This window comes from Diadema antillarum, unplaced genomic scaffold (genome assembly GCF_040938485.1).
Source record: "Diadema antillarum isolate AM-2024a unplaced genomic scaffold, OU_Dant_1.0 scf00000014, whole genome shotgun sequence".
NCBI lineage: Eukaryota > Metazoa > Echinodermata > Echinoidea > Diadematoida > Diadematidae > Diadema > Diadema antillarum.
In genome coordinates, this window is record NW_027270903.1 from 7,763,655 (window position 1) to 7,835,743 (window position 72,089).

The 72,089-nt window shown below is 38.8% G+C and overlaps 2 protein-coding genes across 2 annotated transcripts; one reads left to right on the plus strand and one right to left on the minus strand.

Moving 5' to 3' along the window:
* The first annotated feature begins 6,831 nt into the window (after nucleotides 1-6,831).
* LOC139722511 (uncharacterized) lies at nucleotides 6,832-8,169 on the plus strand. Its single transcript, XM_071633802.1, has one exon. It carries the CDS (start codon nucleotides 6,832-6,834, stop codon nucleotides 8,167-8,169), a length of 1,338 nt encoding a protein of 445 aa, XP_071489903.1.
* Nucleotides 8,170-21,529: 13,360 nt separating this feature from the next.
* On the minus strand, nucleotides 21,530-59,290 carry LOC139722522 (D-aminoacyl-tRNA deacylase 2-like). Its single transcript, XM_071633812.1, has 3 exons — nucleotides 59,177-59,290; nucleotides 24,806-24,875; nucleotides 21,530-21,864 (listed from the first exon to the last, which is right to left on the minus strand). Exons 1-3 carry the CDS (start codon nucleotides 59,288-59,290, stop codon nucleotides 21,530-21,532), a joined length of 519 nt encoding a protein of 172 aa, XP_071489913.1.
* Nucleotides 59,291-72,089: the final 12,799 nt, after the last annotated feature.

A 72,089-nucleotide genomic window follows, 5' to 3' on the forward strand; every position in this document is an offset into this window, starting at 1 on the left:
CAATGGCAAAAAAATACCTTAAGTGTGTTGCGTCAAAGTTAAATCTCAACTTATAACTTATAATTTGATATAAATTTTTAATCTTCTTATCTTTCTGTCTATTACATGTTTCTATACATCCGAACGATATTGTACTAGTGTAAACCATATTAAGGGTCTTTTTTTGGGGGGGGGGGTGGAGCTCATTCCAGTGTTTGGGTAAGGCCCAATCTTTGAAAAAAAAAAGAAATGCTTCTGTATCAAAGATACTATATGCTTTTTTACTTGTATGTTACTCTGCTGTTGTAGAAACGTGAATGATGATAGTATATGTGTAATAATGTCTGATCCGTAGATGTCCTTGAAAGCCCTTCTGATCCGAACCCCCCACCCCCCCCCCCCCCCAAACAAAACAAAAAAAATCCGACATGGCGGCAATTTCTCTACTTTGCTCTTAAATGTGTTGTGCGAAATTACTTTTCAGTATATTGTTCGAATACAATTTTCCAAATTGATTACTCGTGCTGTATATTCACATTTACAAATAAGCATGCTGAAACTGTATTTACTGTTATCAGATTTTTCTTACATTGTTTTTGGGCTGACTTCATGTGGGTTATAGTGTCACAATTGATCTGAACTTATGCCATTGGTAGATGCTTTCCCCATATTAGATATCAGGATCACTCGAGAGTGAAAATATTCATTTTCATTCATTTTAGAGTGACCTCGGGGATCACTCGAAGAGTGACGAGTGATCCCTATTCAAAGGCAGGGCTCGACACTAACGTTGGTCCGGTAGCCCGGGGCCACCAAAAACGCATGTTGGGCCACCAAAATGTCAGAAATGAAGAATTTGGTGGCCTGATCGGGCCACCAAAAAAGGTCAGATATTTGCCTTTGGGCCACCAAAAATAAAAGTTAGTGTGGAGCCCTGCCTAAGGTCACTCTAAAATGAGTGAAAATGAACATTTTCACTCAAAAGTCACTCCAATTTCACTCAAAATTCACCGTTTTCTGTTATTCACTCCTCACATCAAAAGTAAAAACTTCCACTCGATTTGTTTTTTCTTTTTCAGAGAGTAGAATATCACTGCTTTTAAAAATGTGTCCATAAAAACCTAAGACGGTTTAAGATATCACAACAGACAAAATTGTATCAAAATCGAAATAATACATTTACTTTGGCGCAATACACTAGATCTATGTCAACTTTGATGGCTGTCATTTTGATTTTTTTTTTTTGAGCGGTTGATCTAAATTGTGTCTTAAACTATCTATAACAAGATTGGTGCCCAGTTTCAAGCTATTACCTCTATTTGAAATTTTGTTTGCTTCATCTCATCTGCTTCAGAATAATCTACTTTGAAATAATAGCGATCAGTATCACCTGAGCTACCACTTGATATGAAAAGTTAGTTTGCAGGCACAAACCCTTGTTTGTCAAAGAAAAAGTCTGCATTTGCCAAGACTACTACACGCACTACTGGCGCTGCTACCAGCGCCAGTGCCAGTGGTGCGTGTAGTAGTCTTGGCGCGCGCAGACTTTTTTATGACCAACAAGGTCTTGGTCACAACTAAAATGGCCATTCTTACGTAGTGAGTTTTTAAGTTTGAGACATTATAACTCCTGAACCAAAAATGGTACTGACCCCTAATCTTCTCCAAATATTAATTATATGTCAAACAAAATTCTTGAGATGTTTCAAGATAATCCTTCAGTCTTTCTCTGATTTATGCTGAATCAAGCATTTTCATGATTTTCCTTTTTTCAGAAAAATATCAAAAAATGAGTGTTTTTTCCTTAAAATCTCAATCCAGTTATCACAATAACCCACAAAAATGGTATCAACTTGTAGAAAATTTTATTCTCTTTCATATGACATCACATTTGTTGAAATTTGATGTTTCTATCAAATTCTATCTTTCAAATAACAAATTCAGTGAATATGGCGGCCATCTTGGACGCCATCTTGGATTTGGAGGCTTTCGCAACAAATTTTTTGAGGTAGACCAGTGGAATGCTGTTTGTTACAATAAAAACTTGAAAATAAGCATGGTCTACTTAGTTTGTAGAGAGAGTGCAACTCGACCTCTGTTTTCAGCTTTTGGCCCCCCGGTTATTCCATTTGCTAAAGTATTATAATTTTGTAACAAAAGTAAAAAATGGTAAAAGGAAGCAAGTGACAATCATATCATAATGGTGTTACTTGCTCCCTTTTGCCAAAGTATTGTAGATTGTATGTGAATATAAATGATTTGGCAAAGGGAAGCAAGTGACAATCATATCATGAGAATGTTATACTTGCTTCCTTTTGCTAAAGTATTATTAATTTGCAACAAACATAAAAAATGGTAAAAGGAAGCACGTGACAATCATATCATAAGGATGTTACTTGCTCCCTTTTGCCAAAGTATTTTAGATTGTGTGTGAATATAAATGATTTGGCAAAGGGAAGCAAGTGACAATCAGAATTATTATGAGGTTGTACCTTGCTTCCTTTTTTTCATGCAATTTTGTGCACTTGCTTTCTTTTGCCACCCGAATATCTCAGAAAAGGGCCAACGTTGTAACTTTTGGATTTTTCAGTGATATAGAGCGTGCCTCAAAAATGCCAAATCAACAAAAAAAGTCAGTTTCAATGAAAACATCACTTGCTTTCTTTTGCAAAAGTAGGGTAGATATCTTCCTGATAACATTTTTTTTTGTTCCGAGCACACACGATCCTTCAATTCAACCGTTGTTCATCAAAGGAGCTCTTCCAAACCATTATTATAATCGAAATGACTAGAAATAAACGAATGAACCATTTTTTCTGTAGTTGCTTTATCGAGAACGTGTCTCAATTGTCCAATCCTGTGTAGACCTATGGCTGCATATTTGCATAATTATGTTATTGACATAAGTTTTCATACCTTTAAGATCATCTAGGATAATGACACTAATGTCACGTGTCCTAGAAATCTGCACACAGGAATATCGCAAACATTGACGGACAAAGTTGTTGAGGACTTGTTACGATATCTTACATGCACAACTTCAGTTTTCGCAAGATTCAATTTCAAACCATTTTGCAGAGACCAATCTTGAATTTTACCCAAGCATGATTCAGTCCGAGCAACTGCTACATCAGAATTAGCACTTTTTGGCAAAGAAAGATAAATCTGAGTATCATCAGCACATGTAATTTTACTTATGCCACATTTGTCAATTACATCCTCTAAAGAAGCTTTGTACATTATGAAACACAGTGGTCCTAACACAGAACCCTGAGGATCCCCTTGTCTGAGAACATAAGGGGCAGATGCAGTACCATTGATTGACGCACTCTGCGTTCGGTTGGTAAAATAAGACCGAAACCAGTCAAATGCAGTACCAACAATTCCATAAGTCGATTACAGACGATGGAGCATAATGTTATGAACATTGGTGTCAAATGCAAACGAGTAATCTAGCATCACCAACAGTGCCTCCGGGCCCCTGTCTGCTGCAAGAAGTAGGTCATTGGAAACATGTATCATAGCTGTCTCGACACTGCGATTTCTCCTGTATGCTGATTGTGTTCTTCCATACATTTCATTTGATTCCAGATATGCGTGAATCCGATTGGCAAGTTCTCGCTCTACCAACTTTGCAACAAATTTAAGATTTGCTATTGGTCTGTAATTTCCCAATAATTCTGAATCTAAAACTGGCTTCTTAATAAGAGGATCAACTTGTGCATGTTTGAGGGAATCTGAAAAACAGCCGCTCATCAGAGAAAGGCCGTCAACAGAGTCTGGCGTGCGATTGTAGGATATTAACTCTTTATGTGCCATGGTGAAAACCCCCTGTGTGCCACGTTATTCTGAGACACACAGGTAGTCATGCTTTGACAAGGAATTCTGTTTTTCCAATTTGTATAACTTCCACAAATTTCTGTTAAGCTGGACGTAATAGTGAGCAAATTTAAAGAGGAATGTCAAACTTTGCTTCTGTATACAATGTATAACAATTCTATTTTCAATTTTTCTGTCGAATAACCAATTGCTACATTACTGTTAAGGCATGACTTTTGACATAAAATGACATAAAATAGTGACAGAAACTTAGAATGTACACGCAAATCTAGTTGGGAACATCACCTGATGGTCAATCACCACATAGAATGCAAGCCGTATGTGAGAGGAAGAAAACCGCGAGAAACGCTTTGATTGTACCGCGAGCTTAGCGATTTATCGATCGGTTTTGGCGGCTTTGTTTGTTGAGCAGAATATGCGAAGTTGGCACGCCGTCGACTGAGCCGGACGTGCGAACGTGGCACATAAAGAGTTAAATATATATATATATATATATATATATATATATATATATATATATATATATATAATGTGAGAAATAGTTCCCTGGGTCCCGAACGTACGCGGTGCCGCATTGTTGGATGCATATAGTTGAAAGAAATTGGACTGAGGCGGGACGTTGCTCTCGATCTTAGTCTCCCTTTTATTTGTCAAGCTTTCGGCCCGTCATTGGGCCTTCGTCAGGACCTACCAACAGAACGATTATTATATGAATAACCTGATGTGTCATAAAATATATAATGCAATTTCACATATTACCAATCTTTTAAATCATTTCCTTTATATACACAAATCAATCATTCAATTCAATACAAATATCCAATCTTACCTCAAATCATTATCAGAATAACATCATATGTCCAAAAATATATATAAATAAATTCTTATACCATAATACTGCCATATAATAATCATATTGTCTTATAATTCTTAGCATGATGATCACAAACAGAATCATTATACATATATATCATATTCATATGTCTATTTGCATTGCGTATATGTATACATCCGCATACGCACACATAAATAAATTCTTATATCATAATGCTGCCATATAATAATCATATTGTCTTATAATTCTTAGCATGATGATCACAAACAGAATCATTATACATATATATCATATTCATATGTCTATTTGCATTGCGTATATGTATACATCCGCATACGCACACACACACACCCACATACATACGCACATATATACATATTCACATACACACACACAAGCAAACACACACACACTCACATACGCACACACACACAACTCCGGTTGATATAATACTATCTAAATCAACATATCCTATTTTATTTCGTATATTACCGAAATATAATAGCGTCAACCCTGCCAAAAATATATCAACTCTTAGATCAAATGTGTAAACAACAACAATTTCTGTAAATTACCTGCGTGGGACTCGTGTGGTTATCGGGCATCCCAGCACCGTGTGCTCATATTCTGTTCAAAAATATAATAATTACCATTCAATCATTCATAATGCCTCTTATTTTGCAGATATAATCAAACATAATCATATTAAAACATCACAAGATCATATTCACAAATCCATCATACACTATTTTCCATATCATTCTTATCCATGCAGTCAGATCAACTCGTGACGCTCAACAGTAATCATGAATCGTGTGATCATACAATAAATATCAACAGAATTTCACAATGATAGTATTCAATCATAATATCTGTTATGTTACATATGAAAATACAGTCAAAACCTACCAACGGAACAATGACCACACCACAACTATCTACGACCACGATCCCCCCACACACCACCTCAGAATCGCTCATGCGTGAAATACGGAAGACATCGATGCGGAAACAAAAATTTCAACTACACCTGAACTTCCTATGCCAGTACAAGGAAAGAGACATCATCCCAAAAGGCCTACACCTCCAAAAGCCATGCTGCCTCGCCCTAGAAAATGAGGAATGGGAATTAATCCTTTGGGACGCTTCTTGCTCTCTACGCGACAAAACAATCGACTTGGTAGAATTGAAACTTGACTCGATTGACGCCTCACTGAAAGAAAAGAAACGAGAGCCCTGGAACGGAACCACGCCCGAAACATATCACAAATCTTTGAATTCAATAGAGAAATCTATTAGTAGGGAGATTACACAAATAAGAGCCAGCAAAGAATCAAAACTCCGTCGCAACATCGAACTTTGTAAAAATAGAATTCACAACTCTGAAAGTTGCCCGGTAAGACAAAAAACGAGCCAAACGCACAAAAACCGCCATTTCAGGAAACGAAACTATACAAAATGGCGGAAAATCCACCACCAAACTCAGGGGAAAGAAATCACAAAACAACGAAATCCCCCAAACTCCAATAACGCAGTAGTGAATTTATCTAACTACCGACTTTCTGAGGCAGAACACAGCCTCCTATCGAAAGGACTAAAATTCTGCCCCACCCACCCCATATGGACGAACTACAACTAAAAGCAGACATAGATGCATTTAAACGCAGAGTGACGCTAAAAACACACTTCGCTCTGAAGCAGAAAAAAGAATCTGACCTTAACAATAATCGGCCGGCTAAAGAAAATGATCAGACTCAGCTGCCAGAACAGCTAAGAACAAAAAGCGCGTGGACTCCTTTCGTCAAGGAGCCCAGCTTGCACAAGTACTTAGAGCAAGTAGAAACCGCGACATTCAACATGGTCAGTACTCACGAACGTAAAAGAAACAAAAGATGTGACAATCTAACCAAATCAGAGAGAAAGGCCCTCTACAGTCTCAAACGCAACAAAGAGATAATCATAAAACCAGCTGACAAGGGATCGTGTACGGTTGTCATGTCAACCGACACATACATCAACGAAGGTCTACGACAACTAACAGATACAAAGACATACAAGGCCCTAGATCATGACCCCACCCCTCAACACCTACAAAGGTAAAAACAGCTGTGGGAAGCCTTGGCGTGAACTCAGACTTAAAGAAAAAACTAATTCCAAAGGATCCACTTCGCCCAAACATGTACTTCCTCCCCAAAATCAGCAAGCCCAACAACCCGGGACGCCCTATTGTTTCAGGATGTGCGTGCCCCACTGTGCAAATTTCAAGATTCCTTGACTTCCACCTCCGTCCCCTGGTTGAAAAATTACCCTCTCACCTAAAGGACACTACCGATTTTCTCAACCACATAAATGACCTGAATCTGACCCAGAACCCCCTCCCCCCAGAAAGCATAATAGTGACAGCCGATGTAACTTCGTTGTACACGAACATCCCCCACAATGAGGGCATCAAAGCATGTCGAAACGCCCTCAACGCCCGAATGAACCCCTCCCCTCCAACCGACCAGCTCATTCGTCTACTTGAACTGGTACTGACATTAAACAATTTCCAGTTCAACGGCAAGAACTATTTGCAAATAGAGGGTACCGCTATGGGCACCCCTGTTGCCCCATCGTATGCCAACATTTTCACGGGGGAGATAGAGGCAGAGCTATTAGAACTCACAAACGCAATCTTCCCGAAATCGTGGAAACGATACATTGATGACATCATATTCATCTGGACACAATGCCCCCAATCACTAGCACAATTCCAAAACACAGTGAATGCCATCCATCCCCAAATCAAATTCACGTTTGAGTCATCCCCCTACTGTGTCAACTTTCTTGACCTAAAGGTCCTCTCAGACGACGGAACTCTCCAGACAGAGTTATACTCCAAGCCTACAGACTCTCACACATTCCTCCCTCCCTCCTCATGCCACCCCCGACATGTGTTCAAAAGCATACCATACAGCCAGGCCCTTAGAATCAAACGTAACTGCTCTCAGCCAGAAAGCACAGACAAACACCTCGAAAATCTCCAACACTATCTCGACAAGTGTGATTACCCTCCCCAACAAACTAAACTACAAATCAACAGAGCTCGCTCCATCCCCCGCGCGGAATTATTTGACAAAAAAGAACGGCCCCCCTTAGAAAGAACCCCTTTCGTCTTAACATACAGTCCCGCCACCGCCAAACTACACAAAATTCTCAAAAAGGAACAAAAAACCCTAGATGAATCAGCTTCACTCTCAGAGATACTTTCGGATCCCCCGTTGGTTGCATACCGACGCCCCCGCACCCTCCGCGACCTACTAACATACTCTGGCGACCCCAAAAATGACCAGCTGAATGAGAACAACACAAACGGCTTTGCCAAATGCGAAGCCAAACGGTGCATGCTTCACAACTTTGTTAAAGAGGGCAACAAGTTCAAAAGTAATGTCACGGGGGAAGAATTCCCAATCACATCCAAAATACAATGCAAGTCAGACTGGCTCATTTTATTTGATATCGTGCACGAAATGTAACAAACAATACGTGGGAAAGACAGAAACATCCTTGTACACCAGATTCAGCAACACTAAATCGGAAATACTGAACTACAATACACCCAACAAGCGAAAAACCCTCCCCTACACAACACACTTTAACCAGCCCGACCACTCAATTGACAATGTAAAGATCACAGGCATCGAAACAATTCGAACAAAATCCCGCCAAGTAATCCTTCATAGAGAATCCTTCTGGATAAAGAAATTGAAAACACTGACCCCCGATGGCATTAACGTTGACCAATGAACCCTACATAGCTCTTATCCCGAACCCCCTCACTCTAACTTCAGACTCACAGTAAAACACCCGTAGCAGAAAACTTGGCCATGACCAGACAGGACAAAATACACCCAGCATACAAATAAAGCACCCTAATAAATTTCAGGTTAGATATATTGTGATTATTGAGATTTCATTTGTATATGTACTGATATATTGTATGATCACAAGATGTATGAATAAAGGTGAGTGTAATAAGCTCATGTGATTTGATATGAATGAAATGTATAATGGTGTACAATGATGAATTTGGGAAAATGTATGAATCTGTGATTTCTGATATGATTATTTTTGATTGTATTATCATATGTAACATAACAGATATTATGATTAAATACTATCATTGTGAAATTCTGTTGATATTTATTGTATGATCACACGATTCATGATTACTGTTGAGCGTCACGAGTTGATCTGACTGCATGGATAAGAATGATATGGAAAATAGTGTATGATGGATTTGTGAATATGATCTTGTGATGTTTTAATATGATTATGTTTGATTATATCTGCAAAATAAGAGGCATTATGAATGATTGAATGGTAATTATTGTATTTTTGAACAGAATATGAGCACACGGTGCTGGGATGCACGATAACCACCCGAGTCCCACGCAGGTAATTTACAGAAATTGTTGTTGTTTACACATTTGATCTAAGAGTTGATATATTTTTGGCAGGGTTGACGCTATTATATTTCGGTAATATACGAAATAAAATAGGATATGTTGATTTAGATAGTATTATATCAACCGGAGTTGTGTGTGTGTGTGCGTATGTGAGTGTGTGTGCGTTTGCTTGTGTGTGTGTATGTGAATATGTATATATGTGCGTATGTATGTGGGTGTGTGTGTGTGCGTATGCGGATGTATACATATACGCAATGCAAATAGACATATGAATATGATATATATGTATAATGATTCTGTTTGTGATCATCATGCTAAGAATTATAAGACAATATGATTATTATATGGCAGCATTATGATATAAGAATTTATTTATATATATTTTTGGACATATCATGATGTTATTCTGATGATGATTTGAGGTTAGATTGGATATTTGTATTGAATTGAATGATTGATTTGTGTATATAAAGGAAATGATTTAAAAGATTGGTAATATGTGAAATTGCATTATATATTTTATGACACATCAGGTTATTCATATAATAATCGTTCAGTTGGTAGGTCCTGACGAAGGCCCAATGACGGGCCGAAAGCTTGACAAACAAAAGGGATACTAAGATCGAGAGCAACGTCCCGCCTCAGTCCAATTTCTTTCAACTATATATATATATATATATATATATATATATAGGCCTATGTATATATATAAATATATATATATATATATATATATATATATTAAATATATATATATATTAAATATATATATATATATATATATATATATCGCCGCCATCCTCAACTTCTCAAAAATTGTTACTAGAAATACCAGCACTATCACCACATTCTCTTCATTTCCAAACAACTAACCATTATTGCCTTACATTACCGGTATAGATCATCATCATTTTCACCACATCAACGACAAGCAATAACCAACGTGGAAAGTCCTCTGTTTATCTTGATTCTGATTCGATTACGCATTGTGTCCTACTTGTTGTCTGTTTATAAATGACAATGTAATTCACAAAGAAGGAGACTTGTACAAAAGAATGACTAAATAAAAGAAGGATTATTATGCTGGCTTTTATTTACTATGGTTGCTCACGTAAACATTGGATACTTCTTTCCATTTTTCCGACTCCATTTGAACAATACAATATGAAGATGAAATATGAAACATTCAGATGTTCTTCAGAAACATTGTATGTGAAGTTCACATACGGGTAATATCCAAATGAAGAGGAACGTAAGGTCAGAAAAACAAGAAGATGATGAGATGAAAATGATGTTTGTCTAGAATGTTTAAACTACTTGGCGGTGTGGGAAGAGTTGAAAGCCGACAGGAGTAGCATGGATTGTGATCGTCAGTATTGTCTTTAAGTGCATTATCATAATTACGGCATTTCGACCTAGTGGATTGATACAGAACGTTGGAGTACTGTGCCCTGAGTTCTGGTCGACATTTATTTTTTTTTTTCTAATGCTAGATTTCTTGAAGCTAATACCGAGTAGTTTTATGCAGACTTTCTTCGGATTAGATTTTTTGTGAAGGGTATAAACGCCACTTCAGTGTGAAACTGTTCACATGTTGCTTTTATTTTTAATGAAATTCAGAAGCAAAAAGGAAAAAGTAGAATGAATATTCTAATATAAGAGTAAAAACCATGAAACCATTACAAACTTTTAATCTTTTTTTATAAGGAAGAGAGTAACATAAATGAAGTAATTGATATAATGTGTGAGCGCTGAGTCAGTCAGGGGAAATCATTGTGCTTCCGTCGTGAAGAAGCTCTTGGTCATACTGTCGACACCGGATGACAAGTTTCCTGAATAAAATTACAATTTTAGTAGTTGTTTGAGTATTTACTGCGTAATCCATTTGAAAATCCATTGTTATTAGTCCTGAGGTGTAACTGTATCCTGTACCGCTTATCTAAGTTCTGTGTTTGCATGATACTATACATTCGGGAATTCCAAAATGGCGACTGGCGAATTGACCCAAAGTCTGATGGAGATGTTCGCGCGCTTTAAGGCAGAGAACAAAGGTTTGCTCTGTTCTATTCATGTAACCATAAAGGATGCAGTCCGAAAGGAATTCTCCAGATTGCACGATCGCCTGGATGACTAACAATGCTAGCTAGCACGAGATAACGAGTCAGAGGAGTATTTTTGAGAGGCACCAAAGCGAGCTCGGCAATCTTCGTCACTCATCGGATGAGCTCGAGCAATACTCGAGTAAAAACTGTCTTCAGCTCTTTGGGATCGCCGAAAGTACAAATAAGGAATCCACAGATGGCATTGTTTGTTGACACTGTCAACAAGCGACTAGGGATTACCATGACAACAAGTGACATAGACAGTTCGCATCGAATTGGGAACCCGAACAAAGCGCCCGCGTCCATCAATAGACCGCACGGAATGAAACGGCCATGTCCAATTGTCGTCAAGTTTGTTTCATACGGACCAGGTAATTTATCATCTCAAATTCCCGTCGTTTGAAAGGTTCTGGTGTCATCGTACAAGAACATTTGACGAAAGTGAACCGCGAACTACGCAGCAATGTACAAAAGCACCCGAAAGTAGGAACTGCTTGGAAAAGCGATTGGTTGAGTGATTTCGAAAGTCAAAGTGACAAACATTAGAACTATTATAAACAGAGTGATTCGCAATGCATCTGACCTTTCTTCCCTCTAAAGCGTTCATGATTTGTATCCATGTGCAGATTTCATGTCTGATTTTCGCTTCCAAAGTCTGATACCCTCTTTAATTATTATATATTCCACATTCTTCTGTAATATTCTTTTGTGTTTTTTCACATTTGAATAGTTATTTTGTAATTATCATATTTTTTTTTATTAACTCAGGGCATGCCCGCAATATTTCCACGCGTTTTGTAGAAAATCGGTGAAAAAAAAAAATCCAAAACGCCATGAGATGTGTCACTATGATACCGTGGATCATTTATTTGTTATTGTATATGCTATTTGTCATTATATGCAAAGATGTGGGGTAAGTGGGTTTGATAAAAAGATCAGAGTTTATTCTATCAGCATTTGCTCTCCTTCTGTTTGAAAAGAAAAATTGTATTGCACATTATCATTTTCCTTTTTTCCTGATTTAATTTCGCTTGTTCTGCTGTAAACTCGTACGAACATGTACAAAGCGATCAAGGCTAAGATCAGTTACATTTCTGTGTTCACTGACCCAAGTCACCCCATCCAGGTGCCTGGTTTTGTGTAGAACAAAAGATTCTGTGAGGTCACCAGCGCACGCTCTATTCATACCTCGCATCCGATAGATATTTCCATTGTTCATTGGCACATGTAGTTGACCGTGGAAAGGGGGATACAATGTACCGCTCGACTTCCTTCACACAGATGAACCAACTTATCTGCCTCTCTGTCGACGGGCAAAAAAAAAAAAAAAAAATCTCGTTTGGGGGCATTAAAGGCACTCAGAGAATTGCGGAAGGAACGGGTAAATTGTTCTCTTTTTATATTTTGCAGAGCATAATATTCTTTTTTTAATATCTCCACACTTTAATTATGAGATTTTGGCGTGGGGAAATGCAATTAATTCATTATTAGATTAACTTCTTCGTATTCAAAAGCGTGCTATAAGAATCATAAACCCTCCGTATATTTTGCTCATACCAACTGTTATTTTCTTTTCATCAAAACAGAATTCTCAAAAATGTCAAGCCTATTTTATTATAATCTCGGAATTTTCATGTATAAACAAACAACTAATGAATTACCATCTGTTTTTATCCACATGTTCAAAAGAAATCGCTCTGTCCACTGTTACCCCACTCGTCAGAGCGACGCCTAACACCTTCCCCGCACTCGCACTATTTTTGCAAAGAAAACAGTTATGTTTACTGGGCAAAAAAAGGAATCCACAGTTGACATTGTCCGAGACTTTGTCAACAAACGACAGGGGGCTACCATGACAACAAGTGACATAGACCGTTCGCATCGAATTGGGAACCCGAACAAAGCGCCCGCGTCCATCAATGGACCGCACGGAATAAAACGGCCATGTCCAATTGTCGTCAAATTGATTTCATACGGACCAGACAATTAATCATCTAAAATTCCCGTCGTTTAAAAGGCTCTGGTGTCGTCATACAAGAACATCTGACGAAAGTGAACCGCGAACTCCGCAGCAATGTACAAAAACACCCGAAAGTAGGAACTGCTTGGATAAGCGATGGTCGAGTGATTGCGAAGGTCAAAGTGACAAACAATAGAACTATAAACAGAAATAAAACAGAATGATTCGCAACGCATTCTTCCCTCTAAAGCGTTCATGATTTCTATCCATGTGCTGATTTCATGTCTGATTTTCGCTTCCAATTAAGTCTGACAGACTTTTTATACATTTCAAATCCTTATGTTGTTGTTTTTTCACATTTCAATGGTTATTTTTGTAAGTATTATATTTTTTTTTGTATTCATACAAGGCATGTCCGTAAAATTTCCACGTGTAGTTTGTAGAAAATCGGAAAAAAAATCAAAAACGCTTTGAGATGTGTGCACTGTGATAACTGGGACCATTTATATGTTATTGTATATGCTATTTGTTATTGCATTATGCAAAGATATATTACCACGGTGCTTCCAAATCCTCTCAGAAATGTGTTATCAATGTGTATGCAATCCCGGTGTTTCTGACTCATCTATGTAATTTGTCACCTACCCTTAGCAAATTGTTATCATTGTGTATACACAAACGTGTTCTTACGGTGTTTTCGATAATCCACAATAATCTATTGTCTGTTTGTCCTGGCACTTACCTCTTTGAACTGTTCAGTATAATTTTGCCCCCATATAGACTACCAACAACCTCATTCCCTGCGCACTATGCTCACGCAGTTACCGTTTAATTTTCGACATGCCTTGTTTTGCGTATGGACACTGGACATTCCTTCATGTCCTTAATCGTTTATCATCAGGGTGAATGCTCTTTCACTTCTCTTCCTTTAAAACCAAACAGCAGATGTGTTCATAAACAGCTATTTTCCATTAACAGCCCATCTTTATATTCACCTGTTTCACAATGATGAATCCCAATACCACTGTAAACTCGAACGCTGCTGCTGTTGGCATCCCTTACCCTCAATCATTTGCTGATATAGCACCAGGAATTCCAGTAGACAGCGAGGAGGGTGAATATTCTGACATCGTTACCTTTTTAGATATATGCAAACTCCCGAATTAAGACTAGATTTTGACTGTAACGATGCCGCAGTCCAAAATGTATTCACTCACTAATCACACAGAGGATGAGCTTTTTTCACTCATTCATACCGGCGTAAATCAACTCTTTATTTCACATTTTAATATCAGAAGCTTAAATAAAAAACTTTATCTTTTTTTTTTGTGACCACATTAAAATCCAAATACAATATCATTGGGCTTAGTGACACTTGGTTATTAAGGAGACATCGCCCTCTTCGCTGCTTATAATAGACGGCTTTAGACTCATAACAAATAATAGAACATGGAAGAAAGATGGAGGAGTCGGATTTTATGTGTAACAGAATATAAACTGTGTCTTCTTGGAAAAATACAGCGTGATGTCAGAACCTTTTGAGAGTGTATTTATTGAGGTCAAAACTTCAAATAAAGGTAATATGTGACCCTGCACCACAAAACATACAAGTCGCCAGACATGAATTTTTAATTACGACCATATTCTTAAAGAGCAGAATTTAAGCGTTAAAATGATTTATAACTCAAATCAAGCGGAATCTCCTAACCTATCTAAATATTGGAAAGAAAGCACAAACTCAGGAAAAGTGTGAATTGAGAAAAGAGGCTCTGAGGTAGTGTCTATTCAAGTGCTTAATCTTTACCAAACCTGTTGGCTGTGCCATGAATGGGACAAAAAAACAGGAAATAAACCACCCGAGAAACAACAATGAAGGGATTATTGGATTAAAATGAAATTATACATGTCTCATTAACATATTCCGTCCATAATTCATACCAACTTTCAACGCAATAGCACTATTTTTTCAAAAGTTATTGGAGTTGAAATTAAAGAGAGTGAACAAGTTTTTTTTTTCGGAAATGAAAAAGGGACTCTAAAAACATACCTAATCACACTTTTCTACAAAAATGTTCGAGATAAACTGCTAAAAAAAACCCCACACTTTACCGCCCGTTTTATGATCCCAGTTTTTAGCATAATGTAAAAGAAGACTTGCTCTTTCAGCAAATATGAAAAAGTCAAGATTGGCTAGGTCGACCCATCTCACTTATTTTTAGTCCACACGCAAAATCAATGTGTGCGAATTTTTGTTCGTTCTGTAACGCACGGTCACATATCATTATACTTGGAGAGATTTATCGACCACCAAGCTCAAACCCTGCTGAATTTTTAGAGTTATTCTGCGGTCTTATCTCGAGCAGTTATTTTGATGGTAGGGCATGTTTTGTCTTGGGTGAATTTAACCTAAATCTTCTTAATTACAGTGATAATCCCTTATGCGCAGATTTTCTTAACCTTATGTTGTCGAAATCATTTATTCCCCTTTCAAGAAAACAGACTCGAATAACTGATGATGTATCTACTCTTACTGATAACATTTTTGTAAATAACTCATTTTCTGACATGACATCTGGCATTATAGTGTCTGACGTCACTGATCATTTTCCAATCTATGTCCTTGTGTCCAATGTTATGACTGCTAATGTTTTTCACACTCATAATCCTGGTATTCGTGTAATATCTGAATCCAACCTTAATAAACTTAGGGAGAAATTAAGTTCAGAAGATTGGTCCACCGTATACAGACAAAGCGATTGATTTAGCCTTTGAAAATTTTATGAATATTTTAATCACTCATTTTGATTCTAGTATTAATCTCCAAAGGGCTCACCATTCTCATTATAAAAAAGTACCACGCAACCATGGGTTACAAAATCTCTTCTCAGGTCCATTAATTCTTTCTGTGCCACGTTCGCACGTCCCACTCAGTCGACGCGACGGCGTGCCAACTTCGCATATTCTGCTCAAACGCACAAAACTGCTTAAACCGATCGATAAATCGCCTAATCCCGCGATACAGTGAAAGCTTTTCTCGCGCTTTTGTTCCTTTTACATACAGCTTGCATTCTGTGTGGGGATTGACTATCAAGCGATGTTCCCAACTAGATTTGCATGTAAATTCTAAGTTTCTGTCAGGGTTTCATGTGCTAAAGCCATGCCTTAACAGTAATGTAGCAACTGGTCATTCAAACGAAAAATATAAATAGATTTGTCATAAAATTTATATCAAAGCAAAGCTTGACATTCCTCTTTAACTTTGCTCACTATTATGTCCAGCTTAAAATAAATTTGTAGAAATTATATAGATTGGAAAAACAGAATCCTTTCTGAAAGCATGCCTGCCTTCGTGTCTCAGAATATCATGGCACACAGGGGTTTCCGCCATGGCAAATAAAGAGTTAACCGCAAGAATAATCTTTTTCACAAATATCGCAAAGATCCATGCCCTTTAAAACAAATTAAGATATACTCGTTATCGAAATATATTGACATCCTTAAAGGACAAGTCCACCTTCATATACAAAGGATTGAGAGGATGCAACAATATTAGTAGAACACATTAGTGAAAGTTTAAGGAAAATTAGACAACCCGTTCAAAAGTTACGAATATTTTAAGTATCTGCGCAGTCACTGCTGGAAGAGAAGACTACTATAGTGTATGATGTCACATGCGTACAACTATATAAGGAAAATAAAAAGAGAATTTCACAAAACTTTACTTTTTGAATAAAGTGAACAGTTCTTCGACTTGCTACTGACGTATCAAAGGGTAATATTATTCCCCCTGCCTTCTGAAAGAGAGAAGTCGAGTGTTCTTTTGTTATGCGAGAAAAATGGAAATGTGTTGAATTTTCTTTATTCTTTCTTTATATCGTCGTACTCATGTGACATCACAAGCTATAGTAGTCTTTTCATCCAGCCGTGACTGAGCAGAAACTTAAAAAATTCATAAATTTTTAACGGATTGTCCGACTTTGCTCAAACTCTCACTGATGTGTTCTACTAATATTGCTGCATTCACTCAACCCACGTGTCTATGAAGGTAAATTTGTCCTTTAATACGTGTAGCCAAACAAAATTATTTTTCGTGGCAGTTTGTTAAATACAAATCTGATGTAAAGAGTACGGGTGTCGTGTTAGGTGATTAGCAAGACGCTGAAACACAGAAATAATACCGATCCTAATAAATATATTTCAGCGGACGGCCGCCAGATTAACGACCCGGTCATTATGGCGAAATCTCTTAATGATTATTTTGCAAGTCTTGGTCCACATCTTGCCAGTAAAATCCCGAAATTACCAACTAAATATTATAGATATTTAAATATTAGGAATCCTCAATCAATATTTCTTTTGGAACATATTGTTGAAGAAGAAATTGTAGATATCGTCAAGAATTTGAAAGATAAAAAAGTTCGGGATATGATAGAATTACAAATTTTCTTTTAAAAATGTTTTATATGAAATCATTTCTCCTCCTACATACATTCTTAATCAATCTTTATCTAATGGTAAAGTCCCCAATAAGATTAATGTCGCAAAAGTTGTCCCTATCTTTAAGAAGGGACAGAAAGATTTGGTGAATAATAACCGACCAATTATCTTTATTGACTTCAATTTTGTAAAATCCTTCAAAAGTTAGTTTACACGCGATTATTGAAATTCCTCACAAATGATAGCATTGTATTAGATTCTCAGTTTGGTTTCAAAAAACATTATAACACAACCAATGCTTTACTTACTTTTATACACAGGGTGGCTCATGCTGTATATAATTTTGAGCATACCATTAGGGTTTTTCTTGATTTTTCTAAAGCTTTCAATACGATAGATAATGGAATTTTATTTTGTAAATTGTGTCATTATGAAATCCGCGGGACGCCTTTAAAATGGTTTAAAAGTTGTATAACATATAGGAAACAATTTGTTAACATTAATGCCTATGATTTGCAGATAAAACAAACCTACTTCATGTGGAGCCCCAAAGGGCTCCTTCTTGGGCCCACTTTTATTTATCTTATACATTAAAGGGATCGTATAGTTTTGGTTGAGACTTAACTTCAGGTTATTATCATTTTTGGTGAGTTAGTGAGAAACCTCTTATGAATTATTAAAGAGCATGTAATTCCATGAGGATTTCAACGTTTATTTGACGAAAATTGATTTGAAATGGCTGATATATCCAAAACAGAGCGACCCTATAGTGTGGGACCCACATTTTATTACGATCTTTTTGTTTTACTTTGTTTTTAGATGTTTCAGCTATTCCAAACACAATTCAATTCAATTCAATTCAATAATGGTTTTATTTCGATCGCATTGCAGCCAGAGACTGAATTGCACGATGTTACCAAAGTATAACACATACACAATACAGATAAAATAATGATAAAATTACAAAGAGCATTTCCATTATGAACACATCATATTATATTCAGTCGGATATGGACTCGAGAGGAAGTGAGGAAGGGAAGAAAGACAGACAAACGTTCTGATAGGGATTATGGAGGCAGAAATGAGGGTGGATGAAAAAGAGAAAGCGGGAGTCCGCGTAAGAAAAAAAACATAAACATCATCAGTTAAGATACATAAGTTCAATTATTTGTATGCAACTGTTCATTACTTTAAAATGCTGAAGCATTAAAAATAAATTAACAATTCCATAAAATAATTCATATCATAGTAAAGATATAAACAGTCCGCGGAAGAAAAAGAATGGAATTGATGAAATTATCAAGTGTACAAAGACTAGAACAATTAACGGAATTACAAATATACATATTTTCATAAAATAAATCAAATTCCTCTATAAAATTTACACTCTTTCATATCAAACAAAATATTTCGCATTATCTCGAAATCATCGTAAAAAAACAAAAACAAAAAACATTGAAACCCATAAGCCCAATCGAAACAGTAACCGTACCATCCTCTTGGAAACAAAAGATACCACCGTAATTGTATTCAGAAAGAAGAGAGAGAGAGAGAGCGCGCGCGCAAAAGAACGGAGGGATAACTATGCAAGGGAGAAAGAAGGTGAGAAGAAGAGGAGTGTTCAGTCTAGTGAAGAGTAAGAGGAATCAATGTAACCAAAAACTATAGCGGATGCGATGGAAGATATGTGAGACTTAGAAAAAAAAATACACCGAAAACAGAAACATAGCAGTCTGCCTTGTAAACATTCACATAATACTAACATGAGTTTCAAACATCGGTATTGACATAGGGGAAAAAAAACAACAACAACAAGAACAACGGACCGTGCATATCTGGAATAAAAAAAAAGATACCACGTATACACACATATGCATTACATATGTGACAGTGCACCTCAAAACGAACATAGAGTCGCACACACTGATTTTGCGTGAGGACTGAAAATAAGTGAAATGGGTAAACCTAGCCGAACTTGACTTTTTCATATTTTCTGAAATAGCGGGTCTTCTTTTACATTATGCTAAAATTTGGTATCATAAAACGGGCAGGAAAGTGTGTTTTTTTAGCAGTTTATCGCGAACATTTTGGGAAGAATAGTGTGTTTAGCTGTGTCTTTAGAATCCCCTTTTCATTTCTGAAAAACCTTGTCCACACTCTTCACTTTCAACTCTAATAACTTTTGAAAAGATAGTGCTACTGCTTTGAAAGTTGGCATTAATTACGGACAGAATGTGTTAATGAGGCATGCTTAATTTCATTTTAATCTGATAATCTCTTCATTGTTGTTACTCTCGTGGTTTACTTCCTGTTTTTTGTCCCATTCATCGCACAGCCAGCACGGTTTGGTAAAGATTAAGCGCTCGAATAGACACTGTACTTCAGAGCCTCTTTTCTCAGTTCACACTTTTCCTGAGTTTGTACTTTCTTTCCAATATTTAGATAGGTTAGGAGAGTCCATTTGATTTGAGTTATACATCATTTTAAAGCTTAAAGTATGTTCTTTCAGAATATGGTCTTAACTAAAAATTCATGTCTGGCGACTTTCTGTTTGTTTTGAGGTGCAAGGTCACATATATTCTTCTTTAACATCTTCACACTTTAATTATGGGATTTTCGCGTGGGGAAATACAATTAATTCATGATTAGATCCCCTTCTTCGTATTTAAAAGCGTGCAATAAGAATCATAAACCACGCCGGATATTTTGCTCATACCAACTCTTTTCTTCATCAAAACAGAATTCTGAAAATTGCAGGCCTATTCTATTATAATCTCGGAATTTTCATGTAAACAAATAACTAATGAATTACCATCAGATGATAATTCATTAGTTGTTTTTTTATACACAAACAGTAAACAGTATACAGTAAACTTAACAAAATGTCATTTGATGTATATCTATCAGCATTTCATACCATTTCTAATAGCATTTAATATCATTCTGAGTTCTGAGTTGAGATCTGAAACTTTTTGAGGGACGCAGGTGGGCACTGTTTTTGTCAAGGCACACTTTATTCCCTCCATTACAATAATTCATTCCATAAATATCAACCTTATGTAAATCAACTTATAATTAAGGCGGCAATAAACCAGCTCTGAATATGTTAGTTCTTACATTAAGAAAATAAAGTAAGAAAACATATAATCTTAATTTGAAATTATTTCACAAATTAGTTCTGAGTTGAGATCTGAAACTTTTTGAGGGGTCGCAGGTCTAATTAAATACGATATGTGGGCACAGTTTACCAGTGTCAAGATACTCTTTATTCCTTCCATTACAATGATTCATCACATGACTCATGTCAATACACATGATATGCATACATAAACAATATTCATACATTTTTCTGTATTGAAATTAATGTACAACTTTTTTTTTGTTTTTGTTTTGCTTTGTTTAAGCATTAACAATACAATTTAAAAACTGCAAAAGTGAACATAAACATCTGTACCCTATCTAACCTTTGCAGTACTGTATTTGGTACCTACCCTGTACAATATAATATGTATGAAATGATATGTAATGAAGTATAAACCATGTGTTTTTCAAAGCTCAGCTTCAGATGACAGTCTTCTGCTTTTTGTTTGTGTTGTTTCGACTGAATAATCAATGATTTTCCAATCGTATTTGTATATGGTTATAACTCTACTATACAATATGTCGTTATCAGTCCATTGTATGCGATTATATCTATATCCATGTTTTTTGTAATATGATGTGATTAGTATTTGAAAATTGTTTGCTACGTTTTATATACCTAGTGAAGATTGCAGAAATAAATCAAATGAACACTAAATCAAATCAAAGCATTGTACTATTAGCTGAAAACTCGGAGATAAACTCCTTCCTGATATATGAGATGAAAAGAACGCAAACGAACAAAAAAAAAAAGTGACACCCTAGACCTACGCCATACAATTCAACATCAAAAATCAATGATGTGAGTAAGTGGTCCATACACATATGTATTCATTGAAAGCACCTCATGACGACTTCCGTAATTCCCACTGAGAACTTTGCAACCCGCCTCCAAAGTTCTGTCATTGCTCGCAAGACCACATGCACACAGCTCCACAAACATCCGGAAGAGTTCTGCTCCAGACTCTTTGTCAATGTTGGAGTGGTACTGCACCATCTTTCCATTGGCTTTACCCCCAAGGGTGGACTGGGGAACAACAAGGACATCTCCTGGAAGGTTTAGGACTGACACACGCTTGGAGGATGCTAACTTGCTCAGTCTGATATTCAAAGCAGATTTCACTGTCAAAACCAAATCATTAAATATGGACACATCAATTAGTTTTTTTTTCTTTCGCCAGACTATCTATTTCAGCTCAAATGATTTTATTTTCATAATGAGATAACGTAATAGAAAGTTATCTATGAAACGTTAATATAAGTAAAAACTGCGCAAGGAATGTGCAAGGAATGGGTAAAATATGGGTTATAAAACTCCATAGCAACCATAATGAAGGAAGTCTTTGATAAACTCAGACGAAATGTTGAACTCTTTACTTGCGAATTACACTCATCACTGAAGCTGCTGTCGCTCTACGATAAAGTACCGCCTTCATTTTTGGCTTACCGATAACTTCGGAAGTTTGGGTATGATAACAACAATAATATAGGTTTTCTCGGCCGATTTCGCACTTTTTTTTCAGTCGAATTCCTAATTGCTGCTTTCAATTTAGCAGAATTTAGCCTAGATGGCATGTTCGGTATTTCAATTTTATAATCTTTTCATTCAAATTCATTTTGGAGCACTCAAATTACCTTTAACATCGTTCGAATCAGCACTTTTTCAGTTCAAATTTGTAAGACAAGCACCATTTTGCAAATCGTTTATTCAATTTAGCAGGATATATAGCCACGTGATCGCGTATACGCTGTGCTCGTTCATTCGAATTCATTCTTGGGCATCAAATTTCGCATTTACTGCAGTCAATTTAGCAGACACGTTTATGCTTTTATTCCTTTTTTCCGTTTTCATTCATCATAGGTATCGTTTGCAAGCATCATAACGTTTCATATTTTCGTATTTATTCTTTATTCTGATATCACCCTCGCAACAGTACTTTCAAAATAGGTGTATGTGTTTATAATGTGCGATAGAATTATTTCATTCACAGATACATTAATCTTAAGTTTGTTTTGACATTAGTTGGGAGAAGGAGGTTTCAATTTACATCGTGATTATTTCTATCATCTGCATGTTTCATTATTTTCATTTGGTGGGTGTTATATTGCGTTAATCATCATTAGGAATAAAGTTCTTGGATCAGCTCTAGCCATCACTTTGTCAATGGTATTACCCTCAAATGCTTCAATGAGTCTTTCCCTGTCTTCTTGAGAGATACCCCTGTATCTAACTCGTGCTGCCATGACTGGATATAAGAAAGTGAAGTGAATGTATGGTACTGGTGCATGTATAGTTCTGATGAAGAGGGGTGTTACAGAACAACAAACTTGAGTTATTTAGGGTCAAAGATACCTGTACTATATACTTAACAGTGTGTGGATGAAAAAAAAAAATCACATAAAAAAATAGTAATAGCATTACGCCAATTTGAATGAACATGTTTGTAATTTGAAAGCCCATACGGCAAGAAATTGAATGACTGAAATACCATTTTCCGCCAGTGCTGGCGAATTTGAATGGTTGAAGAGCACGTGCCAATCTGAATGCCCGTTTTCCGAATTTGAAAGGGACATTTGCGAATTTCATTGATCGAAATGATAAATTGAACGAACAAGTTGCAATTTTGAATGACAGAATGAGCAGTGACGAGGATTTTCGCTAAATTGAATGAACCTTTTATCAAATGGACTGACAAAAGTGTGAAATTGCCCGGGAAAACCTATAGTAATAATAATGATGATAATGGTAATAATAGTGACAATCATAATCACAATCATATACAATCATAATCATAATCATAATCATAATCATAATAAAGCCTTGTTTGCCAAGAGTAGCCTCGGCCGTGCTACAACTGTTCTACCAGAGGGCCCTACTATTATTATTAAGCTAACGTTGCCAGGTTCCAAATCTTTACACCTAGGTCTAGAGGGGCACAATAAGTGAAAACATCTAGTTCAAGGACGTAAGCACTGAACAGGACTCGAACTTGGGTCGTCCGGTTAGGAGTCGGGAGTCTTATCCACTTTGCCACAACAGAAAAAAAAAAAGCTACAAAAGAACTCAGAGAGTAATGGGGAGCTATTCTGAGACCATTTCTCTCTTTTTTAAGTCTCTTGTACAAATCGGTATTCTCCTGTAACTGTATTTGTGACCCTGCATCTCAAAACAAACAAAAAGTCGCCAGACATGAATTTTAAGTTAAGACCATATTCTGAAAGAACAGACTTTAAGCTTTAAAATGATGTATAACTCAAATCAAATGGACTCTCTTAACCTATCTAAATATGGAAAGAAAGCACAAACTCAGGAAAAGTGTGAACTGAGAAAAGAGGCTCTGAAGTACAGTGTCTATTCAAGCGCTTAATCTTCACCAAACCGTGCTGCCTGTTAGATGAATGGGACAAAAACAGGAAGTAAACAACTGGAGTAACAACAATGAAGGGATTATCAGATTAAAGTGAAATTAAGCATGCCTCATTAACATTTTCTGTTAATAATTCATGCCAACTCTCACAGCAGTAGCATTATCCATCCAAAAGGTATGGGAGTTCGAAGTGAAGAGTGTTTACAAGGTTTTTCCAGCTTGAAAAGGGGACTCTAAAGACACACCTAATCCCACTATTCTACCAAAAATGTTCGAGATAAACTGCTAAAAATACACTTTCCTGCCCGTTTTATGATCCCAAATTTTAGCATAATGTAAAAGAAGACTTGCTCTTTCAGAAAATATCAAAAAGTCAAGATCGGCTAGGTTGACCCATTTCACTTATTTTCAGTCACGTCAAATCAGTGTGTGCGACATTTTGTTCGTTTTGTGATGCACGGTCACATATACAACGGAGGTGCAAAACTTATTCCTGGTCGTTTTCCTCTCTCTCTCTCTCTCACGGAAATGTAGCACCCTTAGAGAAGTACAACTTTAAAACATGTCACAACACTACGGACAGTTCAGACACTTATGTTAGCCATCAATAAACATCCACACAATTCCATATAGAAATCGCAATCATTTTTTTGTGGAAAAACATTTCTCTCATTTTTCCCCTTAGTCTTGCTTACCCATTTTCTGTACAGTGTCCCGATCGGCGCCTCTCAAGAAACATACGAATAATATAATTCCGCTGTTTATCTGAAAAAATAAAGAAAAAATGAAAGACGAAACAAGATTATTACGTTTAAAGGAATACTGATAAAAATAGAATGATACTGCACTCACAAGTAAATTTTGCTCCATTTAAAGTTAACATAAAATTGTTGCTTACATTTACTCTTTATGTGCCACGTTCGCACGTCCGACTCAGTCGACGGCCTGCCAACTTCGCATATTCTGCTCAAACGCACTAATCCGCCTAATCCGATTGATACATCGCCAAATGCCGCGGTACGATGAAAGCGTTTCTCGCACTTCTGTTCCTCCTACCTATAGCTTGCATTTCATGTAGTGACTATCAAGAGGTGTTCTCTACTGGATTTGAGAGTAATTTCTAAGTTCCTGTCACTGTTTTGGGTGCAAAAGTCATGCCTTTGCAGTAATATATCTACTGGTCATGTGAAAGAACAAAAATCATAGATTTGTCATACAAATACATAAGTGCAAAGCTTGGCATTTTCTCTGCAACTTTACTCACTATTTGTCCAGCTCAAGAGAAATCAAAGATTTACTTACAAAGGGGGTTTTCGCCATGACACATGAAGAGTTAACAAACTGCGGGCTTGTGTACCCATTACTGGATATGATATACAGATATATATTTGTCTTGAGAGTTTTTCATAGAACTATGGACAGAGGTGGCTCCTATATTTAAAAAAAAAAAAAATCACTGAGAGGCACCGATGCATGTAGTTTTAAACAGAAAATCGAAATTAGTCATTTGGGCTTATATCTATTTTGAATTTTGGATAAAAATGTAACCAAACGAAGGGGTGATAGAAGAAATGCGAGGCAAAAAGTCGTGTGTATGGTGGGTGCGATGTTGTGAAGGGACCCTACAAGGCACTACGGCAGAACTGCAGCTCTGCGTTGTTACAATTGATTTTTTTTTTTCACAGTGTCTGCTGGAAGCAGTGCGCAATGTCAGACTTCCTTTGTGACGTCACAATTGACACAATTGTTACATTTCACGGAGTGATGGTACAAAGCAACAGTGCGCAGTGTCAACAAGTGGCGTCGCAATTGTTTCGTTAGAACTTGTTACATTTCAGAGTGACGGTATGACGCAGTGTGCGATGTCAAATTTTACTGGATTACGGGAAGAATTTTTTCAGGGAACTTTTGAAACTAGATGATTTTAGCTGGCGATGCATGTCTCAATAGTTTCTACTCATCAATAGGACACGGTTGCACTTTTTTATCTTTCTGGGTACATTTCATGTGATTTCAAGTGATTTCCAAAGATATTACAGCGCTGATACTGCACGTCCTCTGAACCAAGTGCACATATCTTTCGATCCTGTTTAACACTGCCCGGTATAGATGCGCGCTGTTGGTAAGCGACACCCGGACAGTCCATGGATTCTTCTGAAGGGAACGGTTCCGGGGGCCGTAATCTGGCAGAACTGCGTATCTCCTTTAACCCATTACGTCAGAAATCGGCTTTACAGATTCAATGTTACACCTTTCTAAACTGGGATACGATGAGTTGCATTTTCTTTCGTTCTTGGTCATAATTGGTCTGAAGAATCGATTAACCCAAAAAAAAAAGACAATTTGACCTTTTTAAGCAGTAATAATTAACAATTCAATAAAAACTTATGCACTTCTGCCAAATGAATCGAAGCCAAATGTCAGCGATCGTAATCTGACAGAACTGTGCATCTCTCGTCACGTGCCAAGGATGATCAGCCAGAACTGCTTAAGTCTTTGGCCATGCGTTTTGTTTTGTTTTCTTTTGGTTTGGTTTGGTTTGTTTTGGTTTGTTTTGTCTTGTTTTTGTTTTAGACAGAACTGCGTATCTCTAGGAGATACGCAGTTCAGCCTGATAAGTACGTGTTTCATCAGGCAGAACTACGCATATTTTCATAGTTAACCACATGCTTATCAAAGAGAACTGCGTATGTTGCGACAAAGATTGCCCCGTCAAAGATTGTCGCCCCCGGCTCGGGGTGACAATTTTCGACGGAGTTTGCATCATAAATTATCGCCATGTCATGAAATGTCGTCTGGCGACATTTTTTTTTTTTTTTTTTTAATGCTTGTGCAGTTCCCAATTGTTGACCTCGATGGCGACAGTTTATGATGGCAAAAACAATTGTTGCGACATAAATTGTCGCCCCGTCAAAAATTGTCGCCCTCGGCTCGGGGTTGGTTGCTCCGGTATTATGCTTTGGTGGGGTGGGTATGGCTTGTAAGTTATGCGTATGTGTGTGTGTGTGTGTGTGTGTGTTGGTGGCTGCATGGTATGTGCGGAGTATGATTTGTAGGTGCGTATAATGTGTGACTTGTGTATGCGTTTACGTATAGCTGTGTGGGTTGGGGGCAGCTGCATGGTAGCTGTGTTGTGTATGATTTGCAGGTGCGTATAATATGTGACTTGTGTATGCGTTTGCGTATAGCTTTGTGTGTGTGTGTGTGTGTTTGGAGTATAATAATACAATATGTGGAAACTGTGCATGTGTGGTGGTTTGTTTGATAGATACTTTATTTTCTACAAATCAATGTACATAAATTACATAATCATCAACATGGGAAACATACAAAGTATATTTAATACAGAGCCGTTTGACTCGCATAAAAAAACGATATAAAGGAAATTAATGATATAATATTACAGTATGCATGCATATGCAGCAGGGATTACAATAACAATATCATATTTAAGAAGCGATAATGCGGAGGGCCGCCATTGTAAGCATTGCTTGAAAAGATATGGCCGACCCGAGGAAAAGGTAGGGACGTACTAGATTCGTAACAATACAAAGTCTGCAGGGGGGAATAAACTCTGATGTGCGATGGTGATAATGTGGTTGTATAGTGGTAGTGGTTTGTTTGTCTGTGTGAATACGTGTGCCTGTATGCGTACGTGTATATGTGGGTAGTGGCGTATGTGTAGGCCTATAGGTTGTGTGGTGATGCGTGTTTATGGGCGCAGTTTTGTGCCTGCATGAGTGTATATCGGAGGGGTTTGGTGTTCGTGGGCTACGTACGTATGTGTGTTGTGTGCGAGCGTTCGTGTGTCTACGTAAGCACGCAGGAGATAAAAGGAACAAAACATTCAAGCGACACAATTCCCACAACACGCACAGCGCTCCATCACACACACACACACACACACACACACGCACAAACGGACACAAAATTGTCATGTGCGCGCGCACATACACACTTCCTTCAAACCTCACCATGACTTTTTACATGGCATGTTTGCATGGATGTAGCCATGAAAGTTATGTGTTGGTATTTCAATGACTATGTCAAGAACGATATTACCCAGCAAAATGTGTTTCGAGGGCGGGCGACAATTTTTGCCGCCAGCCCTCATCATAAATTGTCGCCAGGCGACAATTTATGACGGGGCGACAATTTAAGACGCCAACTCCGTCAAAAATTGTCGCCTATTTCAGGGGGCGACAATCTTTGTCGCAACATGCTTATCTCCTAGAGATACGCAGTTCTGGCTAAACACATGGTTTATCAGCCAGAACTACTTATCTCGTCATGTAATTGGCGACGTATTTAGGACGTAAATTTCACGTCAGTTTTGTTGCGTACCGGCGCGTGTGTCCATCACGTCATATCAGCTATGCATTTATGACGTAATTTCACGTCAGTTTTGGGACGTATTCATCACGTCATGTTAGCCACGTATTTATGACGTATATTTCACGTCAGTTTTGGGACGTATTCATCACGTTATGTTAGCGACGTATTTATGACTTAAATTTCACGACAGTTTTAATGACTATTTCGTATCACGTCATATCAGTGACGTATTTATGACGTACAATTCACGTTAGTTTTGTGACTTGTTCATCACGTCATATCTAACATGAAGTTATTCATCACGTCATATTAGCAACTTATTAATGACGAAAAATTCACGCCAGTTTTGTTACGTATTTAGTACGTCATATTAGCGACGTATTTATGTCGTAATATTTACGTCAGTTTTTCTCATCATAGCAACTGATGCGGTCCTACAGATGTCAATGTGACTTCTTTATTCAACCATTTTTTCTCGTTATGTTCATGATCATCAGATGATGGAAGTTTTGCGTCAATTATTCAACCAACTATTTGCCGCTAATTAAGTCAAAAGTTAGTTGTGTTTTTTTTTTCTTTTTGTTTACTTTTTGAACAACGTTACAACTATTCATGGCATGTTTTCACGTCTCTCTATTAGAAATAGTATTTGATATCATTTGGAATCGGCTGGACAGAAATAACACATTGAATATTTGATTCAATTTTTAAAACAAGGTAACGGACTGGCACGCCAAATAGCATACCAGTTGACTCCTTGGACCAATTTATAGACCAAACTGGGTAAATTCACACCAGACGGATTCTAAGCAGGGCACTGGTAAAAACTGGAAGATTTGACAGTTTACTAAATCGTGAAATTATTAAATGAACTGGAATACTAACATATGTCATTTCATTCGAGGTTAAACAAAGGAATAATCTTGGCTACGAAACTTACTAAGAAAAACCAATAGGCTTATGCATACACATGTTTTTTTAATTGTGTGCTGTATCTGTCACATTCTTGTGTGTGCTGTAACAGCCACTTTCTCTGTCGGATTTTATTCAAATTGTTATTGAGATCCATGTATGTGCTTTTAATAAGCCTTCTTTTTTATTTCATTATACTTTGCGACTGTTGTTTATGTTGTTATTTTATAACACATGGGTTTTAAAAGTTATTTACATTACATATAGACGTAACAGGTGCAATATCTAAATATATAAAGTCGGTCTGCACTGGAAAGAAACATGTCTAGCGCCATCATAAGGCTCATTTTTCCTTGTGGTGCCCAGCATTTCTCCCATAATGCCGAGCGGCGTGCAGCAATTAACCCGTTCCACACTGAATTCTGATATCCCCATAGACTTAACACACAGATCATCAGGTTCCCGTAAACGTAGGGGATGGCCTAGCAGCGCAGCGGCTCGCTTCGATCCCGCATTATCTTGCGCAGTTCAGTGCATACGTAATGTATACCACGTCCCATAGTACCATAGTACGCACCATTATACGTTGTCACTTATCACTTCGCAGTGTGTTCGGTGCTTTCAAACACTGTCTTCAACACTCAGATCGTTAATTCTGATCGTTGTGTCGAACTTCAATCTGCGATTATGTCGCGGATACGACTGTACGACTTGGTAAATGCTGGATCCAGTGGGAGGAGATGCGAGCTGCGCTGGTGTATAGCGATTAGGTCATTGGGCTGAGTGAGTGGATTGTCGTGGATCTCTCTCGCGACAAGTAACCCGGTCCCTCGCGATCGGCCGAAAGATCGACGCCGCGCAGGGCGGGCCGGGCTGGGCTTTCTGTACCCCACCATATTATGCACTGCTTGTGTGTGTTCTCTCGGCTCTGCGCACAGCTGCTGTGAGATCGTGCGCTGACCGGCAGGCGGCGATCAGCCACAGTATAAAATAACGATGTAACCACAGAACTAGAGTTCCGTGGATGTAACCCGGCCACCGGAAGTTTTGATAGATGGCGCTCTTTACAAAAAAAGTTCTGGCATCAAAATAATGGCTAGTGCAGACCGGCTTTAAGGGTAATATTATTCCCCCTGCCTTCTGAAAGAGAGAAGTCGAGTGTTCTCTTGTTATACGAAAAAATGGAAATATGTAAATTTTTCTTTCTTTCTTTATATCGTTGTACTCATGTGACATCACAAGCTATAGTAGTCTTTTCATCCAGCCGTGACTGAGCAGAAACCTCAAAACTTCATAACTGTTTAACGGATTGTCCGATTTTGCTCAAACTCTCACTGATGTGTTCTACTAATATTGCTGCGTTCACTCAACCCACATGTCTATGAAGGTGAACTTGTCATTTAAGTTTGTGTATTTATGTATACCGCTTGAATTACAAAGACTTTCGGTTTTATGGATTATGAAATAAATAAAATAAAATATTTTGTGTGTGGGTGTATGTGTGTGTGCACGCGTGCCCACGCGCACTTGTGTGCCTCAGTAAAGGGCAGGTTATTCAGTTTGAACGCAATTTCTGTTGGTTCTTATATCGATCATGCATCTTCACTAAGAGACCATGTACAACTAAAAAGTGTGATTCCAGTAGGAGCTTGAGTGTTGTCTTTTTTATGTCAATCATGAATTTTCATTAAGAGAGTATCAGTACAAAATATTTTAAAAATCGAATATCCAACCCTACATTTTTTCAAACTTTCATTTTCCATAATTTTAATTAATTTAATGAATTCTTCCTGTCTAAATGCGTGTGTTTTGGTCATAAAGACGTTTTTAAGATATCATAAAGTCTTCAAAGGTTGACAAACGTTTTGCTACTATATCGATCATAAATTGCATTGGAGTGGACGTGCATCTGCTCACCTCTTCAAAATCTGGATTGAATTACTGTTTTTTTATTAACGCCACACTGTTTTTTATTAACGTCACACTTTGCCATGTGGATAAGAATCCAGCAATAGCATCTACCTGTTTTTTCAACAAGTCAGTGTTTGTCTCAAAGATGAGAAGACGGGCTCAAACGAGAAGTGAGAGGAAGGACTCTGAATCTAAGGATCCCTCCCCAAAGAAGGAGCCTGAGGTACGGAGAGAAGAACTACATGAACCGGGAGCAGACCGGCAAGCCTCCTTCGGGAGTTCTCCCCTTACTCCAGCTGGTCAATCAACCGAGGACTCATTCAAGCTATTGTCGATGCTGTACTCAACGAGTTTACGAGGCCATACAGCTGGACATTCATGAGCAGGAGAAATTTGCAACGCTCGAATCACCTGTTCACGATCTCACACTGCAGCTGAAGGAAATACATCGTCTGTGTGAGGACCACGAGCAATACTCGCCGAGACAATGTCTTCGTATTCATGGAATCCCCGAGGAACAAAACGAAATACCGATCAAATGGTCATCGTCACCGCTCGCCGCCATCTTGGAATCACTCTTGACCCTGGGTACATTGACCGTGGTCATCGTGTCACTCCGAGGTACTGGAACCGTGAATCAAAGAATCCGCGACCAATCATCATCAAATTCTGCAGGTACAACACACGACATGAAATCTACTCTGCGAGATCCAAACTCAAGGGGACGGATATCTTCATTCACGGGGATCTCACTACCAAGAGACAAGCGATTGTCAACAAGCTTCGTTCTCATGCGAAAGTCAAGAAAGTCTGGACGCTTGACGGAAGGATCACTGCTCTCAATGCAGATGGCAAAAAGGTCTCCATCTTCAGCCTCGCGGATATTGACTTTAAACTGTAAACATGTTTTCACTGTTTAATCTCATAACGCACGAAGCGCATTATGACTTTGAAATATCCTTGTTTTTTCTGTGCTAAATCTGTGAAAAGTAATCAAAGTGCCATAAAATGCGTTATTTGTAATATTTGGACACATCTTTCATGTTCCTCTTTAGATCTTTTTTTTTTTCATTTTTTTTTCATTCCTCCAAAGATTGGATTTGTAATCGATGTATCTTTCTCGAGCTGCCTTTCAATACATCATACCATAAAACTCAAGATGCTAATATTAGTCACTCTTCAGTCGAAACTATGATAAATCAAAGTGATTTCTCTGTTGACAAGCAATCATTACAATGCAGTCAATTGCAAATCAAAGGTCTAAAAATGGTACAGTTGAATGTGAGAAGTTTATTGCGAAATATAGATGAAAAGAGAGCTGTCATGTCTCATAATGTAATAGGTACTGGTGCTTTTAATGAAACTTGGTTAGACGATACAGTTATGGATAATGAAATCGATATTGATCATTACAAGATTATACGAAGAGATAGAAACCGACATGGTGGTGGCGTCATTTTATATGTTCGCGAAAACTATGATATTTAAATTTTAGATCATGCGTCTCTACAGTACAGTACACTACAGTAATTTTTTGTAACATGGTATCGGCCCCCGGGTGGTCCTTCTGAGCTACTTGATCACTACGAATCACTTTTGTCATTCATCGATAGTTTCAATCACAGTACTGTGATCATGGGCGATATCAACTGTGACATTTTGAAGAGACCCTATCAAGGTGGCACAAAACGTGTGATTCACGATTCACGATGTTTATTCTATGCAACTTGTAAACATCACAGAAAGTACTCGTGTCACAGATGCGACATCTTCTTTGATTGATTTGTTGTTAACTAATAGAATCGAATTCGTGAAATCCTCGGGTGTCATTCACATTGGCTTAATAAGCGACCATTCCATGAATTTCATTATTTGGGGATCTCCGTCCACTCATTCTCCACGTCTACCCCGTGTACTAATTTACAGAAATTTTAAAAAATGTTGATATAACAGTTTTTTTGTGATCATTTACAAAATCAGCCTTGGGAAGACTTTTTTTCGCAAAAGATATTGATGAGGCTTTCAGATTATTGGAAGATTATCTCATGGAAACTGGTAATCTATTTATGCCAGTTAAATCCAGGAAAGTTAAAAGTAAATATTCTCCTTGGATGACTTCGGAGATTATAAATCTAATCAAACAACGAGATAAAATGAAAAGGAAATCAAAGAAAACGAAGGAAAGTGATACAATGAATATGTACAGGAAACTGAGAAATAAAGTCACCTCTGAAATTAGGAAAGCAAAAAGAAAGTATTATGTTTATAGACTTTCTTCAGTTAAGGGAAGATCCGCTGATATTTGAAAGATTTTGAAATCTGTTATGCCTAATTCACAAAGTAATAATCCCCAAGGTAATGTATTAGATTGTGAATCGAAGAGTAATGAGTTTAATGAATATTTCTCTTCTATTGGAGAAAAGCTTGCTTCTGATATCGTAGAACAGCCCACTGTGCCTTATTATGAAAATGATATCTACACTGATGGTGGTGTACAATTTAGATTTCATGTAGTATCTGAGAATGACGTACATAAGGAACTGAATAATTTGAGAGATAGCATTTCAGTAGGTCTGGATGAGATTTCTTCCAAGATTTTGAAAGTAAGCGTCCCCACCATCTTTCCTTGTTAAACGCATATTACTAATAGATATTTTGTGTGAAAACAAGTTCCTCCAAAAATAGAAAATGTCAAAGATTATTCCCATTCATAAATCTGGTACTGTTAGTTCTCCAAACAATTTTCGTCCTATTTCAATACTACCCACTGTTTCTAAACTGCTCGAAAGATTTGTACAAAGACAATTGATGGCTTACCTTGAAGAAAATAACATATTATCTCCTAAACAATTTAGATTTAGGCGAAATCATTCCACAATCACATCCTTAGTCAAGGTGACAGGTGGATGGATGAAAGCAATAAATGAAGGGAAATATACAGGGGCCGTATTCATAGACTTAAAACTAGAAATGTCGCTATGGCGACTGGTATGCCTCCGCCAAAATGCATGATTCTCCTAATAGGTCTAGATAGTACATGTGGACAATGTGTGATTACATTTTCACAAAATTGGAAAAATATTAAAATGACAAGTTTGTCACAAATGTGTTGAACGTTCACCTTCCTTGACCTAGGTTTAATTGGATGAAGAGGAGAGCATGTACTTGGGATTTAAGGACTTTAACTTGACTTTGACCCATTCAAACGTTTATGCATAGAGTAATTTTCAAGGTATGGAGAAAAAGTGCAATTTCTGTATTGAATAGTAAATTGTTACCATTTTCATCTGGCCTTTGACCCTAAAATTCATAAGATAATCACTGTCAGGCAGAACATGCGTGAGCCGCTACAACAAAATGATCCTAAAGTCGGGCGCGGTCGATTATTGAAAATTGCATTATGTAATCCCTAATCTTTCTGCTTCGTATTGATATATAACACATTTTATAAAAATAACCGGCTGCGGAGATATTGATGTTTAAAAGAGAGCATGTCGAGACGTCTGGAAAATCACTGTTTCGAGAAAAGCGCCCTAAAAGTCTTCCTTTCGACGCAATCGCGATCAAGGAACACGCAAGTCAGTTTTCACTCACTCTGGACAATAGAAGGTATAGCCCTAGCAACCCCCGAAGAGTTCATTCAAGCACATCAGCGTCGGCGGTCTCCTCACCAACCAATCAGTGACCAGGATGTGAGAAGCGGCTGAGCATAGCGCACCCCGCCCGCACGCACCAGTCGACTGGGCAGTGTGCGAGCTTCACGCTTCGGTTAGCAGCAAGCAGCAAACTGACCAATGAGATCACTCTGGTCGTTGTTAGGGGCGGAACCTATCTGTGGCGCTCAATCCAAATTTTCGAACCAGTTTCTGCTTCGTTGAAACGCCAAAAAACATGGTTCAGAAAAACGCTATTTTTTGGTCTTTCCTTTGATCATTTTGCTTCAAAATTTCGACAGATGATAGAAGACATGTTAGACTCCAATAATATATCAAAATCAGAAAATCGTAAGTTTTGACCAACTTTGATGCTCTGACTTCAAACTCGATTTTCCCGGCTTCGACCATGCGCGACTTAAATATGTAGTACGTTTCAAGATAACTTGAGCCACTTCCGAGATATGGAGGAAAAACTTGATCTTTGACCTTTTGACCTTTGAGGCAAAAGCAAAAGAAAAAAAAAACTTTCCAGAGAATCTCTATTAGGTTATACATGCATACATCAAGTGTTTAAAAAAAAAATCCTGCTGGCATTGCATAAACATGACGGAAATAGTGAAATTTTGAAGTGTTGCCCTTGACCTTTGACCCCATGAACCCTAAATTCTCTAGATAATCACTGCCAGTCAGTACATGTGTATATACTTTGTTCCATGAAGATACCTTGAACAATTTCCAAGGTACAGAGAAAAAAGGCGACGTGTTAATATTTTTACTTGACCTTTTGACCTTTGACCTTTGACCTCATGACCCAAAGTTTTACCAGAGAATCTTAATTGCGTAATAAATGTATACACTAAGTTTCAAGAAAATATCTTCAGGCATTGCATAGATATGGTGGAAATAGTGACATTTTATGTATTTGACCTTGACCCTTTGACCTTTGAACTTGAGCATAGTGCACCCAAAAGTTGATAGGCACAACTTCACTCCCTAATACACATACATGCCAAGTTTCATTGGGATACCTCAAAAGGTTTTGATAGTTACCCTGTCAACAAAATTCATTACGGACGGACGGACGGACGGAAGGACGGACGGGCGAAAGGACGGCCGGAACGGACGGACAACCCGAAAACATGCCTCCGGCACCACTTCGTGGCGGAGGCATAAAAAGCGTTTGATTGTGTTAATCATGATTTGCTATTAACCAAATTACGCAGTATTGGGGTATCAGATGAGTGTCTGCCGTGGTTCATTGATTACCTGAAGGGGCGATCTATTTGTACGTCACTCCATTCACAGCTTTCAACTCCGTTACCCCATAACTTATGGAGTCCCACAGGGATCGATTCTTGGTCACCTTTTGTTGATCGTTTTTATTAATAATTTGTGCAGATATGTGCCTAACTGCTCAATCCAATTATATGCCGATGGTACTGTCATGTATTTTTTTCTGATAGTAATATTGATAGTGTACATATGAATCTTAATAATGATCTGGTTTGTGTTTACAAATGGATGTGTGCAAATAAACTGGGGCCGTATTCTGAGAGCTTATTAAGTGTCTGATTAGCACTTAATTACCGAATTGGTATTCTGAGAGCATGATTGAGTAGGGGGTATATTAACTACCATAGCAACAAGCGTTTTGGCGGAAACGACCTACGCGTTTGCGCGTATCAATGCGCGTGCACCTCTGAGAGGACTTAATCACAGAGTTAATTACGAATCGGTATTCTGAGGGTGTAATTAAGTATGAAAGTTAATGGAAAACTTAATGATACCAAAGAGTGTCATTAACTACTCCGATATCACGCAATACATCGTGTTTTCTCTGCCACAACGATACTTACCGTCTTCGGTAACCGAGGAGCGGTTGAATGTTGTTATCGTGGTATCCGTAGAATTCAGAGAAAAAAAAATATAGCCGATCTTCGAGGAATTTTGTCATTTTATGTGAGCAAAGAGGTTGAGATCTTCGCGTGCGTAGGTGAGGGGTTGTAATCAAAGTAATCAAATACCAGAGTGTGCGCACGCACGGAGCTCTTGGGTTGTAATTACAGGGGGCGTGGAGGGGCGTGGAGGATTAATGTAATCATCATTTTGGCTTCTAACAACGAGTCTGATTGGATGGAATAACAATTAGATGGGAGGGACCTAAGATAATTACAGGGGACTTAATCATACCTTATTTACGTCCTCAGAATACCGATTTTGCCCATGATTAAGGGCCTATCAACTTCACGACTTAATCACGAAGTTAATTATAGACTTAATTACGACCTCAGAATACCACCCCTGACTATCAATTTTGAAAAGACCCTGTCTTTACTCATTGGATCAAGGCACATGTTGAATAGATGTAACAGCTTAGATGTTTTTTTTATGAACGGTATACCAATACAACAAGTGGATCATGTGAAATACCTCGTTTTTATTGTTGATAACAAATTGAAATGGGATGCTCATATCGAGAATTTATGTAAAAAGCAGGAAAATTAGTGAAGTATTTTATTAGGCAGACTTCGTCATTTTATCAATGAATCTAATCTAAAGTTGATTTATCAGTCCATCATCTTGCCACTTTTTGATTATGCTGATATTATATTTGATTCAAGTCATCAAAATTATATCAAGCAATTGCAAATTCTTCAAAATCGCGATGGGGGGATTATCATGAAAACAAATCCTTATGGACATGTGTCTCATTAACAAATTCATTCTGTTTTAAATTGGTCTTCTCTTGAATCTAGACGTAGGAAGCATTTGAACATGTTTGTATTTAAATCAACTCATAATATGTTATCCTCATCTATGAATGATATATTCCAGACTTCCCGTTACTCATATTCTCTTCGTAGCGCAGGTATGCATTCTTCTCCCAAAGCCTCGTACTGATTATTGTAAAAGAACAACACACCATAAGGGGATCGATGCAATACAGTGCACTGCCTTATACCTTGAAATCGACCTCAAGTCGAGATATATTTCTAAAGGGATTAGAAACTTGTATTTCTGATTTGTATGTGACTATTGTTTATGTAACGTGCAGATGTATATTCCTCATTCAATTTTGTTTCTCTGTTGAATATACGTGGATATCTGGATTTGTGTTTGTTTGTGGGTTAATATTTCTATCATTGAAGTTTATAATTGTATATAATTCACAGCTGAAATATTTCTCGGAATGTTTGTATTTTCTTCTTATGTTACTACGTAGATGTCTTTTTTTTTGCATTTATATATTTATCAGCGAAGTTTATAATTGCATATAATTCACAGCTGATATACTTCTCTGAATGTTTGTATTTTCTTATGTAACTACACTGTTTGTTTATATTTCTCATGTAAGGGACCCCTCTGTAAAACAGCGCTGTTATAATAACAGTGAAGAGCAGGGTCATCCCTCCGTTGAAGGTCTATTTTATGTAATATATCTTTGTCTGTATATCTTTTTAATGACGGAAAATAAATACAATACAATATTCACGATGATCTAATATGCAGAACCAAGTTGCAATAAGTAAATACATTAACCTATAAGGTATTCATATTGATTCAAACTTAAAATGTGTAAAAAAAAAGAATACTTTATTGCGATATTCATTATTCAAGCTTCAACGTGTGTTTCGGGAAATATTTTCATATGTGATAACAATGGATTCTAGTTCAGTAACCATGCCTTCAAGCTTTCCAATTTGTCGTAGGTATATAAACTGTGTGTTGCACTGTGATTGTGGTAAGAAATAGGACATAGACATAGAATCTAGAGTACCAGGGTATGTAGGATAGGTCATTTATATGTTCAATAGGCTAACATTACATCATTATTGGTTTTGCACTAGATCTAGCTGAGTACGATTTGAAATTAGTCGTAAATATGACGTGTAACACTTACCATTTTTTTTTGTTATAGTTCATGGATATATGTAACAAAAGACGTTAAAAAGACGTCAAATTATGACGTCTTATTTCAATTCTTGCGCTGGTGCAAACTGTCGTCAAGAAGACGTAAATATATGACTTGAATATGACGGCAACATGACCCCCCCCCCCAAAAAAAAAGGACGTGAATATGAAGTTATATTTACCGGTGTGAACGCAAAATTATGGTCGTAAAGACATCATAATTACGTCATTTTTCAACAAATAAGACGTCACAAAAACGTCAGAATATGACGTCTTATTTTACGTCTCATGCTGGTGCAAACTGTCGATTATAAGACGAAAATATATGTGACCCGCTATGTACAACAAAAGGCTCCTAAAGTCGCTGACGGCTGAGCCGAGCAAATCGAGTTTGAAGTCACATCATCAAAATTGGTCAAAACAATCGGATTTCTGTTTGTGGCATAATTTTGTAGTCTAATGTTTTGTCTATGATCTGCCGAAATTTCGAAGCTAAATGATTAAAGGAAAGGCAAGAAATCAGCGTTTTTTTTTTTCTGGGCCATGATTTTCCGACTTTCAGCATAACAGAAACGTGTCCGAAGATCTGCCCCCCCCCCCCCCCAAGGAAAAACGCAGTATCTACATCCAGCTGCATTTCTCAACCGAGATATTCACCATTTTATATGTTTGCCAAAGCCCATAGAAAATATACTCTTTTGAAAAATTCCTTCATTGTGGAATTTTAGTCTATCTAGCTACCAATTTTCCTGGAAAATATCATTTTGTGTTTTTGTTTTGTTTTAAAGTTATTGATGAAAATGTAGATACTTTGGGGAAACCCCATGCAATTGACGGATTTCCCCAAGGTAAAACGCAGTATCTACAATGAAACGAACCTCCATCCCCCATTTATGCCCTGATTACAAAGCAGGCTTCATAAGATTAACAAATAACAGATCGTTCTTTGAACGTTTTGCTTACATTCCCAGACCGATCTTGCTGTAACGTTACGTGTTTAATGAAGCTTGCCAGGGCTGTAATGTGATGCTACATGGCTTAGCCGCTAACTAGCATCTAGAATACTAGATCTAGATCTGTACAGTCTAGGCTACAGTCTGTCTAGACAAAAATAAATCTAAATCGGATGTCTGGACCTAGATCGATCTAGACTAGGTCTAGTTTTCATATCGTTTATTCTAGGCTGGCTACGTAGCAGGCTACACGAGTCTACAGCCTCAGGCTATACATGCACGATACTTGAACTGCAGAAGGTTTAGTCTAAGCCTTACACGAGACAGGACTCTTTAATTAGAAAAAAAAAATACATCTAGAACCGGTCTAAATTGAAGTGACATCCGCTCTCTAGGCCTATTCCCTCTGGATTGAACCTAAGTTTTTTATGTCATGTAAATTTGTAATGTAACTTTTACTTGTAAGTTGGAGCATGCAGCATGGGATCATGCATGCATTTTACGCAACCCAGTCTCACTAGGGTCTAGACACTGTCTAGATCCGATAAGAATTAAAATACAACTTATTCTTAACTGTCTCCATTTTGTCCATTTACCGTGGGTACCTATTTTTCACATAATCTATTGTCAACTAGGCCCTATGTAATTTCAAGACAGTATGGTATGGAGTAGTTTGAATATTGACACTTCACTAGACTTAGCCAGGATTAAGTGGTTAAGTTTAACTCTTTATGTGCACGTTCGCACGTCCGACTCAGTCGACGGCGTACCAACTTCGCATATTCTGCTCAACAAACAAAGCCGCCGAAACCGATCGATAAATCGCTAATTAATCCCCCGGTACAATGAAAGCGTTTCTCGCGCCTTTGTTCCTCTCACTTACGACTTGCACTTGCAGTCAATGTGGTTGTTAACTATCAAGCGGTCTTCCTAACTAGATTTGCGTTTACATTCTAAGTTTCTGTCATGCTTTTATGTGCAAAATTCATGCCTTTACAGTAATGTAGTGTTGTAGTAACGGTAGCACTTACCGGCACTACTGGTGAGTTGCAACTGTAACTTGTCTTGTAGCTCAGTCAGTATGTCTTTCAATCAGGTTCCAGGTCACAACTGAGGGATGCGCGTACAGGCAATCCCTTTTATACCTCCCCTGTGTAGACAGGGGGGTTAGGGTGAAACCGCTAGGGGGCGCTACTACTACATCCCCCCCCCGTTTTATAAAACAAGGGGCATAATAGAAAAAAAAAAACAGCCCCGGCCAAAATAAAAACCTAACTATAACCCCCAAATCCCGCACAACCGGGGATCTCGCAGAGCCCCACCCATGGGAATGCACAATCTGACCAGCCCTCGGGGGTCTGCCGAGGGCAGTTCAGCGGGCCACCGCCTAGGTCACTCATGTACTGAGTGGAGGTGCAAGGGACCGTTGATGTTGGGAGGGAGTAAAGAAAGACCCTATAGCCCCGACTTGCATTAAAAACGACACCTTCAAATAGGGGAAACACCCCTCTCATGGGATGACCCAAGTCCCAAAATATAAGACTGTTCCTATTACAAGGAACACCAATATACAAATAAAAACCGCCAAAGAAAACCTTCTTTAAACAAAGACGTGCATAGAATGCAGCAGAAGCTTAGTTGGCGAACCATAACAAATATGTTGTTTTGGCCACCAAAACTCTCATAAAACCTTAATATATCACCAAAATAAATTAAACACTTCCCTAGCCTAGCATCTGTTTAAAAAAATAAAACTGATAAACCAGAAATATCTTTAATTTTTTTTTCAAACAAATACCTAACCAAATCTTTCTTATCATTCAAAATCCTATACGTGTACAAACTACACTTTATCCTTGCGTGGGGGTCTGATCCTCCCATTAGGTTATAAAACTAATATCTAGTGGTGGCAGCCACCACTCTCTTTACAGGTATTGGGCTGTATCATGGGTGTACTTCTTACACCCAAGAAAGGTGATGGGATCTTCCTCATCGCCTTTTAAACATACTCCTCCCTAGTGTCCTAACCACCAGGGAAGCTACTCGCCCAGTATACTGGGAAGCTATGCAGGGTAAACCCCTACCTGGAAGGTGTGATAAATCCACCTTCCACAATCAAAGGAGAAAGCATAGAGGTGGTTTGTTACACCTCTGTTAACACCTTACAGGGGGGTGACCCTGATATCTATGCCTATCCCATCCCTTTCACCTTACTTCATAAGTAGCGTGGGATACTGCCAAGCATACCCTGGGTAAACTTAATCCCAAGATCTTTCTCTGGCTGGTGTATCACACCAGTAATTCTCTTCAAGGTGTTTGGAGGGATGATTGCGCGTTTCAACAAGCACACGCAAGAAGCTCGTCCATATGGTGACTGTTCACCATGCATCATTGGGATGCGAACATTCCCAATTTCTAGCCGTGAATGTTGTAGGTGCAGTATAATTCTATACTTACGGAGGAGATCTAACCCCAACAGCATTTCACCTTCGATAGGGGCCACATAAACCTCCGTCAAAAACTCACAACCCCCTAGCTTGATCCGAATGGGGTCTACAATCATACCTGGCATCCTCAAATCACGGCCATCTGCGAAAATAAACACATCCCTGATCTTTTGTGGACAAGGTTGTAACTTTTCATACACCTTGTGGGATACGATTGATATTTCCGCCGCAGTGTCCACCACTGCCTTTAAAGAATGGTTACCTACCTTTATAGGTACTGCAAACAAGGGAGTTGATCTGACCTTACATACAGCCACCTCATCTAGGGGTGTTTGAGGGTCCAACTCCCTCAAGGGACTCACCCCACAGGATTTATCTCCATCTCTTGACTGACCTGTATTTCCTTTCTGACTAGAAGGTGCATCGCCTACCTGGTTTACTCCCTCTCTGTCTGGTGACAATATAGGAAATACTGAGATAAATTCAGGCTGGCTACTGCCATCCTCATCTCCAGCACTGTACTGGATATCAGTGGAAGGTTGGCCCTCAGTTGTGCAGGTCGGAGCAGGGCCTAATCCTCCGACCCCGAGGAGTTTGACTCCTCGGTTTTCCTGAGTGGCACCTTCTTGTTGTTAGGTCTGGACATATTTGGGCAGTTCCTTTCAACATGCCCTTCCTTTCCACAGTGGACGCAAAGGGGCTGCTGTCCTGGAGAGTTTGGAGCTCCCCCAGAATTACGGGGATTCTGTCTCTCCATTTGTTGATTCAACTGTTTTCCTAAGGAGGACAAGTTGTCTAGCTTCCTTCCCATGGATCCCAGTATGTTTTCCATGGATGCTAGGCGATCCAACCTCTTACTCAGTCGCTCAACAGAGCCTTCTAAATTTGATAATCGGCGCTCCATTGTGGGCAAAGGTTGGCCATTTCGTGTACCTCCTTGACCTGAATGGAAGGGGGCATTTTCCACCCTACAGTCCTGGGCTTCTCCCTCATCTTCTGGGTTGAGGGCCATGGTCTTGACTTGGCGTAGCCTGCCATACACTGCTATACGGGAGTGTTGATACCACCGTAAGGCTTCCACTGCGTCGTCTACATTCAGGGGGTGTCGGTCAAGGGCATACCACCCTGCCTCCTTGTCAGTACACCCCTGGCATAGACGGAGTACCAGCTGTTGCTGCACCGCTCTCTCTGGGACTTCTGGAAATGCGCGGCTAGCAAGTTCGTTCAAACGATCTGCCCATTCGCACAGAGATTCCTCCGCGCTTTGCCTGGCAGTGCTGAACTCTAATTGCGCGGCCTCCGCTGGCTCCTGACGATCGAACCGTTTTGCAAAGCGATAGACGACTTCGCAATATTTGAGCTCCGGCTCGCGACTAATCAGTAGCTCAAAGAAATTGCTAGCCTTGCCCAACAGGCACCAGCATAAATGGTCCAAACGCTGGGCCGGGCTCCAGTTTCTCGCATTTGCGAAAGCCTCAAATTTGCGGCAAAACGCCCTCCAATTACCTGTTCCATCAAAGGTAACAGTCTTTGGGAGGGATTCGCAACCCCAGTGGTGTGGTGGGTCCATCCCAGGCCTGTCATTGGAGAGGTCATGGGAGTCACTTCTCCTGGCAGAGCTAGGTGGGTAACCCTCCTGCCTACCCCACTGGGTTTCATTGTAATCCCATCGCGGTGCCCTTCCACCCATACGTGTGTATGAATGCTCTTGGGGTAGGGAGTGAATATTCTCTCTATCTCGGGAGTACTCCCTATCATTCCAGCTCCTCCCTCTGGGAGCTCCACGTCGCTGAAACCTTTTCTGTCCGATTGCTACACCCTCAAATTCTTGGGAGTCGGAGGCAGCGGTGTCATAATCGAAAGCACCTCCATATGACTTCCCACATAGGGTGTCTTGTTGGGATCTATCTTGCTGCACTGAGCAGTGACGCAACTGCCCTGCATGGGAAGATGGGGTCTTCCCTGTTTGATCCTCCCTGGGGGGAGGATATACATCATGGGGGTACGGGGAAGTCCCCCGAGATTGGACTCCTCCCCTTGATGTCTCAATGGGATCAGCAGTCGCAGTGTCTGAAGGTAAAGACTCTTCAGGCTCTACCTGCGGACAGAACACAAATTTCGGGATGAGATCCTCGATCCCTGGAATGTCAGAGGACTCCAACAAGTCCCGAGTGACATTTCCATGCTCATTCCGGAGCTTCAAAATGTCATTGACTTGGGTTAATGACAATCCAAGACGTACAAACTCACTACGGGATAAATAATTAATGGGCATCGCCATGACTAGTACCCATGCAAACAACCTATTCACTCAACGAATATGTTTAAAACAGGTACCAATAACTAAACTAAATCAACATGTACTAATGAAGAAAAGACCTTGAACATATACTCACTGGTACTGACCAATGATATACCAATTACCACAATCTGTAATTATCATAATCAGTGACACATCATTTGACACATAAACTATTACTCACTTTAGTTTTTACTACTCAAACACTCCCAAAATATTACTCTAGTACTCAAAACAAACACCAGATACACTTGTAAACATATATGGCTACTAATTACGAACCTAAAATGGGAAATGACAATTCGTTTCTATTGCCTGATGTCACTTGAAAAATAATCACAGCTGTTCCGATCTCACTCCTCCCTTATTATCACAAAAATAGGGAGGTCACAGTAACAACTCAACTTGGGTAAGACTCGGGAGTCTAGGACCTACAAATATAAAACCAGAATAGAATATGGCAATGCTAGAGAAATAAATCTGTGCTTGCAGGAAAACAGATATTTATGAAAACACAATCTCTTTACGCTAGAAGTTACCGTACAAACACAAAAGCAGAAGCAAAACAATCAGTCACAATTAACTTTACCACCAGCACAAGTGAAAAGGACAACACGCAATCAATGTATGCGACACACCCGACACACAGCAGCAATCCAGCACATGAGCAGTAGGCCTAAGCCTGATGCGGTTACGGATACAAAACTATTTTCGTATCTGCAAAGCAATCCAAAATGACAGTAACAGCATGAAGGTTTATACACTACAGATACTCAAAACAAGTAGTAATAATCTATAGTCCAAACAAACAAATCAAAAGTTAACGGAGTAATGTATCAGATACAGTGTACTCACCGGAATGATGTCCTTCAGCACCGCAACATGATGCAGAATGAATGAGCCAAATTGTAGCACCAGTCAAAGGACAGTCACACAAACAATTAAAAATTATTGTATAAACGGTTGCAATTCCGCACAGCGAAAGGAGAAATGCAATCCAATCCTCCTAAGTAAAGGAGAAAATAATGACAGGCCCTTCCTCACCAAAGAGGAGTGAATGGTGCCCACCAACTTCCTCCCTCCTTCCCAATCGAAAAGAAGGACGTAGCACTCCCTCACGTAAGGGGGGGGGGGGGGAACACCTCCCACAAAAGGTGGGGAAATGCACAGACTTCCGCTGCCACTAACTAATCGCGGGGCAAAATACTCCTGCGAAAATAGAAAAACACGAACGTTCCACGAGTAAAGCAGCCTACAGAGAGGAAAAGGGCAAAATAGAGGTAGCAAGGAAAGTCAGAATGACAGTAGAAAATGAAAATGTCGACGCAACAAACAAAGAAAGAATGAGCGCGACAATAGAAAACGCGATCGAGAAAGAAAGGAGATCGCGCTTCGAATCTCGCAGGTTGCGAAAAGTGGGAGAGCGCGACAGAGAAAACACGAAGAAAAACACGAATAGCCGCGCTATACGAATACACACTGAAAGGGGAACGCGATGCCAGAGAGGTCCAGCACAACAGGCGCGCAGCTCACCGCAGGGAAATACCCTCCCTCCTTACACACGATGGACGTGGAGAACTGTGCACGCCAGAGCCTGAACACACTGGAAGCTTTGACAGAACGGCTAGCGAATGCAGTGAATACGCACCGCACACACGAGCTATCCGGCAACGCTATCGCGCGAAATATCAGGCAAGTTAAAACTCGCCTGAACCGGGACACACAGGTATACACAGGGATACAACACGCAACGAATACAGTGATATCACGCAACGAATGGGGCAAGGGAGGTCCACCTACCCAAGCCACCGAGACACACGTGTGGAACGAAACACGTGAAACAATTATGACAATGTAGATCTAGCACGCAGACGACCACCACGCAAATACACGTAACGCGTATACAGGGCTAGACCGAGATCTAGACCTGGACCACGTTTAAAAAGAAAAACGCACCACGCAAACAATGACAATCGCACTCACAAGCTGAAATCACGCCAAAGAATAATTTCAGCAAACACCACCGACAATCAAACTAACAAAACGAAACACGCTTGCAACTAGAACAATCAGAAAAGATGATATTTCAATGAATTTGGAGCTCCCTGAATACAGGTGGGCCTGGTCTAGTGCAAGATGTTGGTTTGTTACAAATCACGCACTGTCACTCAAACAATCGGCACACTCCTCCTCCCCAACAAGCAAAATTACCAATGAAAACGATTACACCAAGACAATTAGACAAAACAAGCACAAAACAAATTACACTACAGGAACAATCGACAAACGTGGACACCGCCAAGCTCCCTCGCGCTGCCAAGAGCTCTCGCCTCGGCTCCGTCGCATGTGCTCCACCCTTCGCGTATCGGTGCGGTATAGGAGTGCAACGCCTGTTGGCGAAAATAATAGCGGCAGCGGAGTCAGCTTAAATTGCGGCTCTATGTCCACGAAAACAATGGCACAGGAAGTAGGACAATTGTCCGTGACGCCACTGTTGTAGTAACGGTAGTACTTACCGGCACTACTGGTGAGTTGCAACTGTAACTTGTCTTGTAGCTCAGTCAGTATGTCTTTCAATCAGGTTCCAGGTCACAACTGAGGGATGCGCGTACAGGCAATCCCTTTTATACCTCCCCTGTGTAGACAGGGGGGTTAGGGTGAAACCGCTAGGGGGCGCTACTACTACAGTAGCAACTGGTCATTTAAAAGAAATATTGAAAATAGATTTGTCATACAATGTATATCGAAGCAAAGTTTGGCATTCCTCTAACACTTTGCTCATTATTATGTACAGCTTAACAGAAATTTGAAGAAGTTATACAAATTAGAAACACAGAATTCTTTCTCAAAACATGACTACCTTCGTGTCTCAGAATAACGTGGCACAGGGGGTTTCACCATGGCACATAAGAGTTAAGTGTTAGACTTCTTACTTTCTAGTTTTATAAACAGGCTTGCCATAGAGTAGGCCTATTCTAGTCCTACACTAGATCTTTCTTTAAACTTTCGGAATACGGACCCTGTTCTGATTAACGTTAAGTCTAACGTCAGAAAAGAGACGCAAGACTCAAACGTTACTGTCTAGACAAGTCTTAGACTTAGACTTAGATCTAAATATAGGGTCTAACATGTTACATAACGTGATGTTTATCCGAATGTGTAACACAAATACATTGTAGGTTCTAGATCTATTGCCTTTCGACGAAACTTTCGGATCCGGAGCCTGAGGAATTTTGACAAGGGCCTAGGCCTAACAAAGTTACTTCACACAACAAGTTAATATTGAAATAGTAGATAATTAGTAGAACCGTCTACGGAAGATGTTCATCGTCAAGGTAGAATATGAAAGTATAAAGCTGATCGTTTATCACACGAAGCGAGGTTAACACAAATGTTATATGCATTTGTTTTTACCTCGCTTCGTGTGACAAACGATCAGCTTTATTCTTTCAATATTGAAATAGTTTTGAATAACTTACTCATTATCTGCAGATAATTTTTTCTTTTCTTGAGGGCTAGGCTCACGAGTAATTTTCCCCGCGACAACATTTTGTTTTAATCCAAGATACACACTCACACTGTGAGGGCCCGGCTGTGCTGACTAGCCGGGCCCTGTAGCTAGCTGTGCTGACTGCATGCGCTCGCTCAGTTCAGCTAGCTGCAAGCTGTCAGTGTTGTGCTGTATAGTTTAAAGTGGGTCTGCATTGGTAAGAAACATGTCTAGCGCCATCATAAGGCTCATTTCTCTCTGTGGTGCCCAGCATTTCTCCCATAATGCCGAGCGGCGTGCATCAAAACTGACCCGTTCCACACTGAATTCTGATATTCCCATAGACTTAACACACAGATCACCAGGTTCCCGTAGGGGATGGCCTGGCAGCGGCTCGCTTCGCTCCCGCATTATCTTGCGCAGTCCAGTGCATACATTCACGTACCACAGATATCTAGATATCGATACCATTATAGGTTGTCACTTACTGAAGATGGTGTTTTATCGCGATGCGCGATAGATCTGCATGATACTATACGTTTGGTGCTTTCAAACATTTCGACACTACAGGTCGTTTATTCTGATCGTTGTGTCGAACTTCAATCTGCGATTACATGTATGTCGCGGATACGACTTGGTAACTGCTGGATCCAGTGGGAGGAAATGCGAGCTGTTTATCGGCAAGAAATAAACAAGATAAACGTTGCCCTTGACGGCCCATCAAGCCATTCAACACAGGATGACTTTGCTGGTCATCTGCTAGCTGCTGGATGTCCACCACTGGGCATCAGCACTGGCGTCGAGCCTATATACAGTGAAGCTGTGTGCCAGGATTGCGGGATCAACCCGTCGTGAAAGTTTCCACGTGCACTCAGACTGAGTCAGAAGCCTCTGATAAGCCAAGGTGGGTGAAACTTAACTTGTATGATATACAATTGTACCTACTTTTTATTCATTTGCAAATGACATTCACTGAACGCTGAATTTACAACCTTCCACATCCATGTAACAACTAACGTTTCGTTACCGTTGGGCCCTAGGCTACTCGAATTACCGCTGCGTTGCCGTTGATCTTCATAACATCGCGACGAACGATGACAGGATTTAAAACACCCCTATTCACATTTTTTTTCAGTGATTATTACAATAAATACTGACGTCCACTTACGACAAGAAGTGTCTATGATGACTTAATGACTAGACCTAGACCTAGGCCTGATTAAGTCAATTAGTGAACGTGTACGGTGTAGACCCATAACTGGCCATATTTAATTATCAGTATCACTATCAATCAGTATGAACGTTTTCATTTTAGCGTTTTACTTTAAGGTTATTGTTCCTCACTAACCCAGCCTCAACAAATTGTCGAATGAAATTTCTAGGAAGGGAAATCATGATCAATTCAAGATATATTATCTGTTTTCCAATTGCAATCTCGAGATATTAGCTTGGTGTCATTTCTCACATGTGTGATAATAATATTCAGGGCAGGGGGACAGCACATAGATATAGGAACCGCATGTACATTTGTTCTGGTACTACTAGGCCTAACGCTAGTAGTAGTAGACTTCCTATTATTACTAACGTTTAGATCTATAACTCTTACCGTCTAACTGTTAGTAGTAGCAATGATTTATGTGTGAGAGATATTCGTAAATGCATCTGGAGCTTTCATCACTCATTGTGTTGGACTTCATGAAAACTCTTAAAGAGCATGAAATTTGAAGGGATATTTTACTGCACATCATATCTCAATCAGCTGGCCCGACGAAGAAACCGACGGCCACATTACACTAAATTCACCGCCCAGCGATGTTTTTCTGCTCGCTGCGCTGGTGTATAGCGAGTAGGTCAGTTGGCAGAGTGAGTGGATTGTCGCGGATCTCTCTTGCGACAAGTAACCCGTTCCCTCGCGATCGGCCGAAAGATCGTGGCCGCGCCGGGCGGGCCGCGCCGGGCGGGCCGCGCCGGGCGGGCCGGGCTGGGCTCTCGGTACCCCACCATATTATGCACTGCTTGTGTGTGTTCTCTCGGCTCTGCGCACAGCTGCTGTGAGATCGTGCGCTGACCGGCATGCAGGCGGCGATCAGCCACAAACGATGTAACCACAGAACTAGAGTTCTGACTAGAGTTCTATGGATGTAACCCGGCCACCGGAAGTTTTGATAGATGGCGCTCTTTACAAAAAGTTCTGGCATCAAAATAATGGCCAGTGCAGACCGGCTTTAACGTGCACTCGGTTAGTCTTAATCACACACTGTGTTTTATTTTAGGGTCACGATCTCATCAAAATATTTACTAATCAGTATTGTTTCGATTAGATATTTTGAACATTATGTCTTCTTATTGAGCAAGTATATCTAAAGACAGTAATTTACGTTCAAATTACAGAACAATCGGCAAAGTATTCACATATAAATAACAGTGTCTGGTAATTAAGACTAGCTTTCCTTGGGGAAATATTCATCATGTAGATACTGCGGTTGTTTTTTTTCTTGGGGAAAGTGCAAGTTAAGTGTAGATACTGCGTTTGGCAGTTACGGAAAAGTAGCTTTCCAAACATTTTTTCAAAACTCTGAATATGTCATATGAAGAAGGATTGTCTACTGACTATATTTATGCAAAGAAGTGAAAATCGCCAAACATTTTAGATACTGCGTTTTTCCTTGGGGGGGGGGGGAGATTTTGATTTAGCGCCGCAGCTAGACTCCGCCCCTAGTATTAAAAGAGGGAGTGATCTTATTGGTCAGTGCGTGGCATTCTGATTACTGATTGGTCATGCGTAGACCGCTGGCGCTAAGCTTGACTGAACATCGCGGAGGTCGCTTGGAGCATACCTTCTATATTGTCAAGTGGTGAAAACTGTCTCGCCTCCCCTTGATCACGATAGCGTCGGAAGGAAAACTTTGAATGTGTTTTTCTCAAAACTCTGATTTCCACAACCACTTGACATGCGCTAATAAAATCATCGGTATCTCCGCAACCGAGTACTTTTATGAGTTGTGCTATATATGAAATTAAAGTAGAAGAGCATGAAAATAATGTCATGCCATTTTCAATTGCCCTCCCAGACTTTCAGATTCTTTTGTTGTAGCGGGTCACAGGTGACGCGAATGTGACGTGTGTCGTGACAAAGAAAAAAGACGTAAATTTGACGTGATTTTTACCAGTCTCTGCTATCAGGGGCAAATCACAGGGTTTGGGGGAAGGGAGAAAAATAGTTTTAAAAACGTCAATGGACATTACAAAACGTTTTTATTATGCCTGCTACATCTTCGTCCTTCATAAACGCCTACAAAACATTTTTATTAGGTCTGCTACGTCGACTTCGTCTCGAAAGAACGTCTAAAAAGGTTTTTATTTGGTCCCCTGCGTGTTCTCAATTGGTTTCTTTATCATGAACATGCATGCTTTTTATTAGTATATCATGTCTTTTTATGAATAGTCAAATAAGAAAATATAAGATTTGAAAACTAGTGGAAATATGTGACCGTGCATCACAAAACGAACAAAAAGTCGCACACACTGATTTTGTGTGAGGACTGAAAATAGGTGAAATGGGTCAAAATAGCCGATGTTGACTTTTTCATATTTTCTGAAAGGGCAAGTCTTCTTCTACATTATGCTAAAATTTGGGATCATAAAACGGACAGGAAAGTGTGTTTTATGCAGTTTATCTCGAACATTTTTTGTTAGAATAGCGTGATTAGGTGCATCTTTAGAGTCCCCCTTTCATTTCCGAAACACCTTGTACACACTCTTCACTTTCAACTCTAATAACGTTTGAAAGGATGATGCTACTGCTTTGAAATTTGACATTAATTATGGACAGAATGTATTAATATGTCATGCTCAATTTCAAATTAATCTGATTTTCTCTTCATTGTTGTTACTCCAGTTGTTTACATCCTGTCTTTTGTCCCATTCATCCCACAGCCAGCACGGCTTGGTAAAGATTAAGCGCCTGAATAGACACTGTACTTCAGAGCCTCTTTTCTCAGTTCATACTTTTTCTGAGTGTGTGCTTTCTTTCCAATATTTAAATAGGTTAGGAGAGTCCATTTGATTTGAATTATACATCATTTTAAAGCTAAAAGCCTTCTCTTTTAAAATATGCCCTGAACTAAAATTTCATGTCTGGCGACTTTTTGTTTGCTTTGTGATGCAGGGTCACATATATAAAAGGCATAGAAATCCAACGATTTATGCTGGGTTCAAACTTTATAAGTTAGAAATTAGATTACCTACGTTATTGTTCAGTTTCTCACAGCATCATATCGTATTTTCATATGTTGATTGGCCTAATAAAGGTGTGTGTGTGTTGTATTTTTAGTAACCATGGCTTCATTCATTACAATATTTTGCTGGTACATAAAAGAATGTGAAAAAAATTCATCAATTGGAAATATAATGTAGTACAGGTAATAGGTGGTAGGACATTAGCCTGTAAAATCTCATGACTATATCAATATAGAACTGGTCATAAGACTTTTTAGACGTTTAGACGTTCCTTAAAAGTTTTTTGAACGTTCTAGACTGTTTAAAGGTTTTCTGGACGTCCGCAGAACGTCCACAGAACATTTTTTATATTCTTAAAAGGTTTTACTGACGTCTATAACGTCCAAGAAGTTTTCTGCAGGTCCATATTTTTTTTTCGTTTGAAATACGTTCTTATAACGTCCATCTTAAACGTTGTAAATACGTCAAAAACTTTACACAAAAAGACATTCTGAAAACGTTTTGACAAAACGTCCAAATAAGGAACTTGGAATGTTTCAAGAAAGTTCAGAAAACGTCCAGATGTTAGCTGGGAATGGATCAAAATAATGTCTCAAACAGCAATCAATGTGTGTCTGGTAAAAGCCACTGGTTTTCCCAGTGCCTGAAGAGATCAAATCGTTACCCAAAACTTCGACGAGCACCTCTTTGACTTTCTGACCTTTTTTGGCCAAAGGAAGCAAGAAATTTATATATATTATGTTTTTATGGATACTGACTTTTTATTGATTTGGCCTATTTGAGGCATGCTCTATTTACCTGAAAAATCCCAAAGTTAGTATTTTGGACCAATTTTTTCTATATATTTGGGTGGCAAAAGGAAGCAAGTACACGAAATTGCATTACAAAAATGGCAATAGGAAGCAAGTAACAACCTCATGATATGATTGTTACTTGCTTTCCTTTGCCAAAACAATTATTTTTACACACAATCTAAAATACTTTGGCAAAAGGGAGCAAGTAAAATCCTTATGATAATATGATTGTCACTTGCTTCCTTTTGCCAGATCTGTCATGGTTGCTAAAAATCTGAAATATTTTTTTTTTTTTTTCAAAAGGAAGCGAGATACAACCTCATGATTTGATTGTCAATTGCTTCCTTTTTGCCAAATTATTTATATTTCCACACAATCTACAGTACTTCGGCCAAAGGAAGCAATCGACATCCTTATGATAAGATTGTCATTTGCTTCCTTTGGCCGTTTTTATTTTTTGTTAGCTACAATCTATAATACATTGGCAAAATGAAACAAGTAAAACACTCATGCTATGATTGTTACATGATTCCTTTTGCCATATTTTTCATGTTTGCTACAAATCTATAATATTTTGGCAACAAGAAGCAAGTTACATAACTATGAGTTTCTATGGGAATATCAAAATTTTGAATTGTCATAAATGCACCACTATATGACTTGTAAGAATACCGACTTTGTTTTTCTCATCACAAATTTCCATGTCGGAGGGCCTACCCAAAAACATATTTTTCCCCATTTGTTGCATTTGTTCTCGATGCCACTTGCTTCCTTTTGCCGAAGTAGGGCAAAGTTGTGAACTTGTCCATTTATGTGTTCCTTTGTTTAATATGCAATTACTGCCTGACACGGAAACAACTTGTATCCTTTCAGAATAGAATTTATCCAGAAATATGTGTAGTCCAGGGGCAACCACATTCTGTCCTTTTCAGTGGTTTGTCACGCGAGTTTTGCGTATTATAGTGTGTGTGTGTTTTCACGTTTTACCAGAAGACATGCTTCTATGACTCGTTCGTTATACAAGTAGAACATTAATGAAGAATTTGTTCGCAAAAACCGATAAGTCCTTATTTGCCAAATGGAGATATTTGCGATTAGAGGTCAAGAAAAATAAAGAGAATAATAAGAAAATTTTTGCTTCTTTTGAACATAACTTCAAAAATGTACCTTTATATGTAGTGACCAATATATCATTCAAAAGGTATTATTTTTTTTACTTTAAGACAGAGACCGTACTTCAAAATCTTCAAAAATGGACTTATCGGTTTTTGCGAACAAACTCTTCAATTTTCTTATGTTTGCTACAAGCTATAATACTTTGGCAAAAGGAAGCAAGCATACTAGTCATTCTCATGTTATGATTGCCATTTGCTTTCTTTCGCTAGATTTGTCATGTTTGCTAAAAATCTGCCCCCCCCCCATTTCCCCGTTTTCACGTCTATTCGAACGACATGCCGAAGACTGCCGCCTTGACGAATTTCTTCCAAAATGATCAATTTGACGGTGCCTTGAAAGATGCAGTCAAACAAGCAAGAAATAAAGGAAATCAGGAAGAACTCTCCATGATGACGACACAAATTGAGCTCAGTGAATCCAAAATACTTTATCTGAAAGATTGCAATGTCCAGACTTTAAACAAAATTGAGGAATAAGAACGAAAACTACTAGAACAAAGAGAAACTAGAAATATCGCTACGGTGACTGGTATGCCTCCGCCATAATGCATAATTTCCCTAATAGGTGTATAGTACAAGGTCTTGACAAAGTGTGATGACAGTTTCACACAATTGGCAAAATATTAAAATGACAGGTTCGCCACAAATGTGCTGAATGTTCACTTTCCTAGAACTAAGTTCAACTCGATGAATGATTACAACATCAGAGTGCAGGTATTAGGGGAACTGATGATTTTTACTTGACTTTTGACCCTTTTATAAGTTTATGCATTGAGTTATTTTCAAGGTACTGAGAAAACGTATAAGTTCAGTATCAAATGGTAAAATAGCATTATCTAAACCTGGCCTTTGACCTTTGACCTCACAGTTCCAAAGAGAATCACTGTTAGGTAGAACATGCATAAATATGCAAGTTTCATGATGATGCCTTGAGTTACTTTCGAGATATGGAGGAGAAAGTGCAATTTAGCACTTTCACTAGACCTTCGACCTTTTGACCTTTGACCTTTTGGCAAGAAACTTCCCACAGAATATATATTGGGTAATACATGCATTTCAGGCATTGCATAAATATAAAGAAAGTTGTGATTTTTGAGGAGTTGACCTTGACCTTTGACCCTGACCTTTGACCCATGACCCCCAACTTCCCTAGATAATCACTGCCCATCGGTACAAGCATATATACTAAGTTCCATAAAGATACCTTGAACCACTTGCGAGATATGGAGAAAAACATGAAATTTCAACCTTTGTTTTCACAAAATAACCTGTGACCTTTGACCTTTGACCCCGTGACCCTAAAATCCAACAAAGTATTATCCCCCAGGATATACCCTCATACCAAGTTTGATGTAAAACCACCACACAGTTCTTGAGATATCGACAAAAACAAAACGGGACGGACGTACGTACGGACGGACGGACGACCCGAAAACATAATGCCTCCGGCCACTTCGTTGGCGGAGGCATAAAAAATACAATTAGTGGAAAACAAAATGAAAGAATCGGATGAATATTCGAGAAAAAAAAATGTCTAAGGCTATTCGGAATCCCGCTAAGAGAACACTGGCGACATTGTTCTCAAGCTCGCCAAAGAAAAGCACAGTATCGAAATCTACATCAATGACATCGACAGAAGTCATAGAACAGGACCCCACCTCACAGCAATCTCATGCCCACAAACAAGCAGAGCGTCAACAATCACACTCGCAATCTCCAGCCACATCACCGTCGTTAACGTCACCATGCGTGAGTGAAATCTCGTCTTCTTCCAAGGCGGACATCAAGCTACACTATTATCCTGTTATTGTGAAATTTGAGACGCACCGTCCATAAGTCGTCATGATAGCTGGATCAGGTCATTAACTCAAACGATCGGCAATCTCTATTGTAGAGGACCCCTTTTTATGCAAAAAAAAAAAAAGAAATCGTTTATTGATCTTAATGTTTTTGTTTTTGTCTTTGTTTTTGTTATTGTTTTTCTTTTTGGGGGGAGGGGGTAGGAAGTCTAGGCATTGCCGTTGATTTACAGTTTACTGGGAATTTACATATTGGGCAATCGTGTATAAAAAAAAAAAGGTCAGTAATACAATACATTTTCTTGGGGGGAGGAGCAGAATGAGAGGATTCATCAACGAATCAACCTTGTGCTGCGATTTTTTAAAGTTTCCCAATTGAAATTATCATGAATTTCACTTATTGATTTGTGTTCAGACAACTTCACTTTAAATATTATACTGCATGCTCTGTTCAGCAATTTTTGTAGCGTTTCTACGTGGGCTTTGGCTGCTGATTGCCAAATCATGACACAATAATCATTCGGTAATTCTGCCACATGTTGATTATTGTAAAATGATTTTGCAATGAACAGCCAAAGCCCACGTAGAAACGTTACAAAAACTGCTTGACAGAGCAGGCAGTATAGCCATGAAAGTTAAGTTGTCTGAACACAAAATAATAAGTGAAATTCACGATAATTTCAATTGGGAAACTGTAGAAGAAAGCAGCACAAGGCGCTTTTATACAATTATATATTATATATATATATGGTGCATGAGGCTGAATGCACTATAACAATATAAGCACCGACAAATTCTGAATTTGCCCCGAAGGCCGGTAATATTCAATGAGGCCGCAGGCCGAATTGAATATAATTGCCTGAGGGCAAATTCAGAATTTGGAGGTGCTTGGTACTTGCTATAGTGCAATAAGATGTCATGCACTATGTGTTATATAAAATAGCATACATACCCAGGCGAGATAAATTGAAAAAATACGAAAGCCTAGATCATTTAGACTCTACACGTGTCTAGACAAGCAATAATACCAGTTTCTTTGAACCTGTGTAGACAAAATCCTGAAGATCCAAATTCAACTATAGAGTCTAGGGTCTACGTGGTTATCTAACGTTTTCTAGGAAACTAGGCCCTACGATAGGTTAGGTCAAGGGGCCCTGGCCTAACGTTTTCTACTAGATCTACGGCACTTACGAGCGACAGAGCTAACGTTAGTTAACACTTGACCCTGCAATACAGTGTAGGTCTACCATGGATCTAACAGTAACACGTTAGTCGCCCTACTTATTGCACTGTGGGTCCAGGACCAGGACTAGATGATGTTTTATAGGATTAGGGATCTACTGGATTTAAACACAAGGCTCGTGCCAGGCATCATTGAAGTCACCATTGCTGCACATGTAGATTCCGAGAGTGTGTTGTAAATGTCGTAGTAAAAGTTCATAGCGTAGCGTGATCAAAGAGCGCTTAGCGTATACCGTACACACGCTGCCCATTTCCACGGCGCACTTCCGCGTAGAATGTACGGAGAAAGCGGCACAAATCTTGGGTTGACTTGCTCAATATCCGTCGGATTGATTCCTTTTTCAGAACAGTAGGAGTCCAAAATTCGTAGGGCGTATTTGATGGCATCCCATGTGTCCTTATTGTCTAAGATACTGTTTATATAGATCAGTCTCTGTAACAGTAGCGAACCTGTTCATTTCAGCTTCCATGTTTAAATCTACCGCTGAAAGTCTAGTCCCACACAGATGAGTTGCTGGCATAGCCAGCGAGAATTGAGAATAACGATAATATCGAGCAAAGCATATCGCGGTTGTGGCGCAATCGCGTCGATAAGGTGCGGGATTCAGTACTCGATGATTAAAATGAGGGAGCAAAAACCGATATCAAATCGATAGCGGGTTGTCGTTGGCAATCGTTATATTTTGCGTGCACTATAACTTTTGTCATGCACTGCCGGCCTGTATCATAAGTATGTATGCTATTATATATATATATATATATATATATATATATTCATGAAATGGCACCTATTTACTCGTGATAACTTCGCTTACAATGACAAGATGAGAAATTGATATTACAGAAATCTAATTCTCAAAGTGATAAAGTTAGCTTTTACAACGTGGCAGTAATAATTGATATAAAATGATCTACCTTTGTCTATACTACACAGTCCAGCAGTCCAGCAGTCAATGACTATATTACAAATCGTGACTGTACATTCTGAACTGTAAATTTGTAGAATAAATGACAATGTGGTTCAGTTTATTTATATATATATATATATATATATATATATATACATATGTATATATATATATTTATATATATCTCATGTTTATCATATATTATATGTAAATATATATCATTACCCTATACCATCAGAGGATTGACATGAGTAAAAGGGGTGGGAGGAAAGGAGAGGAGGGGAATAGAGTTGTTCCGAGGAATTGTCTTGTGATATGGCTGTGATGTTTATGAACTATTAAAAGACATGTTCGTTATTATATAGATTTATAAATCTTGGACTCCATTGAAGAAAATATGTATTATGACCTTCAAATCTAAAATGGGATATCCACCGTTATGTGTAATCACCATTGTCAGTTGCCAATTTGTTTTAATTGTGTTTTCATGCTTCAATATTGATTACTGTCTCAGTTATGTCATGTTGGACACTGGATTTTTATAGATGATTTTACTGTGTCGGAAATAATAAGTAATCAAACATTTTTTTTTTTGGGTTATTTCTCTAGTTCTACTTTTTCTTGATAATTGATCTTTACGATAAGTAGCAATCTCTAGTGATAGGTATGTTTCTTCACACACAAATACACACACACTTGTATTGGCGAGCACACAAGGTACATACACTGTACAAAATAAATACATATTTACAACTACAAGAGATAGCCATGACTAATGGTACCCTTCCCCTCACACACACACACACACACACACACACACATACACACATTCACACACACACACACACGCACACACACACACACACACACACCAACACCACCACCACCACCACCATCACCACCATCACACTAACATACTTATTAAACGCACTCACACATGGGAAGAAAGAGAGAAAAAAAATGTTAAATGTTTCCATCTCTGTGTATAGGCTACCTCTACAAATACAGCTTCGTTATCACTCGATGCAGGCTGGACTTGGAGCTTAGCAGACAGGCATTGCTGGATCACCAGTCTAGCTTTGAACTCACTGTTTGGTTGGTTTGCCATGCTATTTCTTGGAGATCGTTCCGGATGAAGCTATGGGCCAAGAAAGTAAAGGCAATAATTTATTGGTCTGTACACTGAAAATTATATGTAAAGTGTTGAGTATGTAGCACATTTCAACAAACACATTGGTTGGTATTACAACACTAACACTTATGTATGTCCCTCTCTGAAACGTTATGCTGTACATTGTAGAGGTAATGAAGAAAAAACTATTTTAATTAAGGCTTATGCTAATTTATGGCACCAACATAGCATGTACATGTAAATGCATGTAAATTGATAATGAAGAAACCAATAAATGAAATCGTTCTTCATTTTGGTCATGAATATCACTTACACGCAGATTTACCTAAAAGTTTCTCACTTGCATACTTACTTTCATTCATGCCCGATTATAACCCACAAATTTAACCTTCTCTATGTTTTGCTTCCAATTGATTTTTTTTTCAGATGTTCTTTATGGATGAACGTTGATTTTCTCAAGTAAAGGCACGTAATTATTCTTTATTGAACTCATCCATTGTATTTGAACATCCTCAAGTCATCGTAAATTTGACTGCATTCAGAATATCAATGTCAGCAATACATTTTGTAAGTTTGGTCATTTGACTCAAGGTTTGAATCAGTCTTTATTTTCTCTCAAACAGTTTTTGTGATACATCAAATCAAATGCATCACAGTAAGATGGCTCATTTAGATTTCATGGTGCTATTCGCACCCTGACATCATTGGTTTTAATTTTTAATGGCTTCTACTCATTCTCTCATTTTCAACTAGACTCAAGTCCACTCACAACTTTTAACCTGTGAATATCCAACAGTTTATCTCAGCCGATGCCCAGTCATATCGAATACGGCATTTCATTGCCCCATGATAGCGAATATGATTAAGGCTGCCCTTTTTGGTGATAAAACCTACAACTAGTGCATTATAGGTGATGATGATGTTTCCCAAAATTTGTTCAGATCTCCGCAGTTCGTCATTATTTACAAATATCTTACAACAGCCATAATTGCAAACTGACTGAAAATGTTGCTTTTCAGAAAGACTTTTCTTGTCACAGAGGGATGAGAATTTTTCCCCCAAGAAGATGGTGGTCTTTCCGACCTTGAAACATTATAGGACATCTGATGTATTGCACTTTCTCTTTGATGTGCCTCTCACCTTTTCCACCTGAAACACAACATTTCCATGGGAGACTTAGCAAAGTTGTTGGAATTTGTTTCGCCTTTGTGTCTATGACAATCTGTCATATAAACCAAATTGTCTGCATCTCTCAGGACCAAGTTGCCACTTCCTGGATCGTATCTGCCTTCTCAGTTGCTTACGTTGCCTCATCCAGGCGGCAATATACTTTCGGAGAGTCATGTTTGCATTCTGCAGGCACAGATCTGCCTATAAGGCTGCCCTGTATCAATGTACAACTTGGAGCCGGTTGTAGTTCATCGAGACAAGGAGGCATCAGATGAAAAGGGTGAGGTCCTACAACTTTTTTTTGTGTGTGTGTGTTTTATGTCCTTTAAGGAGTCAGTTGTAGGAAGGCTGGTATACATTCGTTAAACATCAGCTTCATTTCCCATTCATTACTGTGGATGTGCTGTAGATATCCTGTAGATGTGCTGTAATCATCACTTTTGACCGTCCTATTAGTTTGTCATCCGTAACAACACGCGTTTTGCCCGGTAATTATCGTGTGGCTATGCCGTGGATATGCTTTCGATGTTCTGTACAAAGTAGTTTTATCCATTACATCTTTTGCAGCAACGGACTTTACAGGAGGCCTAGCGGATAGAAACCTGTGGAAAACGACAAAGTATAGTACATTACAGGAGAAAACGTGTATAGCACAAGGATTGGATCGCGGTATCCATTTTTGGTGTGGAAAAACTTTGGGCATGCCCAAAGTTTTCTGGCCGCACTGACGGATATCACCGGAAATTAAAAGTCCATCCTAAGGATAAAAAGGACATGAAACGCATTTTAACGGATATCAACTGATGCCAAAAATCGACCTTCGATTCCCATGCGTTTGCCTTATCTGCCAAAGTGTGACAGGGGCATTACACATGAAGGTGAAATGCCAATTGTATGTAATCCTGAAGTCCTTAGATAAGAAGGAAGTTAAACGACTCAAAACGACATTGCTTGCGTCATATTCAGATGCTACATTTTATTACTTCGTACACTCTTATTTCTGCCGAGTCAAAATTTCAACTCTGAATCCGAGTCAAAAATGTTTCACTCCGATCCGTGTAAATTTAACACCAACCGTGTACTTCTGACTCAAATCCGAGTTATCATTTTGGTTATCGGACTTTTTACACCTACGCAGAGTCACATCAGAAATACCCAGCGCAATGTACATGACATACGCGCGCTACAATTGGACAAAACATGTCATGTGTCCTATGTGACGTAGTACCCCTGCGAAAAAAAAAGCGTCATTTCTCGACGATCCGCCGCGGCCGCGAGATATCTTGCAACTTTTTGTCTTCAAGATGGACAATTTTGTGTGCACTTTTCGAGAGGAATGCGGAATGGAGGAATACGGAAGAGTTTTCATCGGTGAGTTCCCACCTCATTCACAACACTCATATAAATAATTGCCTGAAACATGGTCTAAACAGTCAGTTTTATTTAGGGCAAAATGAACTTTCGACACGGACACACTGACCGGTAATGGCGTAGCCGTAGGCGGCCGTACGGTAGCTCGTACCTTTTGTACGTAGCCCTAGGCTATATGCTATACGTTAGAACCAATCTACAATAGATGTGAACCTACCCAGCTACACCTCCACTGTACATGCATACAATACATATACGATCTTGATTGCTAATTCGAGCTACCGTACGGCCGCCTACGGCTACGCCATTACCAGTAAATGTGTCCGTGTCGAAAGTTCATTTTGCCCTAAATAAAACTGACTGTTTAGACCATGTTTCAGGCAATTATTCATATGAGTGTTGTGAATGAGGTGGGTACTCACCGATAAAAGCTCCTATGTATTCCTCCATTCCGCATTCCTCTAGAAAAGTGCACACCAAATCCGAGTCATTACTACACCAAAATGGGTTACTTACAATGCGGGAAACGACACCCTATCAGAGTAAAATTGTGATCTTTTGATTCGGAAATCCGTGTCATTTTGCTGGAATAGATTCCACCAAACTGACCTCATTTCCGAGTCAAATTTGACACTTTCCGAGTTAATTTGACGCCACAGAAATGACTCGGAAAGTGACTCGGAATCCGAGTGAAATCATTTGACTCGGAAGTCCGAGTAGCTTTCACTCGGAAGGAGTTGACTCCCAGCTGGCGCCATTTCCGAGTCACATTTCACACTTTCCGAGTTATTCTTGACGCCGCAGAAATAAGAGTGTATTTTAGTTGCGTAAACTCTACCGTACTTCCCAATTTTGATGGGACTATTGGTCTCAACAGTAGCATTAGGGGTAAGGGGGCTCAGAGTGTCCTCTGTTGTTGAATTCTCGAGAGCCATAGTAGCAGAAGTGCGCAAATTCGATAGTCTACTCGCATTTTAGGTTTATAGGTGCACAAAAGAGTCTGATGTCACTTAAAGAACGCAACTCAAACGTACGCATGGATTAAGTATTTTCAGCAATATTATAAATTTCCGCCCAGTTTCATCGGATTTGCATTCGAACTAGCGATGCCGTCATTCAAGTTCGAATGAAGTTGAATGATCACCGAGATCAACATTCAGAAAGGTAACTAGTTCATTCAATTCAGTTTCATCAGCATGCGATTTCATAAGTTTCACACACAAGGGTGTAAAAAGGGCATTCAAATTAACAATGCAAGTGCAACGCATTCAAATTCGCAACAGCACCGCCGTGGAGAGCGTAAAGGAATTCAAGTCCATGATAAGGCAAACAACTGCAAAAAAAATGGGCAGTTTTTTGTGTTTTTTTTTTGTTTTTATTCTATGTAGTCACTCAGCTGTTTGAATATGCAAACTTAATATGCCTTGAAATGTGATTTTTTTTTAAAATCATACTAACTAATAACTCGTTTAACTCCTCTTTCAAACACATGCACTTACACTTTATTCTCACACGATTGTATCCGCTGCTACATTACAGAGTATGCATGAACATCTCGAATACGGACAAAATTAGTGAATGAAGCATGACCTTGACAACGAGAAAAACTGGCGATAAAACCCTTTGGTGAAATAGGTTTATCTAAACAGCTGAGGCAACCTATGATATTGACACGGGGAACTAAGTAATGGAATCAAAATTGATCAATATTGCATATAACGTATAGGACCCCTAAGATCATCCTGAAGATATTCTGGCATAATGGCTATTTTTCTTAATGTTATATCTATACTACTGTATGTGATGTATTGAAAGTGACAATTAAGATAATTAAATGACACATTGAAATGAAAATGAAATTCGGCCGTAATCTGGCAGAACTGCTTATCTCCTTAAAACCAGTACACCAGAAATCTTTCTTATCTGGGATATCATAAGTTGCAAATTTCTTATTTTCTTGGTCATCAATGGTCGAGATAATTGATTACCAGCAACAAAAAAAAAAAAAAAAAAAACCGCGAGAAAAAAGGCATTTTCACCTTTTTAATGGTAATAATCAACCATATAAAAAACTTAGGCAGCTCAGCCTGATTAGTCGCAGCCAAATTGCTGCCGACGTAATATGGCAGAATTGTTGCGTATCTCTGGTGACGTGCCCTGGTTAATCAGCCAGAACTGCGTAAGTCTCTATAGGAGATACGCAGTTCAGCCTGATTTAGTCAAGGCGCTAGTTTTTGTAAGGGGCTTAAGGAGTTCGTTCGTTTTTCCTGCTCTTTCTGTTTCTCCTATTATCCCCCTAACCCACGAGCATCATGTTGGACCCCCTTCTTTTATTGCATTAACGTATTGTATTATCGGTTGCCAAAGGGTCAAGCTTATAGCTTATTATTGGCGACCGTTCTGTATGGTTATTCATAAGACTTGTATTGTAATTTTGTCTTAAATGTATTTGTAATCAAAATTGTTGAAATTGTTGAAACTAGCTATAATGAGTTTCATATTTGAATATTATTATGTTTGATTATGTTGAAACAAAAAAATGTAAATGTTGCCATACGGAGAATTGATAAATCAACCCTCCCCGCAGAAAAGGTTTGACCACACAGGGTGGTAGATGGGACCTCCAGGAACATCCCCAGGTAGTATGTGCATTCCCTGTCTCCTGCGTGAAAGCTTCGAAACCGACCCGTTTTCAGTTACGAGAGGCATAAGGGGAATGTGAAATATCTGCGTTGGAGTTGCCTGCGATCGAGGTGCTGCCACTAAGGGCCTCCTACTTGTGTTCTGCGTTTACCTCTGCGACTCACCCGGAACAAGTTTTGAGCATGTTTAAGGCCTTGTCAAACCGTGGCTGGGGAAGCCTTGAGGGTTGACTTGTTGGGAAAAAAAAAAATAGCTACCCGCAGCTCCCCCAGTTGGCCCGAGCCTGCATGGCAATACTTACCGCCTATCTCGCCCGTAGTTGCCCGGAGGTGCCCACGCTAGTCCGATTTACCCGCAGCCAAGTTTTGATCATAACCAAAACTTTTTTTCCGAGTGAGTCGAGGGCGTCGCCTGCAAAGGTCCACGCAGAACACCAGTAGGAGGCCCTTAGCTGCCGCAAGTCACAAGTAGTTGACCCACTTGAAGTATGTAAGTTGCCCTTGGATCTACGTAAATCAATTTCGTTCAGAAGAATTCCTTCACCAAGTTGTCAGCCCTCACTCGCCACCCATGCGCCTGACAAGCAGGTCACATGGAATACACTTAAGACGAACGTAGGTGTGTGACAGGGTGTGACAGGGCCTAAACATGACCGCGGATAAGTAGGACTTGCGTGAGCAACTACGGGTAACTACGGGCGAGATACATACCAGGTACTGTCATGTGCGGGTTATCTGCGGGGAACTCCGTGTTAGAAAAAAAAATGTTCTTCGCAAGTTGCACGCAAGGCTTGCCCGGAAATGTGTGACAGTACGGCCTTTGCTGTTCATTCCAAGTGGTATGTGACGCTGTTCGCTATCATTTTAGAATAGATTGTTAAGAAGCAGATAAGATTGAACAGAGGGTATCTCTCAATAATGGATAAAAGCTGGAAATTTGGCAATAATTTTTCAAATGTGTCATATTTTAAGACAAAAATAACATCCACACAAAAAAATCAAGATAGCAGCCATTTGTCAAGGTTGTCGTAAATGTGTAACGTAAAAGTTATTTTTCAACCTATACAATTTGATAGAATTGTCATTTTTTTTAAATGATTTTGATGTCTATTCATTTGTGTTCATACGCATTCGAACAATATTACACTAGTGAAAACCATGCTGAGGGTCAACTTCCTTTTTTTCCTTGTATGTTACTGTATTGGTGTACAAGTACAAATGATGATCTTACATATCCAATAATTTCGGGGTCAGACAACTTTCTATTTTACAATAGTCATTTATAATTTTGCCACAACAAAGTAGGATAAAGTGAAAAAACAAACAAACAAAAGATATCTTGAATCCACACATGTTTGTCTCTTTGCCTTTCGTGCACATCACCCATTGTAGATGGGGTCTTAAACTACCTACCTCGACACTATAAAATTAGCGTGGATAAAAGGGAAAGGACGCCCAAGATTTTCCCACGTTTTAAAACAAATTTACATGTCATTATTATTTTTCTTTTTACAATAGCTTACCCACACAAAAGTACGCTTTTAACCCGTTCCATACTAAATTCTGAAATCCCCATAGACGTAATGCACAGGCCACCAGGTTACCGTATGGAGCAGATTAATTCCTATGGTGGATAATACAATGTACGTATATATTCCTTCTGTAAATAAACTGGAATTTATCTGCATTTTCGAATAAATTTATGTAAGAACATGAAAAATCAATTGCTTTCTTCTGCTTTTTTCCAAGGTTGTTTCGAATAACCATCCCTCTGTAAATACTCACAAAAGCTAACGTTAGAATAGATCATTGGCTTTGCTCTCTGTATTCACATATATTTTGAAGGGATATTTGTGTCCATACATTACTAGGAACTACACTTGCCTGTACTTTGAAGTCAAATATGTTTTGAAAGTACGACGGATGCAACTTTTTTATGCATTTTCCTTTTTTTTTACGAAAATGCTATCTTCCTTTCAATGGCCGTTTTCTCAAAATGTGTTTTTATATACCTTTGTTTACAAATTTTGCTGTTACTTGAGAATGCTTCAATATTTTCTTCCCAAATGTGGTACACTTTATGCAGAAGGACATGCTTATTGAGCTTTTTGAAATTATGGGCTTTAGTTTTTAAGTTATCGACAGCTGATTCCTGATTGGATAATACTGGTGCCATGGCAACAGGATAAAACTTTTTTTTTTAAAGAAATAATCAATAAACATGCCGCTCCGAGGTTAATTGTTATGTTTAATCATTTCGTTAATTCATTCCAATAAAAAGTTAGTAGTTACAAAACACATTAAACAGTAATCTATCGAAATTAAATAAGTACCTTAATGCAGACAGACAAAGTTAAAATTTACATATTTGCCAAATCAAACAGTTCATAGAAATGAACAAGATAACTTGAGAAAAGCCTTGAGGTCTTGTATGAAATACATTCTTTCAAGTACATGTATGAGCACTAGAATATGGAGACACACTGAGTGTTTTACAGTTTCTAGACAAGAACAGAACAAAACAAAAAAAAACATAGATGTTACAATCAATATGAAAAAGTGCAGAAAAAAGATATGTTTCGGTATTTGCCAAGAAAGTACTTTTTGAGATATTGTTTGAACATCTTTAAAAATATTTGACAGCTTATGTCATTTGACAAAAGAATTCCAAACAACGGGGAGATTAAAACGGACAGATTTTTTAGCAAAAGTTGTATTAACCTTAAAGATAACTTTTTATGAAATAAATTACTTTTACGAGTATCACTATGATGGCTGCTGTTATTTACGCAATATATTTGAGAAATAAATAAAGAGCTGAATGAGCAAGAAAATCACTACAAGAGCAAATACGAACTGCTTTCTTTTGCAACCTTATGAATGCATCTACTTGAGACTGACTACAATTTCCCCAAACAACCACAAAATATATTAGATATGGTAATATCAATGAATTATACAAAATGATAAGAGCACGTAATGGCAAATAATATTTTACTTTGTGCAGTATCCTGACACACCTCGAAATTTTACTAATAAGATAATCTGCATGAATATGAACGTTTAAAGAAAAATTGTATTTGCTCCGCTTTGTGTTCTTCATTGGTTTCTTTATCATGAATATCCAAAATAGAAAATATAAGAGTTGAAAAGTAGTGAAATTAGATAACAGAGATTGAAATCTAAGGATTTATGCTGGGTTCAAACTTTATGTGTTAGAAATAAACTTTTCTGCGTTTATTGTTCAGTTATTCACAATTTCAAATTGTGTTACATAGAGGTATTTTCATATATATGACCGTACATCACAAAACGAATAAAAAAATCGCACCCCTTGATTTTACGTGAGGACTCACAAAGCTTGAAATGGGTCAACCGAGTCAATATTGAGTTTTTCATATTTTCTGAAAGAGCTATCCTTCTTCTACATTATTCTTTAATTTGGGATCATAACATTGATGAGAAGGTGTGTTTTCAGCAGTTTTTCTACAACCCTTTTTATGGGGGAGAATAAAGATCGGGAATGTCTCAGAGTCCCCTTTTCATTTCTTGAAATGCTTTACACACTCTTCACTTTCAAGTCTCACAACGTTAGCAAGGATATAGGCCTATGTTCCTCGCGCGTTTTGTCCTGTGGTCAAGCAGTTCATATTCGTTTCTCATGCGTCTGCTTACGTTCCATTGTCCTGTACATAATCGCACCAGGTGCATTATTTCTTCGTCTTGTTCGGCCCCTAAACCGAGCATGTACGCTCCTCTAAAACGGAAACATTGCACGTCGTCCACCGGACTAACAATTTGAGCAACGGATGAGCAAAATATCTCCCGTTTCTTGTACGGTGGGCCTATCCGGCAAAGTGTGACAGGGGCTTTATGTGCCACGTTCGCACATCCGACACAGTAAGCGGCATGCCATCTTCGCATATTCCGTTTAAACGCACAAACCCGCCCAAACCGATCGATAAATCACCAAATGCCACAGTACAATGGAAGCGTTTCTCGGGATTCCGGTTGATTGACTAACAAGCAGTGTTTCACACTGGATTTGCGTGCAAATTCTAACTATCTGTCACTGCTTTTGGTGCAAAAGTCATTCATTTACGGTATTGTAGCTACTGGGCATTTGAAAGAAAAGGAATTATAGATTTGTCACAGAATTTACATCGATGTATAGTTTGGCATTTTCTTTACAACTTTGCTCACTTCGTCTACAATTTAACATAAATCTACGAAAGTTATATAGTTTGAAAAACACACTGTTTTCTCAACGCATGAACTCGTTGGTATCTCAGAATAATGCGGCACACGGGGGTTTCCACCGTGGCACATGAAGAGTTTTGCTGACGTCTACAACGTCCAAAAGGTTTTCTACAGGTCCTGAAAAATTCCGAAAGGGCCGGATTTTTAATTTTTTTTTTTACATTTAAGAAACGTTTTTAAAACGTTCATTTGAAACGTTTTAAAATATGTCGTAAATCTTCCACAAAAAAACGTTCTGAACACGTTTCAGTAAACATGCAAATAACGAACTTGGAACGTTTCAAGGACGTTCAGAAAACATCCAAATGTTGGCTAGGACATTGTTCTACACTAACAATGGACGAGTGCTGTAGTACTAAGTAGACCCTAGGCCTAAAATTGACTGAAGTGTCAAACTATAACGTTTGTTAGATCTAGAAATGCTCTAGGCTTTTAAAAGCCTAGCTTGTAACAAAACTTAATAGTAAGGCATACCGCATATTGACCAGTTTTGAAGCCTGCCAGGATTATTACAAAGGGAAAGAAAGTGGCATCCCCCCCCCCCCTATAGAGTTGAGTGTCGTTGCTTTTGGATCCATTGCTTTGCTGTAGTCCACTTAATATCCACAAGTAGCGGCACCAAAACTTTAGTAATTCATCACTTTTTAACAAATCGTCGGATTTTCCTCAAGGTTTCACTGAAATGTGTTCATCTAGTATTTCTACATTCACTTTATTAACTTAAAGGAGCGTTTCACATCGACAACTCCCTGTACATAGATTTGTTAAATTTATTGTGGTCCTTGAGCAGAGAAATTTAATCTTTGACAAACCTTAAACAAATTTAACTGAACAATGATCACTGGTGATGATGACATAATGTTTATGGAGGCTCACATGTTTCAGAAATGTAGCAATATTAAAGTCCATTACAATACCACTTGCTTAACAAGTTCACTTGTGTATAATCCATGCATGCCTTATTCTTATGTTCTGCTTCCTTGAGCAGCAACTCATACATTGTTATGGTGAGGCTACCACGTCATCATCACTGTTCATTGTAATTTGTTCTTGATTTTGAAAACATTCCTGTTCCTCATCCCAATCACTATAAGTTCTGAAACTCGTCACCCGGCATATAGTTGCTGAAATGAAAACAAATCTGAATATCATCCGGAGGTCTCCTTCAAGGAATCACTCCACATTAAAAAGCACCCCAGTACTTCACTAAACGCTTTTTCGTAAATGCTTTGGGTTAAAGTTTACATGGATAACTGCAAATATCCTATTCATTCTTTTTTTCTCTCTCTCTCACTGACTCTCTCTCCCTCTCTCTCTCTCCCTCTCTCTCTCTCTCCCTGCAATTCTGGTAAAGGTGAGTTTGCTACCACTGCGTGGAAACGAGAGGGCATTAGCACTGATGTGCCGTTGCAAACTGTAATAGGTTTTGTACAATTTCATTGAGATATTATTTAGCGAAGAAAAATTAATCGCAACATGCAATCGATCGCAAATGCATGAGCGTAAAGTTTAAAATTGCTCTCATTATAATAAAAAACACCTTGCTTTGGTTTTTTTCGTCATGTAGGCCTATTGTATGATATATAATTTGGAGTAACACATTTCTTTTTAAATCGTGCAATGTACGTTTTGATCTGAACAAAACATCCAGTAATGATTATAGCCTGTGATGCGGAAAACTTGCTTACTTTACTTTGACCTTATTCAACATGAAAGAAACTGCTACATCAGCGGTTTTATTCCTGCGATATGAAAGTAGGTTTCTTGTGTTGTTGTTGTTGCTGTTGTTGTTTCGCTTACTTGTGAATGTTTATCTTGTGTGTATGTTAACATGTCACATATTCGATTGTACATTACGATGTCCGTTTGCCACTCTTAAAGGTCGTAATACCTTATAGCCAAGAGGTACCATTTAACTATTGTAGGAAAGTCATATTCAATGTACAAAACAACAGTTTACTTACATACATCTCCTTGGAAACACATTTCACGCAACTGTCTACATACCATTTATGAAAAGGAAGTTCTTGTTACGTTGTAGTCCGGGAGCCAGCGGGGGTCAGCCTAGCTGAAAAGGTTACCAATTTTTATGTGTATAGCAATTTAGTACATATGCCCCTGAGTATGGAAATGCACGTCTGGCTGGTCATCGGTGGTGGGTGTGACCAGGAGGGCCACAAAAAGGACCCCCCAAAATTAGGCTAGCCTAGCTGGAAAAGTAACCCCTTGAAAACAACTGGAACTTGTTCGTTACACTTACAGGATAAATTAATGACCATTGCCAGACGTTTTAAGTGGTGGGGGTAGCCGCCAGACGATCTTAAAGGCCCAACTCCAGCTAGGCTATCCTAGCTGAAAAAGTAACCTCATGAAAACCACTGGAACTTGTTCGTTACACTTACAGGATAAATGAATGACTATTGCCAGACGTTTTAAGTGGTGAGGGTAGCCGCCAGACGCCCTTAAAGACCCAAATTTTTTCAGCTAGGCTAGCCTAGCTGAAAAAGTAACCTCATGAAACCCACTGGAACTTGTTCGTTACACTTACAGGATAAATGAATGACCATTGCCAGACGTTTTAAGTGGTGGGGGGTAGCCGCCAGACGCCCTTAAGACCAGGCGTCCACTAGGGCGCGGACAAGATGCGGACAAGCCCCGGAATGCAAATTTGGTATTCCGCACTCCTTCGGGAACCTGTCCGCACGTTCCTGAACGTGTCCGCTGACTGTCCTAAACATGTCCGGGCGTTTCCGCGCCTTCGGGAGAGAGAAAAATTTCCGCGTCCAAATTTTGATCGAGACCAAAATTTGGACGCGGAAATGAACTTCCTGACACCTTCGGCGACTTGTCCTGACGATGTCCTGACGATGTCCCGCCTGTCCGGAAACCTTCCGCTCCTTCCGCACACGCTCCGGAAAGAATCCCGCGGTGTGGGGAAGCTTCCCGAATGAAAGCGGAAGACACCAGGAATGGTTTAGGACAGCGCGGAGCCGATGCGGATCTAAATATGCAAGTGTCCGGAACCGATGCGGAAATTTTGTGATCCAGACACGAAAATGTCGACACTTTCCGCGAGCGTCATGCCAATGAAACGCAAAATAAGCAAGAAGGGAGGCGAGGCCCCCATGCAAATATCCCCATCACAGGCACGCCTTTCGTCTAGTGATGAAGAACAGGTAAATCTAAGGAATTTCCGGTCCCACAAGGCAAAGAAGAAGGTAGTAGAGACTGTGCCAAAAGCAACCAGAAAGAAGTGAAATCAGCCCAATAACTTCCTAGTAAGTTTGTTTTGATTTGATCTTTTCAGAAATTATTTTTCATCTGAGTGACTT

Bases quoted from the DNA above. Each gene is read 5' to 3' on its own strand.
- LOC139722511 (XM_071633802.1), top strand. From the start codon at position 6,832: ATGTACTTCCTCCCCAAAATCAGCAAGCCCAACAACCCGGGACGCCCT.
- LOC139722522 (XM_071633812.1), bottom strand. From the start codon at position 59,290: ATGGCAAACCAACCAAACAGTGAGTTCAAAGCTAGACTGGTGATCCAG. The intron at 24,876-59,176 runs GTAGCCTATACA...TTATTTTTTCAG, and splicing joins ACGAAGCTGTATTTGTAGAG to ATAAACAGCGGAATTATATT. The intron at 21,865-24,805 runs GTAAGCAAGACT...TGGTTTTGACAG, and splicing joins GGACACTGTACAGAAAATGG to TGAAATCTGCTTTGAATATC.